Source organism: Pinus tabuliformis, chromosome Q (genome assembly GCF_031772625.1).
Source record: "Pinus tabuliformis cultivar Carrire ecotype Pingquan chromosome Q, CPIR1, whole genome shotgun sequence".
Classification (NCBI taxonomy): domain Eukaryota; kingdom Viridiplantae; phylum Streptophyta; class Pinopsida; order Pinales; family Pinaceae; genus Pinus; species Pinus tabuliformis.
Window position 1 is genome coordinate 928,193,995 of NC_142296.1, and position 72,089 is coordinate 928,266,083.

Sequence of the window (72,089 nt, forward strand, 5' to 3'; positions counted from 1 at the left end):
GCGCAGGGCGGAGTCGAGTCTGTAACCGAAGAAGAGAATAATAAAAGAAGTTTGATCCAAATTTTGTGTATCTACTCTTGAGTTATTACATGGTTGAGATCAATTTCAAATATACTGTTTATTTACTGCGCGCACTTGTATGAATGATTTATATTTCTATGTATAATTTACACATGCAAGTAAGCTAAGTTAATCAACTAACGGTGGAATACTAGCAAGGACTTGGGTAATAACAGCATTTGACCCCAGAGTAGGGTTGTGCGAAAGCAAAATCTCAGGCTACGAGGTACAGGTAAGCACGCGTAGCAACGTGTGCGCAGGGTTAAACCGCGGACCACTTGAACTCATCAGACAATTCCAGGGTGTAGAAACCTAGTTCTAGCACCCTCCCATACTACTTCAGGTGATATCTCAGTCCGTGCTCTGTGGGCTATTGTCGAAAGGGCCAGTAGTACCGGGATTTGTTTGGCTAAATCACCTCTAAACCTGAGTCAGGCCCCAACAAGCCAACAAGAAGTTCAGACATTACCTACTAGGTGGACATTTCAAGATGTACATAGACCATTTTGCGTTAAAATATCTAGTTAATAAGCCTGTGTTGGGGGGGAAATATGTAGATGGTTGTTGTTGTTTCACGAATATGATTTTGAAGTAATTGTGAAGCCAAGAAGATTGAATGCAAGGCCATACCATCTGTCGCACATTGAAACATGAGAAGAGCCTACCAATTTGGAGGAAGGCTTCCTAACACACAACTCTTCGTGGTGCGTGTAGCGGATAATCACTTCACGTATATTATCCATTTATTGGCCACAGGAATGGCTCCAGAAGGATGTACCATTCAGCAAAAGAAAGAATTGGTGGTATGCGGGGAAAATTTCTCTGTAATTGCAGGGAATTTGTATAAGATGGGATCAGATGAGATACTTCAATGTTATGTGCCTGATTTTGAATGAACTAGTATCCTCGCTGAAGCTCATGGAGGAGCTGTGGGAGGGCATTATGCAGGGAAAGCAACAGTGCAAAAGATTTTGCACGTTGGGTTGTGGTGGCTGAAGCTGCATAAGGATTCTAAAGCCTATTGTAGGGCATCCGATGCATGTCAGAGAATAGGTAGGCCATCACAGAGGGATGAGATGCCTTTGAATCCATAGGTTTCATTGCAACCATTTGAGAAATGGGAAATTGATTTTGTAGGACCGATTCAACCTCGAGGCAAGAAAACTAGTGTGCGGTATATCATCACCACGACTGAATATTTGATGAGATGGGCGGAGGCATAGATTTTGAAAGACTGTACAGGGGCAACAAAAACAAAGTTCTTGTTTGAATATGTGTTGACTAGGTTTGGTTTCTCGAATGCTTTGATGAGTGATCGTGGTACACATTTTCTCAATGAAACGATCAGCGCGCTAACAAAAGAGTTCCAGGTTTACCATTAGAAGAGTATTCCATATCATCCTCAGGCCAATGGAATGGTTGAGGCTTTTAATAATATATTGGAGAATGCACTGACGAAGTTTTGCAACACACAGTGGAATGATTGGGACATGCGTGTACCAGCAGTCTTATGGGCTTACAGAACTACTTGTAAAAATCTTACTGGTCAGACACCTTTTAGGTTAGTCTATGGCATGGAAGTTGGCATGCCTATAGAGTATATCATGCCTAGTCTACGCATCGCGGATTTCACAGGAATGGAGAACCATGGAGCCTTAGAAGAAAGGCTCGCGCAGCTAACAGAGCTTGAGGAAGATACGTTTTTGAGGATGATGTCAGGGTACCAGAAGAGATGCAAAGGGAGTTGTGCTATGGCAAGGGAGAGCACACATCACATCTAGAAAGTAACCGTTACAATCATTGTTCATGATTTGACTACCAGGAGATGGTTAAGAGGAGTGGGGGTGTTACACAGTAATTTGTCACCATTTTTCACCGTCCTTGTTACCCCTCTCCCGCACTTTGGAGGACTCATTCCGGGACCTGTGAGAAGTGACATAACTTGAAAACACTTGCATTATGTTCCCCTAAGTATGGACTTCATATGCCCTGAAGACATCTCCTGCAGAATATCCTTAAAAAGTTCCCTTTTTCCATTAGCGCAGATCCACAGTGTATTACTCGCGCCAATGGGGGAAATCCTCCAAAGAGGTCGCACCAGTTGGCGCTCTGTCTCAGATCTATACCCGCGCCAACCGAGTTTGGGAAAGCTTTTTAACAAACGCATGCGCGAAAGTTTTTTCCTTTCGACTCATGAAGCTTTTTAAGGATAATGCCAATCCCATGGATGTCGTGATGCATCGTATCTCCCTTTCCTCTATCCATAATAGCTTTTTGAGGATAAAACCAATCCCATATATGGTGTGATTGATCTTATCTCCTCCTCCTCCATCTATAAAAGCTTGTTCTGTTGCATTTGACAAGCTAGCTCGAGCATAGGGAGAATTATACTTTCAAAAGTCTAAGAGATTGCTATAAGAGTCTTCTTTTCATTCATAATCAAAGAGAGAGAGGCTTGTTCCCAATCCCAACAAGCTTTGCAAGGCATATGTAGCTGATCACCCATCCAAAGGAGGATTTGACGTCAGAACTATGGTTGTATTCTTCTTTGTTGTTTATCAATAATAGATGACTATCATTATGGTTTCACTCTTGTTGTTCGTTGTAATGATGTTTGAGTTATATCTTTTCTGACCGATATATAATTGCATCTATTGGATTTTATGCTTGTATTTGTGTCGTTCTTTGCTTGTGCAGGTGTCCATTCACGGAGATCATGAGGATCGTGAACAGTCGGAGCAAAGGAACGGGAGTGTCGATTCTTCTACAACACTAGCGTTGGAATCCAAGTAGGCTCTCATCATTTACCTCTAATTTGTAATTAGGAACCTGCGTGTTAGCATTGTTTGATTATTGCTAGACCCATTATGGGCTAGTGGGGATCGCCTCTGTCCGTAGAGGGGATTTACCTTGCCAACAATTTGGCGACTCCACTGGGGAGTTAGCTTGTTGTTTGATTTGTAAACTTTAGACGGAGCCTGAAGTACGGCCAGATAGCCTTCGAAACGCTATTGCTTTGCATTAGCGAAGTAAATCAATGCCACTTCAGTCAATCTCCGTTTTGGTTTACGAACTAAACAACTTGGAGTTTGTCTTGCCTCTTTGGTTTTTCTTGTTTTGCTTGCTTGGTCAGCTTTCTGGGTTGATTCTTTGGTTGTCTCTTGCTTCTTGGTCTGTCTGGGTACTGCTGGCCTAGTCTTGGATTGCTTGTTTTTTATTTTAGCATAGCAAACTCAATTGGCGCTCTTTTTTGCATGATAGTCGCGCCATTGGCGCCACTTGTCAATGTATAGCCCGCACCAATCCTGAATTGGCGCTACTTTTAGCCTGAAAGTCGCACTAGCCCAGGGAACCTTTTAGAGTTTGCTTGTTTTGAGCCTTCCAAGCTTGGTTTTTGTGTTTGGATACTTCCTCTTAATCACTTGAGTGTGTTAGAGTCTTGTTTGACTGGTTCTTGGCCTTTACCCTTTGGGTGTTTGCTTTTTTCTACTGATTTCACGTTTTAGGCCTAGGGCATCTAGTGGCTTTGTGCATCGAGCCTTCCTTAGGAGTTTTGGCCTTCTGTTGGTCCAGTCGACTTTTTGGTTACTCTCTTGCACTTGTTCAATGATTGTTAAAGCCTTTTATTGTGTTATTCGAGCGATTTACCTATTTTTCGCTTGGATTTCGCTTGGCTTCGCTTGGGCTTAGATCACATAGCGCATTGAGGTCTTTGTGATTTTTCTTGGTTTGAAAGATTGCCTTGGTGTTTCAGGGACTTGATTGTGTTTTCATTGAGTGAAATTTGTCTCTTTTACTCTTTGTTATTATCTCTCAAAATTTGTTTAGTGCACTTTGCCATTGAAAAGAAAACAAACAATCTCTTTTGATTTGAATTAGTTAATTGAAATTAGAGCTTTTCATTGTTATTAGTGATTAGTGACTTTGAAGAAAAGTTTCGTTTATTGCCATTAGCTGCATTAGAGTCATTGTTGATTGTTTTATGATCATTTTGTTTGATTGAAAGATCTCAACTCTCTCGTAGCTAGCGTTCATCGAATGAAATGATATATTTTGGCATATATCTTGCATTTAGGAAATTGTGAGAGATTACATACGGCAGGACCTGGAAACTGAAACCTAATCAAAGATCAACCGTAAAATGAACTGAATGAATCTAAAACCGCATTGGAACTTAACGCATACATCTAGAGGTCTAGGCTAGAGATGTGTTCCGGCGTCGTTAAACCTAGTCACTGTTGTTTCACATTAAGGTTGGGTGATTCCTCCTTTTGTGACTCAATAGTGTTCTAGCACGGATTTGTGCTCCCACGTACCGTCGAGTATATGGGGGGACCCCACTAGGTTATCATCCTTTATCCACAGGAAGCCGTGTTTGCTGCCTTACAAGACGTAACGCACTGAACACAACGTTCGGGAAGATTGACTGTCGTATGGAAAGTCCTTGGTTTTCATATGATTGCCAAGGTGTATATGCAGTTTTACAGATTTGTTTGGTAAACCCTTTGCCTAGTTTCTCGAGAGTAGTCACTTTTGATCCTTTTCGGACTCCCTAAAAGAAAAGGCTCACCTGAGCATTTTTCACTTCGGGCTCACTAAACATTCGAAAGCAACTAGAGTCACCTTTTCGTCCTTTTCTCGACTCTTAAAACATGTGTTGTTGGGAAAAGTATCCAATACGGAATGACCCTATCCCACTCTAAGGGTGATAGTACCTCAGCAACAATCGAAGTAAAGCTATCTAAGATTTCTTCTTTATGAAAGTAAAATAGGGGAGAAAGAGATCCACTAACCGATGTCTTCCGCTAATGATTGATCCAATCTTCTCTCCTTGCTGCTTGCTCCCAGCTCCTTGCTCTTTCACTGGCCCAGCTACACCAAGGTCCTGCAAAATGGCAAGAGAGGGAAACTACAAGAAGCATACATTCATAATTGATTTAAGGATTAGAATAAATCAAATACACAAGTACAACAATACATCATTGAGACACATGTATATAGAAGAACCTCAAATGCTTTATTAATGGAAGAAGTAAAGTTCAGGAAGTGATACAACCATAAGAGGCCCAATCCAGCATCACCTCCCAGCAGAAAGAAATCTCCTCTTCACCTCGTTCAAAGAAAATCACCCAATAGTTCTGTACTCAAACCAACAACACTTCCTTACATTCACAAGATTCCAGCCTCTTTAGACCTCATGACAGAGCTCTATATATAGGAGTTTTGGAGAAAGGATGAGTCAGCTTGAGAGCTGACTAGTGTCCTCTCTCACTTCAGTTATTCTTCAGTTCTTGAGTCCACTTGGAGGTTCTTGCTTCCACTTGGAGATCTAGACCCTCTTACTCATCACCAGTCGAATTCCCTGATCCAAGTGTCATTTTGGAAGCTTCCTGGGCATTGACACCTTGAGGAATGACTGTGCCACATGTCCCAATTCGCTCAGCGCAGGTAGCCTTCTTTGCAGTTGACATTCAGCGCAGGTAGACAGTGGAGCAGTTGACATTCAGCGCAGATGCTCAGTGGAGCAGTTGACATGATCCAGAATTGCCTTGTTTTTGAGTGTTTTCAGGTGGAGAACTGATATTTAGGGCTGTGGTTTGCTGACATTGTTCCTCTAGGGGTAGGAACAACATGTTTAGGGACTTTGGATCCCTTAGATTATGGACATTTCATGCTTCATGCTGTAAGGCACAAAAATGTCTATAACAACATGAAAAGGTCAAGTTCAGTTCCTTTGTCTTAAAATCTATTCGGCCGCGATTCACATTTACCCGGTTAGATCTTGTTTGCGTTAGCTTGGGTAGGCTTCTTTTTTTATGGCAACCTTTCCGGGGTTCACCAACCCAGGGATCCCCTCTGACGGAAACCATGGTCATTTCGCTCCTTTTTGGAATCTTGGTGCTCCTTACATGGCAACGTTGTCCCTCCCAGAGTTAACTGTTGGGTTGCCCGTTTGGTTGTTCTCAACCTCTTTGGTCCCTGCCGTCTCACCTACTGGTCAATCGGTCCCTCCACCTGAACAACATCATGTTGATTCTAAGGTGGACCTCTCCCCTTCTTCGCCTGTTTCTACGTCCTCATCTTCTACTTCGCCTCGTGAAAGTCTAGATTCAAGTAACCAGGTGGATAAGAAGAAGAAGAAGAAGACAAAGAAGAAGAAGTCTCCTAAGGGAGAGGCTAAAAGTGCAGCTACTACCTCGAGTACACCTCCCGTCGGGCCACCTTCTGCTCCTCCGCGGAAGGTCAAATTTCCTTGTAGATTATGCAAGGAGGACCATCTTCTTCGCAATTGTCCTGGCATTCCCAGGGTCTTAGAAGTATGGTCTCGTGATCCGGCCCGCCCCTCATCGTCCTCTGGAGCTCACGGCGATGCTACCCTATCAGCTGGAAATGGTAAGGTAAAAGGGAAGATTCGAATCCCCTGTAGACTCTGTGAAGGTAATCATCCACTTCACCTTTGTCCACTCATGGATAAAGCCTTCGTTGTCTTGGAAAGTCTCACAGCTCCTTCACCCCAACTACCCGTTGGCTATCAATGTCTCTCTGCAGCCACAGATCATTCCCCTGCTGACAAAGAGATCGACCAAGATTCATCTCTTGTCCAGCCTCCTCTTCCTGAACCTGGCTCTGCCAAGCCTGTTCTAGACCAACCATTGATCGGAAAGAGTGTCGACTCAAGTTCACCACCCGTCGACCACTCTGTTTTAGAAGAGCATCATTCCCATGTTCTTCTCATCTCCTTAGATTCTCTTGCGTCTGGAAATGATTCTCCTATCCCAGCTACTCTCGAGAGTCCTGCTTCGGTCCCTTTAGAGCAGGGGGGCAATCATACGATTCCCTCACCAAGTAGTTCAGTCGTTTCCTTCGACTGGATTTGTTTGACTGCCTCCCGCCTTCCATCCCATGTGCCTTTCTGGGTCATGGTACACGCCTATAATAAGGCAATACCTAGCATTGTTTTGGATGAGGGTGCATCTGTTAGTCTTATGCCTGGCACTACTTGGAAAGCTTTGGGTTCCCCACAGCTTGTGCCAGTCGCGCCGAATCTGACGACTTTTGACGGAGGAACTAGTCAACCATTAGGGATCCTTCCAAAGTTCCCTATTACTTTGGGAGGCAAAACCGTCTATATAGACGTATCGGTTACCCAAGGTGCTTTAGATTTCAGTCTTCTCCTTGGCCGTGACTATGTTTATGCCATGGGGGCCCTGGTCTCTTCACTTTTCCATGTGGTTTGCTTTCCACACGATGGAAGGATAGTGACTATAGATCAATTATCGTTCGTTCGTCCCCGGGTACCTCCTGCGCAATCGTCATCCCCTCCTGGTTTTCATCCACCAGTTGCATCTGCCCCACCACAGATCAACTACATGGCCACTTATCCCATGCCTATATCCAGTGATGTCGCCATCGTGCATAGTGTCCTAGGGGCATTGTGCCCTGACTTCCAAGATGTTGGACTTCCATCGGGAGTGGCACTCTTGGAAGCCCCAACTTCCTGTTCATTATGATGAAGTTCAGACGGAGCATAGTTCGTTTTCCTATGTCAAGCTCCTTAAAAAATGAAACTAGGCTTGGACGGAGCATAGTTCGTTTTCCTATGTCAAGCTCCTTAAAAAATGAAACTAGGCTTGGTCGGAGCATAGTTCGTTTTCCTATGTCAAGCTCCTTAAAAAATGAAACTAGGCTTGGGCGAAGCATAGTTCATTTTCCTATGTCAAGCTCCTTAAAAAATGAAACTAGGTGTCGGAGCATAGTTCGTTTTCCTATGTCAAGCTCCTTAAAAAATGAAACTAGGTCTGGCCGAGCATAGTTTGTTTTCCTATGTCAAGCTCCTTAAAAAATGAAACTAGGTCTGGCCGAGCATAGTTCCTGATCCTGTGTCAAGCTCATTAAAAAATGAAATAAGGGTTATGAGGATAGTTCTTTTCCTAGGTTAACCTCATTAAAAAATGAAACATCTCCTCCTTTCCAAATCGAGTGTTTAATTCAGATCTCGTAAAATACAAGTCGAGTCTTTCATAGATCTCGAGAGTGAACCTTCATTCCATCCACTTTGTTGAATGCAATGAAGCTTGGGGGGCATGTACCTCATTTTGCATTATTATGCTTGGGGCATGCGAACTTATAACAAGCATAGTTTTTCATTTCAAGCTTGTGTAAACATGAAACCGAATCCAAGCAGAGTTCTCCATGGTTCAAGCTTGTGTAAAAATGAACCCATACCCATTTTACATCTCGTGATTGCCGTTATTTCGCTAAATTCTGTTAGATGAGCCTTGGTTGTTTCATTCCATCGCCACCATCTCTTTGGCCGATCATATGCTTTCACTTGGTTGTTTATCCTTTCCTGAGGAACTGCAGTGATGAGTGGTTTTATTAGCCAGCCTCTTGACCATTATATGTTTTGAGCAATTCCACCATTTCCGGAACCAGTTGCACCCTTTATACCACTCGTTCCTCCAGGACGAGTCTCCTTTTAATCTCTTTTCTGACTCGTAAAAAATGAAAAGATTGCCGAGTATTTTTCCCTTTTTGACTCGTTAAAGAGAATAAAATGGAGGTCTGCTTTCAGCTCTTTTCCAACCGTTTAAAGACGAAAAGATTGCCAAGTTATTCCTCTTGACTCGCTAAACGTAAATAAGGGGTGGTCGTCTTTAAACTCTTTTCCGACCGTGTAAAAACGAAAAGATTGTCGAGTCCTTGTCATTTCAAGCTCGTTAATGGTTATGAAATGACGTGATTTCGGTCACTTTTCTACTTTTTCAGGTCGAAGTCACTAAACATGAAAAGTACTCCTCGATCGTAATGGTCGGGCGGTTCTTTCGAGCATTGTTTTATACTTTTTCAGGCTCGAGAGACACAACTTTACAAAAAAGGACACCCTAGGAGTTTTCTTTTCTGCTGTCTTTTCAAACTCTCTAAACATGAAAAGACGCCGAGTTCTTCCTCTGTCAGACTCGTTAAAACCTGATGACATTGGATTCCGTCGAAATGCCGCCTCACAAGCATATGCTATCCCTGTCAAGCTTGTTAATAAAAATAACTGGGGTACTCGCCAGAAATGGTGGGGGAAAATGGAACCATAATTGTTGTCATGTCGGCAGTATGTCGCTCTTGAACATGGCACTTTATTTGCATTCGTGTCTGGGTGGGGACATCTCATCTCGTTTTTCGCTTGCCTCCATGGGTTTGGGTGATCCTGTTTGACCTCTCATCTGCTCATTGCCTCGTCACCATGACCTTTGATCCATTGATGTCAAATACTACCAAGTCCACTATCGTGCCGCCGATATGTTCAAGAGAAGTTGACCTCTGCAGAATAACAACCTCCCTCTGATAGCTCACATAATTCTGGTTCATCACAACATTCTTCCTCTGTCTCGTGTCGATGATGTGGGAAACACTATGGCCCACCTTCGATCAAGGTCACTTCCTGTCGACTTCAGCTCATTATCTAGGAAGCTGATCTAGAGACTCCCTTCCGGTGCCTTGGAGCCTGCCTGCCTCAATGGTAGGTTCTTCGTGTTCGACGTGAGGTTTTCATCATTGGCCTCTAATCAAATGATTCTACGGGTGTTCGACGCCATCTCATTGATTCGCACGCCATAGATTGTCCCTATAGTACCTTGAGGGCCATTGTCATTATTGGTGGTACCTCTCGCGTCTGTTAACAGTTTTCATTATTGACTGGTAATCAGATGATGTTCATGCATGTTCGACTTCAACTCATGTATTCGCATGCTTGAACTTGTACTTTTGTTCGGGTCGAGATGGAGCGCAAGACCCTGGATTTTGTATGTTGGAATCCAGGCTGCGATTTTGTGGATTATTGTGATTATTACATGACTCATTCACTAGATGGCTACGACCATGCCTGAGTCTATTCATCGATCCTCACCGGATGGCTGCGCCCATACCACATATATCATGTACTTGAGATATCAATTGTACCTCTCTATGCAGATTCTCCGGCGGCAACATTTTCAGTTGCATGTTTTCTTGTAAAGCATTTCACCCCTCTCTCTCTCGGGCCTCATGCTTTAGGGTGCATTTGTTACATAGTAATTTGTCACCATTTATCACCGTCCCTGTTACCCCTCTCCCGCACTTTGGAGGACTCATTCCGGGACCTATGAGAAGTGACATAACTTGAAAACACTTGCATTATGTTCCCCTAAGTATGGACTTCATATGCCCTGAAGACATCTCCTGCAGAATATCCTTAAAAAGTTCCCTTTTTCCATTAACACGGATCCACAGTGTATTACTCGCGCCAATGGGGGAAATCCTCCAAAGAGGTCGCGCCAGTTGGCACTTTGTCTCAAATCTATACCCGCGCCAACCAAGTTTGGGAAAGCTTTTTAACAAACGCACGCGTGAAAGTTTTTTCCTTTCAACTCATGAAGCTTTTTAAGGATAATGCCAATCCCATGGATGTCGTGATTCATCTTATCTCCCTTTCCTCTATCCATAATAGCTTTTTGAGGAGAAACCCAATCCCATAGATGGTGTGATTGATCTTATCTCCTCCTTCTCCATCTATAAAAGCTTGTTCTGTTGCATTTGATAAGCTAGTTCGAGCATAGGGAGAATTATACTTTCAGAAGTCTAAGAGATTGTTGTAAGAGTCTTCTTTGCATTCATAATCAAAGAGAGAGAGGCTTGTTCCCAATCCCAACAAGCTTTGCAAGGCATATGTAGCTGATCACCTAGTCAAAGGAGGATTTGATGTCAGAACTATGGTTGTATTCTTCTTTGTTGTTTATCAATAATAGATGACTATCATTATGGTTCCACTCTTGTTGTTCATTGTAATGATGTTTGAGTTATATCTTTTCTGACCGATATATAATTGCATATATTGGATTTTATGCTTGTATTTGTGTCATTCTTTGCTTGTGCAGGTGTCCATTCACGGATATCATGAGGATCATGACCGGCCGGAGCAAAGGAACGGGAGTGTCGAATCTTCTACAACACTAGCGTTGGAATCCAAGTAGGCTCTCATCATTTACCTCTAATTTGTAATTAGGAACCTACGTGTTAGCATTGTTTGATTGTTGCTAGACCCATTCTAGGCTAGTGGGGATCACCTCTGTCCGCAGAGGGGATTTACCTTACCAAGGGGGGGGGGGGGGGGGGGGGGGGGCATTTAAGGCATTTAAGGCTGAAATCTTTGGAGATCTGCTGCCAAATCAACATTTATGGACAAGTTTTGGGAGGAACAGTCGAATTTGAATTCAAACTCGCCTATAAATCATGTGTGGTCGTCCAGCGAAAAACACTTTGCATCCTTAGAATTTATGTGTTGAGTTATCGATTGTTTATGAATCCTTAGGTTTTCGCTGATTTAGCCGCTAGTTCTATATTTGATAAGTTACCCGAGGATACCCAGCGGTTTATTCTCAGCGTGATTTCTGGAATATGAGAGACTGTCAGTACTGGAGGAGCTATCGCCTTTGAGGGAGTTTCTCTAGAGGTAATGAGCAGGGAGGCTCCAACTTATGTGCCTACAACACCGAGGTTGCCTAAGCTGAAGCCTACACTAGTAAGAGAATTCCCCAAACCAAAGAAAGACAAACATAAGAAGCCCATGTCGGTGCGCGAGTCACCGAGGAAGAATGTTGCTACCTAGGCCCAGAAGAAAGAAAAACCAAGCACTAAGGACAAGGGGGAAGTGGTGGATTTGGAGGTCGAACAGGGCACAGAGGACATAGACACCAAGAGGGTGGATCCTATATCAAATTTTTTAGATTATATCCCTCCATGCAAGGGAAAAGTGAAGGTCCCTAAGGATCCAAATGTAGGAAAATTCCTCCTCAATACACCCCTATTACTGGAGAACATCACTTTTGAAGGTCCGCACTTGGCACGGATTCCCCATATCAAGCTGGAAGGCTGGGATCTAGCAGATCATGAGAGGTTCCCCCACTTGGAAATAGAGAACTATACGAATAGGGTCTTTTACAAAGAATTAGGTGTCACCACGCTGGAGACTATGGAGTGGATCCGCAGAGTGAATCAATTAGGGTTGTCGAACTCATTGTGGGTGCCCCACTACCACTGCTCCAACATCAACCTTATTGTTATCAAGTAGTTGTTGACCTTGGTACATGACAGATTCCTATGACTGAGTGTGCCGATACCTATCACTGATATGTTGATCCATCAGATCACGTTGTTTCCGCACTCTATTACCTCAATCACTAACCCTACGGTAAAAATTTCTACACAGATCCTCGATGGAAAAATCATGAGAAAAGGCTGCATGGATGAGGTTCTGGCACCAGTTATTTCAGTAGCTGCATAGTGCATAGAGGGCGTGTAGTTCAATTGGTCACGCTACCTTTGTAGCGAGTTCCTTGCAAATTGTCAAGAGGCATAGGATGAGAGTAAAACATGCCACTATTCGTGGTTGTTTCTCTCCATTGTTCTCGTCACTTGGGATCTACTAAAGGATAGTCAGTTTCCTCCCGCGGATAAGGATTTGTCAAAGGCTGCACAGTTTGCATCCCTCTAGGCAACAAAGGATGTTTGTGCGCATCACAGAGACCAAAGTATTCTAGGTGCTGATAGAGGAAAGCATTAGCATGGCCATCAACCAGAAGACATGGTTATCACCAACCATGTTTGAGAAGCTTTCAAAGTACGTGGAGTTTAAAGCTGACTTCTACTGCGTATACATTCAGGCGCAGAAGGATCCGTAGTAAAAATGGTTTGACCTACCTTACCTCGCTATAGAAGACGCTATTCAGGAGGTCATCAAGCGTTGGCCAACAGATTAGCATAATCCATCCGATTTGGCTGCGGGCACTAGCAAATCCACATAAAAGAAGAAGAAGGAAGCAACAAAGTAGAAGGTCTCGCAGTTGGCTAAGAAGCGGATAAAAGAGGCCGAGGCAAAGGCCTGGGTGGAAGTGGAGTGCACCGTGAAGTAGCAGGCTGAACAAGAAGAGTGCAGCTCTGAGTGTAGTGGTAAGTCTCCTTTGCCCCAAACAGAGGAGGAGGAATAGTTAGAGTAGGGTGATAGTGGTTAGGAGGAGCAGATCACTCCCTTACAAATCAAATGGTACAAGAACAAGGAAAGGAAGGAACACGGAAGAAATCAAAAGCGACAAAGCCATCACTGGATCTGATTACTCTAACAGACAATGACCTAGACGAAATAGGTGACAAGGTGCATGATACCACAACAAAACTATTCCAATAGTTTGAACAACAGCACCAGCAGGCACTAAGTATCATCCAGAAGGACCTGTGCGAGCTGCAGATTCAGACAAGCAGGATCCAGGTAAGTGCAGGGTAGATCAATGCTGCTTCAACAAGTCTGGCACCGGGGACCACTCAAGCAGCAGAGATGGTTTGATAACTGGATCTCTAGGTGTCGCGCTACCAGATGGATCCTTAAGCATAGAGGAAGCTGATGACAAGGTCATCATAAGTTCTTTTAAGAATATTGGCCTCAACCTAGACACGCTCCCCAATGAGTACCTTCACATGCTGCAGGTAGGTGTGACAATAGAGTTTTGAGCTCAAGAGTAGCATGCGCTCAGTCTCATAAGTGAATATAGAGTGAACAACAAATAGATGTTCACTAAGAAGTCAGAGGCATTGTAGGCCAAGGAGAAAATTCAGGCGCAGAACACCCAGCTCGCAGCCGTGGTGGCAGAAGCCTGCAGAACGGTGTCAAAACTAGATATCTCGGAGGACGTACCATTGGAGGCAAATATCAAAAAACTTTCTATGGGCATGTGTGATGCCAAGGCAGAGGTGGCTAGAGTCCGCTTTGAGCTGAACCTGAAGATAACAGAACTGGAGCTCAAGTCGCAGCCTTCAACCCCACCAGAGGTATGGGAACAACACGAAGTAGCTGTGAAATATGGAGTCGTGATGGTCGATGCCGCGGTGGTGGAATGCACCACATTGTTTGAGTAGGCTATGGAGGTAGTCACGACCCTACAAGAAGATCACACCTTGTAGGTCTTGAATATAGAAGTATACAAGCTCCAGCAACAATATGATGAAGTGAGGGTGATGACGCATATTGTTGCTACAACACAATGCCTTGCCAAACTACAGGAGGCAAAGCAGCTTCTTACATAGGCAGAGGCAGTGTGAAAGAAAGAGGTCATTATTAAGGCCAGATCGGGGCCCTATTTGGATGAGGCCTACATTGTTTCTCCCAATATTCAGGAGAAATTGGTGAACTTGTAGAGTATGTAGCAGAAAATCAAGCAGGACAGTGCAGGACCAGCCATAGAGTAGCTGGTAGAACAGATCAAGAAGAAGCCACACAGAGCACGGCTGAGGTAGCAGTTACACAAGTCCAGCTAGGGGATCTTCACAGTAATATCTTTGCACCAGTCGAGTGACTCAAGGGCGAGTCACAATCTTTGTGTTTGGGGCTTGTTGGAATGGGGTCCCCTGGGGTCAATTTTGGGGAAAAAGCCTAAGTTTTGTTGTATAAAGATGTAAAGCCTTTGCAAATTGTGGTCGCGGAGCACGTAGTTAGTTAAAGAATCATAAAGGGTTTTACCCTTATTTATGTATGTTGAGTTGGATTTTTAAGGATCTACCCATGGTATGCGGACCATGGGATTATATAAATAGGTGCGTCTTAGGATGTCTAAGGAAAGGAAGGAAGTTTTGTCTATGGGAGAAATTTAGAAAGTTAGCGGAGAAGAGCAGGAAGAAAGGCTCTATAGTTGTGTGCACAGAGGCCTAGAGTAGAGTCTGCAGCAGAGTGTGCAGACCCCTGCAGCTAAGTGCACAGGGAAGTTTTGAGTTTGTAAGATGAACTAAATATTAATAAAGAAGATTGTTGCATAAATAACCGTGTTTATCTCTTCACTTCCGTTTTATATGAATGTGCTTTACGTTGTGATGAATGATGGTTTTATGAAATAATGATGTATTGATGTGCGACTTTACATGATTTATACTATTATATGAACACAATTGATGTTAATTGTTTACACAGAGATTATCTTGTTGTCTGTTGAAGTTATCAAACACTTAAGCTGATCTGAGTAATTACTGGGTTTAGAGTAATCTCTGAGGCATGTAAGTAGCAGATTATTATGTTCAAATGTCTATGAAAGACAGTCATAGACCTTCGCAGAGGTCTAGAGGATAATTAAAGGGAGTTATATCGATAAGCTATAAAGGCTTATCGATCTGCGCAAAGGCAAATTTAGGGCATAAAATTACATCACACTGATCTTTGGGTGCAGAAACTTGGTTCCAACATCCCCCCATACTGCTTTGGGTGAGACTTCAATCTGTGCTCCATGGAATGATGCCAAAAGGGCCAGTAGCATAGGGATTTTTTTGGCGCAACTAACTCTCAACCTCAGTCAGGACCCACTAAGCCAATAGAATAGCATCAGAACGAGGTAGGTGATCTCTTTTGTTCTACTTTTCAATTATAACCTAGGAAGATGTCTAGTTTATTATCACTTCAGTTGTTAGACCCACTCATTGGGCTAGAGGGATCATCTCTGTCTGTAGAGAGGATTAACCTTGTCAACACTTCATAGGAAAGATCAATTTCCTATGCAAGTTTATGTCTGATTATGCTCAGATTGTTAAACCCATACAGGATATGGTGAAGAAGGACACGATATACAAATGGGATAAAAGATGAAGGACACGTTCTCCCATATTAAGCAAGCCATTACAGAAGTGCTCTACACCTTTTCTTTTGATACTTCTCTTGTCTTAGTGCTTACTTAGAGGGATCATCAGAATAATAAGTGGCCAATATCTTTCATGATTTCTAGCCTTTAGGGACTCGAACTCAACTACCCCTCCATTTATAAGTAGGCATATGCAGTTTATAAGGCAGTGAAGCACTTTTGGCCCTATCTCTTAAAGAACCATTTCATTATCTTTGTGTCTCACATAGTAGTCAGATCACTATTTGTTCAGCAAGAGATGGGTGAGAGAAGAGAAAATTGGATGATTGGATTACAAGAGTATGACTTATAATTCAATCCAGTTCATACAATCAAGGGCCACGATCTTTATCGGCTAGCAGAAGAAGTAGTAGATGTGAAAGAAGAAGATTTGTCCAAGTGGGAGCATGAAATCAAAATGTACAATGTTGAGTGAGCTTCCCCCACTACCATTGGGAACTCTTGGTACACAGATGTGCAACAATATCTCAAGCATGGCACCTTTCCCTCTCACTTATCCACATGGAAGAAGAGGGAAATCAGACTCAAATCATTATCTTATCGGTTTGCGCATTGGGTTCTCTTCAAGAAGCACCATAACGTATTTTTTCTCAAATGCTTGGAAGCGCATGATTTAGAGAAAGTATTGTGTGATCTCCATGATTGAATTTGTGGGTAACAAAACTATGCACAAGGTTATGTGACATGGTTTCTGTTCGCCCACATTATTCAAAGATGCTCAAGCTTATGCCTGCAAGTGTTTGGTCTGTCAAAGGTGTGCTAGTAGAGGAAAGAGGTTAGTCACCCCATTGTAGCTTACTGTAGTGGAAGAACCATTTCAACAATGGGGCTTAGATGTGATTGGTGAAATTTTTCTGCATTCATCAAAGTAGCACCACTACATCCTCGTTGGTACATACTACTTTACATAGTGGGTAGAAGAAGTTCCGCTCAAACAAGTGAATTATTATGAAGTCATCATATTCCTTAAGAAGAACATCATTTCCAAGTTCGGCATTCCGACTTCACTTGTTTTAGACAATGCAACGTACTTCTCATCGTTAAAATTATATGATTTTGCATTGGAAAATGGAATTGTATTGAAAGATTCATCTAACTACTATCCGCAGGGAAATGGTCTTGTTGAGTCTACAAACAAAAGCCTCATTCACATTATCAAGAAGATCATTTTCTTTGAACAGTGGAACTGGCACTCTGCTTTGATGAATGCTTTATGGGATAACTGAGTCACACGAAAACCTTCTTTAAACACCTCTCCTTACTTCCTGATGTATAGAAAAGAATTCATCCTACCCTTGAACATCTAATTATCTGCCATTCAACTTTCACAGGAATCCCAAGGCAAGCCATGCTTATTGGTTCAGCATAGGATAGACACTCTTCACAAGTTGTAGGAAGAAAGTAAAAAAGAAAAAGAAAAATTTTCACTTCACCAGAGTCGTACCAAGACTTGGTTTGACAATAATTCTACCGGGTAAAATGAATTCAGTGTGGGTGACTTAGTCTTGGAGTGGGACAAATCCCAGAAGGACAAAGGCAAACATACTAGGTTCCAATCCTTGTTGATCAGACCATTCACTGTACATGAAAATATTGGCCAACACACATTTCGTCTGCAATCACTAGATAAGAAGATTTATTCTCTTCATGTTAATGGCCAAGACTTAAAACACTATTTTCAATGATGATGTGGGGTTTTTCCCTTCCCTATTGTTGGGCATGGAATCCCCTCATGGCAGGTTTTGGGACTCAAAACCCAAGTTTTGAGATGATATTGTTGTAAAACTCTGCGAATTGCGAGCGCGAAATTTATGTTAGAGTCATAGGGTTGTCCACCCTAGTTTTCAATGTAATGTTGGCCTACCCATGGTCCGCGAACCATGGGATTGTATAAATAGAGCGAAGCTCTAAGTGTAAAAGAGAGTAAGCGAGAGCAAAGTATGAGATAGAAGCATAGAGCAAGTGTCTAAGGGTATCTTGGGTTGTAGAGTAGGAGAAGGATCTGTAGCTGAGTGCGCAGAGGCCTAGGTTTTCGCAACTGAGTGCGCGGACCCCTACAGCTAAGTGCACAGGATGGAATAGAGTTTGTAACTCAAGGAAGAGAATAATAAAGAGAAGTTTTATCTGGATTTCGTGTATATGTTCTTGAGTTATTACATGTTTATATCAATTTCTAATTTACTATTTATTTACCATGCACACTTGTATGAATGATTTATGTTGCTAAATATACTTTACACATGCAAGTAAGCTAAGTTAATCAACTAATATCAGATTACTAATAAGGATGTGGGTAATAACACTGTTTGGCCCCCAAGTAGGGCTGCGCGAAGGCAGCACCTTAGGCTACGAGGAATGGATAAATGCGCGTAGCGACGTGCGTGCAAGGTTGAACCACGGACCACTTAAAACCATCAGACATCTCCAGGGTGCAGAAATCTAGTTCTAGCACCCTCCCATACTACTTCGGGTGAGACCTCAGTCCATGCTCCACGGATTGTTACCGAAAGGGCCAGTAGTACTGGGATTTGTTTGGCTAAATCACCTTTGAACCTAGGTCAAGCTCCAACAAGCCAACAAATGGTTCCATTGCCAGGACCGAGATTTGCATAAGGGATTTCTGATGTCATGTCACTGGAATTCGAAGAAGAAAGAAATTGAAGGGTGGTTGGACAGAAAGATTCACGAGTTCGCGACGCAGGAAAATAGGAATCTATGAGTATCAAAGGAATAGTGGTTAGAGAACTACTTATATATGAAAATCTACGAAATTTTCTTTGCATCCTTCCCTCTGAGTTGTATGAGTGGATCACTAAGCTAGAAAATAGTTAGGGAAGGTGTAGGCTCAACAAACCGATTGTGTGGACTCCAGAATTGGTGCATAGACTAGAAGCATTAGAAGATAAGATTGTGCGCATTGTGGACCATTGGCTCAATCGAATTATAGGAGGGTTTATCACCAAGTTTGCGGTAGATACTTTAGTTAACTACAGCGAGGCAGAACGATGCTTCCTCAAAGGAGCGCAAGGTAAGTACATTAAATCTTTGAACACTTCGATTAAAATGCTATTGTGTGAAAAGCAGGTTATGCAAATAAATTGATGTTTGGGGCTACGCGAAGTGGGAGTATTTATAGAAATGAAGGTAACATAGAAATAGAAACTATCCCCTTGATTTTGCCTCGGCGAGAAAGCGAGGAAGAGCTCGTGAAAGTTTCACCAAGAAGTGCAATTAGTCTGATAAGGTAGCAAATTCCACACATACCACCTCCACCTACAACCACTAGTCTCACCATATTCACCTCCATCTCCTCCCACACCACCTCCGCCACCACCACAGTTCAATATGGCGAGCGCGATAAAATTGTTGGTATTCAAAGGAGTAGGGAACGAAGATCCAAGCCAATTTTGGTTCATGGTAAAAGCTGTATGGGAAGCACAAGGAGTCGTGGATGAAAATATAAAGAATGCAACAATGGTAAGCGCATTGCAGGATCGCGCACTAACATGGTATATTAAGCATTCTAATGACCATCAAAATGCAGGGATCACAGATATCCAAGCTGTGCTGAACAGGGAATTTAGCAGGCCAAAATAGGAGACACAATTGATTATCGGGTTTAAGGAAATCGCGATGCTTCCAGGTGAGACCCCATGGGATATGGATCAGAGACTAAAGAGTATGATTCATGAAGCCAACATGACCTTGACGGATGGATAGCATTGCACATGTTTTGTAGCGTCACTAATGCCGCATTTAAGGACGACGTTGTCACAGTAGAAGTTATCCACCCAGGCCGAAGCTTTGGAGATTTCAACGAGACTACATGAGACCCAAATACAAGATCCTGGCCTGGGAGTCCAACAAATCCATGCACAACTACAAAATTTGTGTCTGGAAATGCAGAGCTTGAAACAGGACAAGACAACTCGGTCGGAGGTGCGTGAGGAGGTATGGTGCAAAAAATGCAAAGGCCAGGGGCATGACAAGGACCATTGTCCAGTCTTTGCGAACTACCTAGCAGCAGGAGGGTCAATGCCACTAAGACCAGAGGCATAAGCAGGGCCGAGCATGGCATCTACATTATGGTGTGCAATTTTTCAAATAGGAGGAAAGCACACTACAGATAATTGTCACCTATTGCAAAAGTATATGCAGACGTCCCAATAGTTGTTCTGTAATTTCTACAGGTTAGTAGGCCATGATGAATGCACCTGTAGAAGTTACGAACTAATGATGGATCAGACTCCTACCTATAGAGTGTAGACCAAAATGCGAGCCCTCAATCTAAATGCAGGGATGGTGCGCAAAGGATTTCAGGGGCACGGACGAGGTCAAGGTGGAATGAGACTAGGAAGGGGTTGCGGATAGCTGATTTGTAACAATTGTGGAGGGCTAGGGCATTATGCCCATGACTGTACAAATCCAAAGAGTGCATCATGTTTATATTGTACTCAATTTGATCATGAGATGGAGGACTGCCTTACATTGATAGCGAGGTTGCGCAATAAAGGAAAACTCCAGCCTTCCCGGACTTAGAATTTGAAAATTATGAGGTCTGAGCCACACGAAGAGGACTCAAATGTAAACATCATGCTTAAAAGTGGTATCATGACAGGAGATGACAAAAGGTAAGTAGCCTAAAGAAATTGCGTGGGTTCGCAAGGCTCCTACAAATGAACCTAAATTTGATTTGGAGTGCGCAAAAGTGACATTCATGGAAGCTAAGAAGAGCTTCACAGAGGCCTCCACTTTAGGTAGTAAGGATCAACTAGAACCGGAGATGGATCCTTCAATGCTCACTACCTTTCTGGATACATTCATGAAGCTGTCACATGATAGCAAGGCTGTGAAGGGACTGTAGGAACTCATCATCAGGTGTGCTGGGTCAGGACAACCGCACGTAGTCCAAAAGCTTGGGAAGCACACATCGCGCACAGGAAGGGAAATGAGATTGATTGCGCAAATAGGGGAATATGAAATGGATCAGGTGATTCTGGATCTAGGATGAAATATGAATGTATTACCAAAGCAGACATGGGAGTGCATGGGAAGGCACGCGGTGTAATGGTCCCCTATTCAATTGTGAATGGCGAACCAGCAGAAGATCCTACCCATGGGAAGATTGCAGGGAGTAACTTTGGATATTAAAGGTGCAAGCGCACTTGCATATTTCGATGTGATAGAGATTTTCGATGATAACAATATCTATCCCATGCCATTGGGAATATATTGGGTCATGGATATGAACGAAGTGATAAATATAAAGAAGCGCAAAATGATTTTTAAGAAAAAGTCACTGAGCTAGTGGTACCTTTAGACCCTACGGAAGGATCGCGCTACACAGAGCCAGTGCGTGATTATGAGAGCGACGACAAGCTAGACTTTATCTACAAGATAATCACTTGGAAATAGGATTGGGTAAATCCTATAGCTGATGGCAGGATTTCATGGGAGCATGAAAGCTCCTTCACATCAGATTTGGATGGGGAAACAAAATGATGGCAGGACTGGTTACATGAGGTAACCACGCTCAATTGCAACATGATGGTAAGATCACTACGCTACATGACAATAGAGGTAAGGGATCTACCTATGTATGATGGGTTGACAGCGATGGATGAATTCCTGAACAAATTTGAAAGAGAAGTGCCAGAATAGCAGTGGTTCGATGCTCTAAAATGGGCACTGCATGCTACACCCACAAGGTGGTGGGGTATGCATCAGAGAAATATTGAGAGCTGGCATGAATGCAGAAGGGTGATTCTTATATGGTTTGAAAAGCCTCAGCGGTGGATGGAAGCCGCGTATCATGGATGAAACAGCCTGCGCGCCCACCTCTCCAGATGGGTACAGGCATATGGTACACAACTTGCACGAACGCACACCACTCTCATGATAGTAAACAAGAACAACAAGTAGAAGAAAGCAAGAAAAGTGCGCGAATGGTGAAGTATGATAAGACCTAGCATGCCAAAATCCATACATGGGGAAGCCTTTGACAAGGTGTGCGAAGTGATGAACAGGGTCCACAGGGTTGTGATCCCTATGGAGCATGTGAAGCCTAATCTGGGCATAGCAACATCCATAGATATGCCGGTCCATGACACCCGGAACGAAGGAATCACACAGCCGCAAGAAACAGAACACATAAGACTCAAGGAAGAAATCTAATAGGGAAACCTTAGACTTCGCAAGCTTGAAAAAAATTAGGTACAACTAAGGGAGAAAAGCACTTTGATGGACATGAAGGTCAACAACCTGGAAGATGAAATATAGGAAGCATTTCTCGTCGAAAAATCAGGAATAGTAAGGCAAGGTGCATATGATTATACTAACAAGTTGGAGGAATATCACCATGAACTGGTTAGTCTGTTTCTGTGGCTTGGACCACATATCGCCAAACAAAGTAGCAGATTGCAAGTAGTAACATGCGCGGTGCCGATCACCACAATGGAAGGTGGGGATTCTTTGCGAACCATGGTGGAGGATGGGATGGAGTCCCGCACGGATGATGCGACCACCTAACTATCCTTAGGAAGAACAGTCTTAGCGCTCTAGGTAGTTGAAAGGAAGTGTGGGACTATAAACCATTCTGCCTGGAAGCTGCGCGATATTGGGGATGCGCGAAGACACAGAGCATCACAGGGTCTGCGACCGCGCATGTAGGGCTGTGCTTCCATGCAGATTGGCTGGAAGGTGACTGTTGGTGTCACTATTCATGATGGGATGTTCGATTTGAGGCCAAATGGAATAGGCGACGGGCATTTAAGACATGATTTATGGGCAAGGTTTGGGAAAAGCTGCCGCTAAAAAAGAATTAATGGCCCGAAATTGGGGGGAACGGTTGAATTCGAATTCGAAAGTGCTATAAAACACAAAGGGCTAGGTAGCGAACAACACTTGGTCATTTGAGAATTGAGCGCTTGAGCAGAACACTGAGCATTGAGAGCTGAGGGATAATTGAGTCCCTATGTTTCCAAGTGATAGAATACAACCTAGCTATGATGATGACCACTAAGGATGGTTTGGGAATTGAAGAGGTAACTACTGGCGAGGCCGCACAGACCCAAATGGTGGAGGATGTTCCAGAAGGCACTGGGGTTATGACAGAAATCCCCAAATCACCGCGAACAGTAAGGCCCAAGAAGAATAAACAGGTTATGGGTCTAGTACGTGTGTCCTCCAAGAATCTGCAGCACAACAAACTAACCATGGCAGAGAAGGGGAAAGTAGTCACAATAGAAACAGATGAGGAGGAAGAAGACTTGTAGGCCCTCATCGCTACAGAAGAATAAGAAGAAGACATGGAGGAGGATATCCAACCGTTACACTTTGCAACAAAACTGCCAGCATATGTCCCTCCATAGAAAGGGAAGTCTAAAGTACCGAAAGATATGGATGAAATGAAGAGTTCACTCAAGAACCCGCTCCTCCCAGATGGCATTGTATTTCAGGGCACGCACCTAGGCCACATGCCAACCATGAAATTTGAACACTGATACCTCATTGACCGTGAGAAGTTCCCATACCTAGAAACTGGGAACCTAATGAAGTAGAACACTGAGGGGGCAGTGATAACATTAGAGTCATGGAAGTGGCTGCGCAGTGTGGAAAAGGTTGAGTTGCTGCACTTATTATGGATACCACATTTCCACCACATGCCCATCACCATTTTTGTCATTAGGCAGCTGCTCTACCTAGTGGATGATGGGTATCTATGGCTGGAGGAGCCTATTCCCATCACGGCAGACCTTATTCACTGCATTTCTCAGCTCCCTTGTAAAGTAAAGGACTCCACAACCATAGCCGAAGGAAAGGGCAGTGATTTGGCTCTCACAGAAGCCATGAAGGAAAAATACAAGCTGGAGAAGAAGAAGAGGGGCTATGCCATCTCCAGCATCAAGGACAAAGGGGTACACGTACCAACCCAACTCCTAGCTGGCAAAGTTATGAGGAAGTGCCGCGCCGATGAGGTACCGGCACCGGTGGTTGCGCTGGCCGAGCAGTGCGTGGAGGGGGTCTAGTTCAACTAGTCTAAATTCCTCTGCGAGGAATTCTTGAAAAACTGTTGTGAAGCCCAGGAGCAAGGTAAAACCTTCCACTACATGTGGTTGTTGTTATCCATCATGCTTATAGTAGGGGAACTATGAGAAGACAGTCAATTCCCCAACATTGACAGAGACTTATCGGAGGCCACGAAGTATGCTTCACTTTGGGCCACAAAGGAATCAAAACGTATTCGCGACACCAAAATTTTCTAGGTGCTCATGGAGGTGAGAATCTGGATGTGGACCAATCGGAGGTCGTGTCTATCACCTACATGTACAATAGTCTGCAGAGTTTTACAAAATTCAAATTTGATATGCACAAAATTTATATCAGGGCGCAAAAGGATCCAGCAAAGCAGTGGACGAAGCTACCATTTTTAGCCACTGACGACACAATTTTCACTGTCTTGGTGACATGGCCTCCGGAATGGCGCGCCCCAGATCTGGCAGAACTGGAGAAGGTGGCAACAAAGAAGAAAAAGGATGATGCCAAGTTGTGCATCACTCAATTGGCAGAGAAAAGTTGGAAGGATTAGGTAGCAGCTGAGATAAGGGCAGTGCAAGAAGTGGCATAGAAAGACACGGAGCAGAAGAAGGTTGCAGAAGCAGCAGTAGCAACACAGGTAGTAGAGGTAACAACAACGTAGGAAGATGAGGGCCAAGCAATGTCCTTTCAAGGGCAGGAGGAAAAGGAAAGAAAAACAGTAGAAGGGAGCATGGACCCAGGGACTGTGTCCACATAGTTAAAGTACCCACACATCGTAGAGAGAGCGGGACCAAGGAAGAAGGTCAAGGCCACGAAGTTGGCCATTGACCCGATCACCTTAACTAAAGGTGATCTCCATGACATTGGCGAGATGGTCTGCGATGTCACCAATGAAGCACTTCAGGAGTTTATGCAGGAGCATCAGACTGTGTTGGGGGTCCTTAGAGCATAGCTGCAGGAGTTACAGGTGTGCCCCCCTTAGGAAGGTACCCTATCAACCCATGTCATAGTAGGAACTTCAGCATCAAAGCAAATTTTGCGTGCAAGGATGGAAAACATAGTAGTGTTGTCAGAGGGAGCTTTAGCATTGTCAAATGCGATGGATCGATTGTTGATTAGCATGATGAAAGGCCTTGGCATTAATCTGGTTGTGCTTCCCAGAGAAACGTTGTATCTGCTACAGGATGGGATAACAACAGAGCTACGGGCCAGGGAGGGTCATGCGATCCAAGTTCTTAGCGAGCAGAAGATAAAAATAGAATAACTCAGCTTGCAGTGTGATGAATTGGTGTCATAGAATCAACATTTGGTGTAGACGGTAGATGATGCTTGCCGATGTGTCCCGGAATTGGCCATCGCAATAGATCTAGTAGTAGAAGTGCAAATCCACAGTTTGGCAACCAAATTCCACGTGACCAAGGAAGAGATGACAAAGGTGCAGCTAGATCTGAATCTCCAGATTGTCGAGTTGTAGTTGAAGGCACAACCTTCCACTCCCCTGGAAATTAGACAACAACACAATAGCACTATTGCAATGGGGTTGGAATAAATTGGAGGTGTAGTGCACGATTGTACCGACATGTTGGAACAAGCACTTGAAGTCCTCACAACTTTTGTAAGAGGACCCCAACATCCAGCGCTTGGAGACAGAGGCACACGAACTCTTGCAGTAGTATGATAGTGTCAGAGGAACTATGCAGACAGTAGTCCTCACTCAGTGACTTGTGAGGATGCAGCAAGCCAAGGCATTAAAGGAGTAGGTGGACGCGATGCACCATAAGGAAGTAGTTTTCAAAGCACGTGTTCAGCCACTGATTAATGAGGCCTTCACGATCATGGAAAATATCAAAGGAAAGCTTGCACACATATATGAGATGCATGCGCAGATATGGGGAAGCACACCAACCATGGAGGTCTCAAAAGAACGGATGCAACAGGTTCAACAAGAAGCAGCTCAATGCACTGCAAACATCAGTATCATTCGAGAACAGTTGGAGGGACTCTACGCCAAGATCACCACACTGACAGAGTGACTCGAGGGCGAGTCATGATGTTTGTGTTGGGGGTCTGTTAGGCATGGAATACCCCCATAACAGGTTTTGGGGCTGAAAGCCCAAGTTTTGGGATGATATTGTTTCAAAGCTTCACAAATTGTGGGCGTGAAATGTATGTTAGAGTCATAGGGCTATCTAGCCTAGTTTTGAATGTAATGTCGACCTACCCATGGTCTGCGAACCATGGGATTGTATAAATAGAGAAAATCTCTAAGTTTAAAAAAGAAAAAGTGAGAGCTGAGTATGAGATAGAAGGACAAAGCAAGTGTCTAAGGGTATCTTGGGTCGTAGAGTAGGAGAAGGCTCTGCAGCTGAGTGCACGAACCCCTGCCTCTGAGTGCGCAAGATGGAATAGAGTCTATAACCGAAGGAAGAGAATAATAAAGAGAAGTTTTATCTGGATTCCATGCATCTGTTCTTGAGTTATTACATGTTTTATATCAATTGCTAATGTACTGTTTGTTTACTTCGCGCACTTGTATGGATGATTTATGTTGCTAAGGATACTTTACACATGCAAGTAAGCTATGTTAATCAACTAATATCAGATTACTAGTAAGGACTTGGGTAATAAAATTGTTTAGCCCCCGAGTAGGGTTGCACGAAGTCAGCACCTCAAGCTGTGAGGAATGGGTAAGTGCGTGTAGCGACGTGCATGCAGGGTCAAACCGCGGACCACTTCAAACCATCAGACATCTCTAGGGTGTTGAAACCTGGTTCTAGCACCCTCCCATACCACTTCGGGTGAGACCTTAGTCCGTGCTCCACGGACTGTTGCCAAAAGGGCCAATAGTACTGGGATTTGTTTGGATAAATCACCTCTGAACCTGGGTCAGGCCCCAACAATCCAACACCTATGTACATAGTTTCTTTTATAGATTATTTTCTTATTGGTTTTGCTTTGTTTTCATTGTGTCAATGAGCATCATGTGTGAATGTTTTTTCTAACTTCTTTGCATCTGGTTGAATTTAAAAGAGTCTTGTGACACCACAAAATTTGGCTAACTTTCATCCTCCTTCTTTATTTTGGGTCACATATTTTGGTTGATGAAGTTCCGACGAAAAATATGATCCATCCATAAGGAGATTTTTGGTCAAACCATGATCCTTGTGTCTATTCTGGAAACCTTATGCCACACTTGGTTCTTATGTTTCAGTGTTCTCATGCTTATCCAATCAGTAGATGAGGAAAAGGGGAAAAATATAAATGAGAAAACATAAATTAGAGGTCTCTATATGCTTCTCTGAAGGAACAACCTCTCTTTCTCTCAATAAGTCGGGATCCCTCTTCTGCCCACAAAATGAATAAGTGTTGATGCACAGTCCTCTTTAAATATATAAATAAAGGTGAAAGAAGAGAAAGGCTTCCTTCCCAGAGAGGTGAACCAAGAAACTCTGTCGGGGTACTGTCCAGGCTCACTAGAAGGGGAGAAAATTTTTGTTTTCCTATATGACTCCACTTGGATAATGTCTAGGCCTATTGGCAACAGAGCAATAGTAGAGATGAAAACCTATACTTTGAAAATATAAATCTTTTGAACTTCACAACCCTTTCCAATTTGAAACATTGTGATATTGTTGAATCTTATGCTTGTGTTCAACTAAGAAAGGCATAAAGGGGACCATATTTATTCATAGGGGTAGTGGGGAATCCAAAGTGATCTACATGATGAATCAATACTCCCTGAGGAACTGAGACCTTGCATAAACGAGTTGACCGACACAGAGAAGCTAGAATTATACTAGTGTGTCACTAAGTGTTGTCGCTGCTACAACACCCTCCAAAATTTTGTCCTGCACCAAATTTCGAAGCTTACCTTGGTCTTGCATGTTGTCATTGCAAACATTGAAGTCGATTCCATGTTCTTTCTTTAAGTGTTTTGGTCCCTTTTGCAAGAAAGGAAAAATGTAATATTTTCGCATGTTAGTTGTCACATAATCTGTAGAAGCTTGTTTTGGTGGTTTCAAGTGGTTATCTTTGTGTGAATGAGTTGATATCACCATGGAAACATTCATCACACTCATTCCCAAAGTTTTAATCATTGTCACACAAATGTTGTCACGATCATCACAAAGCGTACCTTTGATGTCACACTTGTTGTAAGTCATCACAGAGTTGTTTCACTAAAGGAAATATGTGGTTTATGTGTCATGGATGATCTATGTTTTTATGAATTCATGTGTTTAAGTGTGGTCACAGGAAATTAATGTCAATGATCACATCATTTTACGGATCCCACACTTAACCAATTTTTAGAAATTTCCCAGCAACTTAGCCTCATCTGGCCTTCCCCAATTGCACATTGTGCAGTTCTAACCCTCAAGTTGCATCCTTATCCTTTGACATTGTGAAATGAATAGTTCCTACCTCCCAGAACTATGCATTATGTAGTTCAGTTCTCAAACCCGAACCTTGCCCCCAGAATTGCATAATCCATTCCTCCAACCTCACCTTAAATGTGCATTGTATAGTATCTGAGCTTGAGCTCAGACCTTGAGCTCTTGAGTTGAACAATTTCACAGTCACCCAACCTCCTTTTCCTCCTAGAACTTTGCAAAGGGTTGAACCAGTTCCCATCCCCTCAGCCTATCACACTAATCTCCCAGAATGCACAGTTTCCTTCCTCAGTCCATCCTGGAATGTGCATTATGTAGTCTCAAGGCTCAAGATGCACCCTTGAGCTCTTGAACTGTGCAATTATGCAGTCACTGAGCTTATTCCTAGCCTACAATATGGTTCTGGCTCAGCCAGTGGATAAACATGTGCCATCTTAGACTAGGGGTTTTATTGGACTAATGTCATCTCTTCATGAGTGAATTGTAGATGAAGGTACTCTAACATACCATGAAAAGATGATGAAGAAGGAGATGGAGAAGGGAAACATGTTGAAATACACCTGTGTAGTTGATCAATCAAGAGAAGACAAAAGGGACACAAGTTTGTGGTCACAACTCAAGACTTGATATCATTAAATATTCCTTACCTCTAAGCCATAAGGAGGTGGATAGAAGAGCATCCTCAAGAATACATTTAGCAAGAAGCAACAAAAGTGGCTTGACATTTCCATTTCAGTAGTGGCATGTCATGTCATGTCGTGAGTTGTCATATGCCACATCATAATTGTGGGTTATGTAATTATCTATTCAAAATGTATTGTAAAGTGGAAGTCCAAAGGACACATTCAAAATATGAAGGGTCATGTAAATTTGAAAATTCATAGGAAGTCAAAGAGTCATGAGGGTATTCAAAGAGTCACAATGAAGGTGAATCATCACCTCATTGGTTATATATACACCCTCATTGTATGAGAAAAGGACTTTTCACCTTGGATCCTCCCACAAAGCATTAGAGAGACAAGCTAGTTCTTTTGGGGAGAAAGGAGTGGCTCCAACACTCCACTATTGGAGCTAGTGGTGTTCATTGTATACATGTGTCTTGGAAATTTTACTTAATATAAGAAGCCTCATGGCCAACATGTTCTTCATGCATGGATTATGAATATTTGTAAGAATATTTTGTGGATGTTTGCAGTTCATGTTTGCTTTCACCTATGCTAAAGTAGTCAAACTATTTCAGTTATTTTAATACTTATCATATTGAGAATGTGTTATAATGGTTACTATTGATGTCGCATCCTTGTGGAATATTCCACTAGATATTAGATAGATATCTCTTGTTGATTGGTTGTATTGACCATCGCATCTTTGTGGACTATCCCAGTTGATGTTAGACAGATCCTTCTTAGTTACATGTGTTTCTACTAGGGTGGTACTATTACTTCTCTCTTAGAGGCTCACTTTCTTTCCTCCCTCCATAGTAGAAGAACCTTGACACACTTACAACTAAATACTCACTAGGCACACTCACAACTGAACACTCACCAGGCACACTCACTTTCTTTTCAAAGGCACATTTGTATTCCTCTCTCTTGCTGACAGTTTGAGCCAAGGAAAATCTTTAAGAAACTAGCAACCGATCCATACTCCAGATGGGGCTCCTATCCCAAATGGTGTGAGGTATTATTCGGACCACATATCAGGGAGACCCCTTGAATGATGGTGGGTCCAACATTGTCAACACAAAGATATGCAAGATAATACATGAATTGGACTCCCATTTGACCCATACATAGTTAATGACAATAAATTTTAGACACCTTGGGTCTCTCCATGAGAAATACACCCAAAAGATGAAACAATAAAATTACATGGCTTTTACATATGCACATAATTGTGCTCTCCTCTAGGTGTGCCCAAAACATGAAATAACATGAGTACATGGAATAAATGAGCAATGATATATTCTCTATATGGAAGCAATAACAATAATATAATAAATGATATATGCATCAAGTACAAGGCTCCCATGAGCAATGATATACTCTCTCAATGTGTAGCAGCAATAAATAGCAGAACTAGCCAAAACATGTGCTAGTGCATGGCCACTCAACACCTTGGCCATCACCATCCCATCAATAAAGATCCTACAACAAAATCATGATATCCACTAGAAACCACCATGCTCCACATGTGCATCAATCCTCAACCCTATGTCTTCAACACACTCTCTCTCCCCATGAGAGAAAAAACCAAGCAACGACATCCATCATACCAAAACTTATCCTCATTGTAGGTAAGCAACATATCATCAATGAGGCATCAACAATAGATCAGTGAGCAGAAGAAACATGTATACTCCACATATGAGAAGCAATCAGAATAAATCAACCATGTAATTCCATACTATAGGCATCAACATATTCTCTCCATGCAACAACAACATAACTCAGCATGTTTCAAAACAACATGAGCAGCAACATACTTTCACCATATATGAGCAGTAATGTAAATCTCCATCTCTCATCCATCCAAATACATAACAATGGAAACATGTATCATGCATCTAGAAGTAGAAGACAGAAGAAATTAGACATATGCTCTAGATGTATCATATCATTTGATCCATGGTCGATACACATGCATGACAATACATGACATTTAGCAGTATGACCATCATCAAAATACCAACTATGTCATGCAAACCATACTATCTCATCTAACTAGTAATGTGTGGCAACAACAATAAAAATAATCCTACATAAATAAACGCACAATGAACTCATCCATAATAACACAATGCCAACACAATCCAAAAACATTTGGAAGCAAAAAATTCTCCCCTTGGATGGGTGATACTCCATTACACCTTGAGCATGCACATAAAATAACCATGTGTTGCCATAACTCAACATGCAGTTTCTCCAAAAAACATTAGTAACAGATGTACATGGCTGATCAAATTTAAAAATAAATAGATTTGAAATGAAAATAACACTTCAAACCTTATGAAATCCCCCTGAACACATGCATCTCCTCATTAACACTTTCTGATATGGCTGCATAACTAAATATTTTCATGCATACTCATAATGTAACCATATTCACCCCCTGAGTCCATGCAAGCCTCAATTTTTTGTGGGAGTTCCTTGTTGCTCTATTCTCCTCCATAATTTCCTTTGTTGGTCCTTCTTCTTCTTATGTGGTTTTCCATGCAGATTCTCCTCTTTTTTATTGGATCTCCTGAAACACATGGGAAGCTTGAAATCCTTGGCCTTATGGCTAATATTGTCACACACAAGACATCTAATGTGACCAAGGAATAAAGAAATAGGATGATGTCTTCTATTGATATGATTTCTACTCCTTCCATGTGCCCTACAATCAATAGCCCTATGGCCAAAATCATTGCATGAGAAACAATAACCATAAAATGGACTATTATACCTTATGGATGGAGTTATCATTTGCATGCATGCTTGATGTAGCTTCTCCTTTGGCTACTCCTTTTGTTGAGAGGTTTTGATCTCTCCATTACCACACATTGTTGTTATGTGACCACGAACTCCACAATTATAACACTTCCCAGTTATATTCTTCTTCTTAGGTCTTCTTTTCTTGTTATGTTACTTCTTACATGGTTGATGGTTCTTATTCATTTTCTTAGCTGCTCCAACATTTTCATATTTGCTTGTTGATGCTTGGAAACTAGTTTTGAACCTCTCCAATTTTTCTCTTGCATAAATTGCTTCACCCTTCAATTTTTGAAATTCATCCTCCAACTTCTTGTACTGCTTACTCAATTTGATTTCAATATTCATTCCTTTTTCCTGTTGAAATTTCAGATCTGAAATTTCTTCTTTGAATGCACACTCCTTTTCATCAAACATTTGCAGCAACATTAGTTGATCTTTATTTTAATCCATGAGCCTTTGACTAGTGCCTTCACCTTGGATCGCCGATAAATTTTTCAAATGATGCTCAATCTATCACTTCAATCACTAGTGCCTTCATATTCTTGTGAAGAGGATTGATTAGTTAATGCAATAAAAGTATAATCCTTTGCATTTTACTCCATTTTTTAAAAATGCAATTTTCCTCCAAGGTACAAATTCTACAACTTATCCAAAATTTATTTGGCAGTTTCACAATGCTTCACAAACTTTCTATCAAATTTTGAAATACTATTCAAAATAATATTTTTAGCTAAATCACTAGATTCATCTTTAACTCCATATTCAATTGATAGTAAAATATCTTCATCAACAGATAAAAAATATGAATCCAAATTCACTCTTCCAGTTGCAAATTTACCTTCATGAAGTACTGGAATTCCTTGCTAATCAATTTCGAAACATTTGCAAAAATTATGCTAAAATTTCCAAGATTCACTCTCCAACAATCAAGTTTCACCTAACAGCCCTGCTCTGATACCAATTATTGGAAACTAGATCACTATTGGGGGGCGGGGGTGAATCAGTAGTGAGAGCATGTTAGTGTCAGTCTTGTTAGCCTGTCACCTGGATCAAATGTGCTTTTACTATGCTTGTCGAGACTATCAAAATCATATTTTTTATGTCACTAGGTTTACACAACAAAATTTGGTCACTGTTTGGTCAGTCTAGAGATGAGGTCAATCTTTTGGAAATTCACTCATGTTGGTCACCTATCACACTTTTATGGAGGTGTCATAATAAAAACATGTTAGTCATCATCATCATTCCATTTAGTCTCAGGTCATTCATTAGGTCGCTAGGGTTTCCAAGGTCCATCATTTTCATGAATAAATCCAGCAGTGAATAGAGCATGACAAGAAGCTCTTGGGTATTGATTTGTGAATTTTCACACATTCATCATGTTCTCATGTTCAAAAAGTTCTAGAAGAAGGAATTCCAGCACTCAGGAAAGTAAAAGGCAGCTCAGGTTTTCAGTGGTAAAGGTAACTCTATTTTCATAAGTGAAAAATCAATTTTTAAAGGATGGTAGGTCCCATTTATTTTTTAAAAAGAGAAATAATTTTCCTTATATAAACTGAAAAGCCCCCAAATTTGGTTTATTTACCTCCTATTCACTCTTGAGGATCGATCTATCCCGTCCAAGAGAGTAAAAAATTCAGTTTCTTAGGCAAATTTGGAAAAAATCTTGAGGCGATGCACTCAGATCAGAGGCATTGCGCTCAGAAGAATTGCGCTGCACACAGGCACTACGCTCAGGAACAAAGTGATGCGCTCAGGACAGAGTGCCTAGAATTCACCCAAAACTCTCCCAAATTTCATTTTTTGGCTTGCAAGCTTAATTTCACTGACTTCTAAGCCAAGAGACAAGTAAGTACACCATCATTATCCCTCATTTCTTCTCAAAACCATCTCATGCTAATGATACTTCAAATTAGGGTTTGTAGTGAAATATTTCATGGGAAATGATACGGTGATAATGGCCATTTTTTTTTTTGGTTTCTAAGACATGTAAAATGTTGTCCTACACCTGCATACTGATGAGCCTCATAAATGGGTAATTATATGGGCTCATTTTACCTCCTAACCTAGTCAAATCAACCATTCCCTTAGCTTATTGTATGATTTTCTGATTATATTTATGCTTATAGAGTGAGTTGAGTTAGTTATGATGCCATGTGGTCTAACATGTATTTAATGCAGATTATTGATCAATTTCGAGGTCAAAGTCAAGGATCCAGTGGTCAAATGGCAGAAATAACTTGAAGTAGACAGAGGAGAGGACTTATAGGAGGGAATCCCCCTCATTTATTACTCCTCACTTCAAATTCCCCTTCATTCAACTCGGAGTACAAGCAGCCAAATCATGCACTAGAAGGTAGTCAAGAAAGTGGAGGATGACTGATAGTTATCTCAAGTTTTGGGAGCCAAGCCTCCCTGATTTTAAGGAAGTTGTTGGTAGCTTTAGATTTATAAGTAGAGAGGCCTAGGGCCTCACTAGGGTCGGATTTTTGCATATGTAAACTCTACCCAAATTTTGAGCTTACTATTTGGTGACAGTTTTATGTAATCTTGCTATTTTTTGATAATGAAGATGGAATCCTTTTTGGGCTATCGCTGAGTTACCTCAGAGGTCTGAAGCTCTTAGGTTAGGGTCCAATCCAAGTAGCCAAGCTTCTCCTTACTTATGTTTGTATGCTTTACTTCAGTTTGTAGATTAATTTGTTGTTAGATGTATTTCTTTTATGGATAAGAATAGGTTGTTTTTTATGATTTAGTCGCTTGATTCCATTTGTACTTTCTGTAGTAGGTTAAGTAGTGATATAAAAAGATTCAAAAGGCTAGAAATATTGCCTTGGCCTCTCTTCCTCCCTCTGGGACCATGATTTGAGGCAAATACTCTCTTGCTGCCCCAAAAACATAGATTTTCCTCATTCATAGGACTTCTAGTGTTTGCAGCTCTTTAGTAGGTTAATATTCCAGTTTTGCTTTGCTTTAGATCTCCTTCATCATGGTCATTTCCTGATTTGCAATAGTCCTCTTTCATGCTTTCTTTTCCTACATCATTTCTCAGCATTTCCTTTCATAGATCATAGTTTAGATCATTTTAATGCAAAACTCTATTTTTCTAGATGCACTCATTTCATTGTTTGCTTGATCTTCTTGGTTGACTATAAGTTTCTATCTAGAAGATCTCTTCCAGTAGTAGGCCAGCTTGTCAATAATCACATCGCCCATCTGATCCATGCCCTACAGGTCTCCCAAACCTCACCTCAATTTTGACCTATATTCCTTCATTTTTCATAGAACGTCTTCCTCTCTCCTTGAGAAAATCCAATCATATTTCTCTCTCCTGGTGATTGATGGTAGACCTTAGGAGCCCTAACACCTCATTCCAACCTTCATCCACATTTTTCACCCACTCTCACACCCTCAAAGCAACTGAAATTTCTCTCGGGCTTCCTCCTGTAGTTTCCCTATTTTCCTCCTATAGTTTCCCTGTGTCCTCCTATAATTTTTCCTGTAGGATTTCTTTTGAAGGCCGAGTGTGGGAAAAGCCTCCATAAGGCCACCTAAGACCTCCTAAGACCCATCCACACCATCCTACATCATCGCAAGCTCCAAAATCACCCTCCAACGCCACTTGTTCGCTGCCACACTCACACACAATAAATTAGATGCATGATTAAATTTACATAAAAATACACAAGAATCCAAAAATATGTTTCTTTGCTTATATACTTCCAAAAATAGCATGGTTAGATGTTGTTGCTTTCTTGAGTAGGTAATGGCATTGCTTTCATAGTATTTTTGGAAAAAGTAGAATTAGCTTGTTAAGTAGGCTTTACTAGGTTTTGCTTTACATTCCAGTCTTTCTCCTTTCTGCAATTAAAATAGCCTCTGTAGAGTAATCTTTCTTTCTTTCATCACATATAGAGCTTCTTCTGAAATCTATAGAAGTTGGCTTGAGCTCCTAGTGATCTCGTGCTGGCTGACCAAGTGACAACTTGTAGTGAGAACTAGTACTCATGCATACAACACCGATGCTTCCAAGTTTGTTACGAACTACCATGTTGATAAAAGTAACGTTGGTAGCCCAGGAGTTGTAGCATTCTTGCTGCAATACTGGAACTCACAACCTTTTGGCGCCGTTACCGGGGAAGCGTCAGAGTATTCTATGATTACAGCTTTCTTCTATTTTCTATTGCAACATTCTTCTAATAGTTTTTTTTGGCAAAAGTAGACTAATCATTTCTTTTCTTTCAGTTCTACATTTCCTTGCTTTCCTTTTCAATTCTACAAATTTCCATTCAACAAGTTCATTTTGGCTAGTTGCAATTTGTTTTGTTCAATCACAATTTCAGTTTGTGTAGGTACTATCAGTGTGGGGAAAAGAAACAAAAAAAAACCAACCAAAAAGATTTATTTTCATGCCTCATAGGAATAGAGATAACTCGAGAAATTTTTTTCCCAACGCCCCCACTGCTTCACACAGCCAACCTTCTCTCTTCTTCGGTGGTTGCAATCATGAAGAACCCTTAGGTGAATAGCCAAACATGTTTGAAGAATCTATAGGGGAAGAAGAAGAAGAAACCATTCCTCTAGAGCCAATAGCTGAAAACATAAATGCTAGCGGGAATGGAGAGAGAATATAGGGTACCTTTCCCATTTGGGAGAACAATGGGGACACCAAAATGAAGAATATAAGCCCTTCAGCCCTACCTCACTTCCATGGTCTGACTACAAAAAATCTTGACACCTTCTTTTTTGAGTTTGTTGTCATCTATCGAACTTATGACTATGCAGAAGACAAGCAAAAGTTGAAACTGTTCCCTTCTACTCTCAAGGGTGAAGCACTGCGCTGGTTCATGGGATTACCTGGAAATAGCATCACAACTTGGGCTCATATGAAGCAGGCCTTTAACAACAAGTATCAAGACTATTGTAGGTCAAAAGATACTAAATAAGAAATCTTTTGAATGACCATGGGAAGTGATGAGTCCCTGGAAGACTATGAAGAGAGGTTCCAGCTCAATTACAAAAGGGTTGGGTGTACACTTGACCTTGAGTCTCTGAAGTTGGTCTTGCTCAGGGGAATTCGAGAAGACCTTCTAGACACCCTCCATCTACTACCCGGGGGAGACATCTACCAACTATCCTATGAGGAAATAAATATTGTTTTTAGAAACCATTCTAGAGCATCCAGAAAGAAAGGTAGGGGGAGTCAACCCATAGCCAATACCTCTTCTTCCAATTCATCCATTAATGGGGAAATTGGAAGCATGCTAGAAGACTTCAAGAGTGAGATGTTGTAGACTCTTTCCATGCAAATGGATACCTTACATATCAAAAGAAAACAAGAGGAAGCAGAGAGGGCTTTGGCCATTTTTTTTCCCTAGATGCACCAGGAGGCATCCTAGGAATGAATGCCCATTGAACTCTATAGAGGTTTGTTCAGTCTGTGAAGAAAATCATTCTACAGACAAGTGCCCTTCCTTGCCCAGACTTAAAGTTGTATGCCAAGGGGCCGAGGAAGTCACTCAACAGATCTATTACATAAACCAAAGGAGGTCGTATGGACCTAGAACATACCAGTAGGGGATGCAAGGGACATCTCAGGCATACTACAACCCCAACCAAGTCCCCTCTATACCTTCTTGGGTCCCCCCACTCATCCTTCCTGGTCCACACCACCTCCTTGGTCCTTCACATCTCAATATCATGCCCAGCAAGCCACCCATTCATTTCAACCCTATTCTCAGCCGCAACCTCAGTGGAATGCACCTCATCAGGGGTGGAGGCCCCAATACAACTCTCTTCCTGCTCTTCTACCTCCACCACCTGCCCAACCACAACCGTTACCCTCTTCTCCACTAAGGCAACCCCAAATGCCTACCCAGCCAAATCTGAACCTGAACAACAGACCGACTTAGCAAGTGTATAGTGGGGAATCATCATGCCCAACTTATGTTGTGGAGATTCAAGAAATCAACTTGCGATCTGGGAAAGTTCTCCTAGATAGCCAGCCTCCACCCAAGGAGGTTGAGGAAGATAAAGGGGAAAGCGAACCTAAAGCAAATCCACCCTTTCCTGAGAGACTATCCATGACAATCCAACCTACCCCAGAAGAGACTAAACTCTTGGGATAATTGAAACATTTACGTGTGAAGATACAACTTCTCCAAGCCATAAAAGATGTGCCTATCTATAATAGGTTGATCAAAGAGAAGTGCTTTAGGCATCTAGGTAGGCACAAGAGAGATGCCCCAACCATCAATGTCATAGGACAATTGTCTGACTTGATGTTGGGGTAGATAATTTGTCCAAAATATCCGGACCCTGGAATCCCAGTAGTTGATGTCCACATCAATGGCACAATGGTACCACATACCTTGATTGATTTGGGAGCTACCATTAATGTGATGAAAAAGGACACAATGCTCAAACTTAATCTCCAAGACTCCTTGAGGAAGACCATGACAGTGTTGCAGCTAGCAGACAACTCCACTATGACTCGTGAGGGGATTGTGGAAGATGTGATGGTCTCCATTGATTCTTGGGAGTACCCTGTGCATTTCTTAGTTCTCCAGCCAAAGGCAAAGCTCACTGGGTATCCTATCATTCTGGGAAGACCCTGGTTGGCTACAGCCGATGCCTACATCAGTTGCCGAGCTAGGAACATGACCATAAACAATGGGCACATGTCCAAGTAGTTAACCCTATATCCTCCTGCCCAACCCCTGCTAGAACATGATCTACCTCTCTGGTTGGAGGAGGAGGATGAGGATGAAGCTTATTCTGCACCGCTTTGTGCATTAGAAATCGCAATGGGGGGCAAACCTCAAGATGAGGATGATATGATTGAAAATTGATTCAAAATCCACCTCCCAGTGTATCACCATTACAAAACATAGTAAGAGAAACCCAAAACAACCCCTCAATTGATCTCTATTTGGCTGATCCTAATTCTCTCCATCTCAAAAATATGGAGTTCAGCCTAGAAAGAACATTGAAAATCAATCCATCCCTATCTACTTCCCAAGAGAAGGAGCTATGCAGCCTACTAAGAAAACATCTAGATGCCTTCGCCTAGAGTTATAAGAAGATGAAGGGAGTGCACCCTTTAGTATGTACTCATCATATATACATCAAGGGAGATTGCAAGCCAGTTAGGTAGCCTCAAAGGAGGATGAATCTAGCACTTAAAGATATTGTTAAGGAAGAACTACAGAAATTGCTAGATGCAGGATTCATCTATCCCATTTTTGACAGTGAATGGGTCTATCCTTTGGTGCTAATGCCAAAGAAAAATGGTAAGTGGAGAATCTATGTCGAATATCAGGATATGAAAAAAGCCACTAAAAAGGACCATTTTCATTTACCTTTCATAGATCAAGTGTTAGACGGTTTGGCAGGGAAAACGTTTTCTCTTTCCTAGATGGGTTTAGCGGGTACAATCAGATTCAAATCAGCCTGGAAGACCAAGATAAGAGCACTTTCACTTGTCCTTGGGGTACCTTTGCATACCGAGTTCTTCCTTTTGGTTTGTAAAAAGCTCTAGCCACTTTCCAAAGAGTGGTATTAAGTATATTTTCTGAACTGGTTCATGATGCAGTAGAAATATACATGGATGATTTTACTCCTTATGGCTCTGACGTTCAGGAATCTTTATCTAACCTAGGAAAAGTTCTAGATAAGTCTATTGAGATGAACTTGTCCCTCAATCTGGAAAAATGTGAATTCTTGATGACTGAAGGGACCATGCTAGGTCATGCAATATCTCAACAAGGACTGCAGGTGGACCCCAACAAAATTGCCATCATCCAAAGGGTCCGACCTCCTCAAAAGGTGAGAGATGTCAAAAGTTTCCTAGGCTTAGCTGGATATTATAGGAGATTCATTAAGGACTTTAGCAAGTTAGGCTCTCCTTTTTTTGGCCTCCTAGGCAAAGATGTTGAGTTCATGTGGTTGGAAAACTCTCAAGAAGCCTTAGATACCTTGAAGAGAAAGCTAGTGACTGCCCCAATTCTCAAAGGCCCAAACTGGGCCCTACCCTTTCACATTCAGACAGATCCTTCAAACAAAGAAATAGGAGCAGCCTTAGAACAAATTGATGAAAAATTACCTTATGCCATATACTTTATAAGAAAAAACTTGTCAAAGGCTGAGTTAAACTATACAGTGACCGAGAAGGAACTCCTAACTGTCGTGCATTCCTTAAACAAATTCAGACATTATATCACAGGCTATCAAACCTTTGTGCACACTGATCATGCTGCAATTAGATATTTAATTAGAAAACCAGATGTAAATGCTTGCATTATTAGATGGTTGCTTTTACTATAGTAGTTTGATCTAACCATTATTGATAAGCCTGGTAAAGAGAATGTTGTTGCTGACCTTTTGTCTAGAGTAAATTTGCCTGCAGGTGAAGAAGGAATGGTGGATGACAAAATGCCAGATGAACACCTATTTTCTATATCAGTACTCTCTCCATGGTTTGTTGATATAGCAAACTACTTGGTTTCAACACAGTTCCCACCACACTTGTCCTTAAAAGAGAAGAGTAGGATAATAAGGAAAAGTGCCCCTTTCACCTGGATTGGAGGCAATCTCTTCAAACTGGGCCCAGATCATATCTTGAGAAGATGTGTCAGGGAGGAGGAAGTCTTTGACATCCTCTTGACCTATCATGATGGGCCTTGTGGAGGTCATTTTGCAGCAAGAGAACTGCCTTCAAGATATTGCAAACAGGCTAATACTGGCCCACTCTTCATCAGGATGTGAGGAGATACACGAGCCAGTGTGATCAGTGTCAGAGGATGGGGAAACCCACTCTGAAGGATGAAATTCCCATGCAGCCTCAAGTGACCTTTGAGCCATTTGAGAAGTGGGGAATGGACTTTGTGGGGCCTATCAACCCCCCTTTAAAGCAGAAGTAGTACATGATTGTGTGCAACGACTACCTGACAAAGTGGGTAGAGACAAAAGCAATCAAAGTAGTGACAGAGGAAAAATTAGCTAAGTTTTTGAGAGAAAACATATTCTACAAATTCGGGTATCCGAGACAGTTGGTCACAAACCAAGGCAGTCAGTTCACTTCTAGCCTGATTGAAGACCTGCTCACACATCATAAGATCAAGCATAGGACTTCCACCCCTTACCATCCACAAGCCAATGGGAAAGTGGAGGTCACTAACAGAGCATTGGAAGGGATCCTAAACAAGGTAGTGAGCAGTAGCAGAAAAGACTGGGCAGACAGATTAGTTGAGGCCACTTGGGCCTACAACACAACATGGAATACCACCACCGGGTTCACACCCTATGAACTGGAAGAAGGCTTTGCTGTCAATAGAGTTTGAATTCAATACCATAAGGATGGAAACTCAGTTGAACCTAGACCTCAACCATGCACATAAGGACATATTACTTCAGCTCAATGGATTGAATGAATACAGATTGCAAGCCCTTCTCCATATAGAAGTAGTTCAGTTTTAGAGAAAGATATGGAATGACAGAAATATCAAGGAGAAGAAATTCTAAGAGGGATATTGGGCACTACTCTATGATTCAAGATACAAATATTTCAAAGGCAAGCTGAGGACAAGATGGTTGGGACCCTACACTATGGAGAAATGCAATGACAATGGTTCAGTTCTTATCAAAACCATTGATGAGGAAGCCATCCCCATGCTTGTCAATGGACATTGGTTGAAAGTCTATAAGAAACCCCTCTCAAAGCGAGAGTTTATTGAAGATTTGAATAAAACAGTGATGATAGTGGAGCATGTCTTAGCTTCCACTTCACCCACTCACTAAAGAAAAGAAAAAATAAAAAATAAGGATTCAAGTGAAAACCTCCTTGAGGCACTTGAGTCCCATCATTGGGTTGAAAACCTCTTCTGAGGCGGCCCAGTGATGTCGAAAAAAGAGAGGAAAAAAGAATAAGATCCCTGGGTGAAAACCTCCCTTGGAGGCGCTCAGGGTAGGAAATTAAGGTGAAAACCTCTCTGAGGCACCCTAGTTGTTTAAAAAAAAAAAACAAGAAAAGAAGAAATGAATTTTTATTACATTACAGGTTTGCAGGAGGACTACAGGGAGCAGAAGAAGGTGCCAAGGGGACCCTGACATTCACACTAGCATCCATCTCACCTTCTCCACACCTTCCTCCATCATTTTTGGCATCTCCTTCACCCCACTGTACCTTTTCTTCCAAAATTGTGTTTCTACAGGAGGCTCTGTGTTTTCTACAAGAAGCTCCTGTAGGAATTATAGAGAGCCAAAATTGTCTACAGAAAGCAGTTTGAGGGACAAAAAGCTTCATGAGGAACCTATGATCCCTCCTACCATATTCAAACCTCCTTGCCATAATTTCCAAGCTTGCATCACACCCCAAGCATCATTACTTTTTTCCTCTTCCTGTCCAAGAAAAAACACAGAAAAACAGTTTTTTGGTTTTGAAAAAAAACAAAAATAAAAAGAGGAAAAGGCACCAATAACCTTACCTAAAGCTTACCTACCATCCCTCCATCATTGATGACACCCCTAGCATTATTATTGAGCTCCAAGCACAGGGAAAAGCTAAAGTTTCCAAGGGAGAAGCAGCTACAGGAGCTCCTGTTGGAATTCCTGTAGCGGCTAATCCCATAGAATTCTAGCACCAACATCAAGAGAGTGCACACATGTAGGTTGAAAAGGCACATGAAGCTCAGCTCTAGCAAGAGAAGAACCTGCACAAGCACAGAACCACACATCAGCAAGTAGAGGCAGCATGAATAAAGGGAAATGAAGGCATGCAGCAGAGAAAGCCACACCACCTCACAACAAATACACTCGGATCACAAGTAAGTAACTAAGTCACTCCTCTATTTGCATTTGCCTAACTAGGAGTCATATGAAGGAAACGAGATGGTAGAGATTGAACAAGGGAAAGGTGGCCAATTAACTTGGCCACCTTAATTTAGTTGGCTCCACTTATCCAAGATCTCACCCACACGTGCGCACAGTCAACTCAAGCATAAGATGCCAAGGATAGGCAGTGGGAGGAAGTGTGAACTCTGAAGCAATAATGAGGGATGATTACAAGGAGGGGCCATGATGACCAAGCAGGTGGGGACCAGTGGTCCGAATATGGCCAACGTACACCTTGCCAGCTCAGCACTCATAACCAAAAATATCCATAAAGGGTAATGAGCACTCCTCCCCACGTATTCTCACCACTTTTTCTTCATTTCCTCCTCGTAACTCAGCCACAACAGTCCTCTTGTGCCCCCACAGCCTTGTAACCACCATCCTCCATCAATTTCCTCCCTATCTTTTCTCTCGGCATTTTCTACAGGAACACCTACAAGAAATCTATAGGAGCACCTACAGGAAATCTATAGGAGGGACAGTGAGCTTCTACAGGAGGGGCAGTGAGTCATTTTGAAGGGAGAAACCACGATTTTTGGCACGAATTTCAGTCTAAAGAGGTAGGTTTTATGCATGCCCCCTATTGAATATCAATATATGAAAGAAGTGGTCTCAATTTGAGGGTGAAATAAGTCTTTAGGAGGGCAGAAAATAAATAAAAAAATTTTGTTTATTAAAAAAAAAAACACAGTCTCCTCTGTTTTCTTATTTTTCTCAAAACTCTTTGTCTCCACCTGCATATTTGGGTTTTAAAAAAAGCACAGGTAGTATGACAAGAGGGTTTATGAGAAAGGATCTCACTAACTCCACCAGGTTCCATGCACATCCTCAAGTGGTGGACATATTCACAAGGGCAAACTGGATGAATTTCTTTGAGAAATTTAGAGGGTTTGATGATGAAATTTCCCAAGAATTTTCTCTCTCTAGTCCCTCACACAAGAACACATGCCACTGTAACCATTAGAGGCCTCTCCATTGAAATAACCCCTGAATTCATCAGTAGGGTCAGTACCCTTCCTCTTGGTCTGCCTTGGAGTAAAGATGAGAAACCAATTGGCTAGGCTGCCAAGAAGAAATTTTTCCAAAGTAATGAAACCCCTGTGGAAGATAAAAATGGAATTAGAAGGGCTAGTATAACATATCCCTGGAATGAGGTTAGCTACCAAGTCATCAAATACATTTCCTGTGAGGGGAGGCACAACATTGTTTATGGATATCATTTCAGAATCCTCCATGACTTAAGATATGGCATAGATACCCCAGCACCTCAAAAGCTCAGTATCCCTTACTTCCTCCTTCAGTCCCTCATTGACTCCAGCACCAAGGTACAAGTAGGAAATCTAGGGCAATTGACTCACCATGGCCTAATCAAAATCCTATTAGAGGAAGCCCTCCATACCTTTACACTCCCTATAGCATGGGAAGTATTCTGAAATATGACAGTTGAGGATGACATAAAGGCATTAACCTATGATGTCAGTCCTATTGGCAGTGAGGAGGAAGAATAGCAAGGAGGAGAAGATGAAGCCAGTGGTGACATAGCAGAGAAAGAAAGGAAGGAGGAAGGAAAAGAAATAGAGGAGGGAAAAGTTGAAGAGACAGAAAAAGAGACAAAAGAGGGAGAAAAGGAGGCAGAGAAGGTAGAGCAAGGAGAAGAGTCCCCTGAGACTTTAGAAAGAGAAGTAGCAGCTTCCCTCACTACCCTCAGTACACCAGTCAAGCCAAAGTAGAAGAGGAAAAGAAAGACCTCAATGTATTTTAGGGCTAGGAAGAGCACAAGAATTAAAATAGGCAAACCTCAACCCTCTTCAAAAGTTCCCATTACCATTGAAGATTCACCTTCTACCAAGGTGAAAGAATCTCCTTCCAAGACACCTATAACATACAAGATGGGGACTCCAAGATCTTCTACATGGAAGGGAAAGGCAATACTACAGGACCCAAAACTAGACCTACAAGAGGCTCAGACAGTCCTACAGGAAACACTGTCCAAACTACAGGAGATCCAAAACTACAAGATTGGCCTCAAACTGAGTCCTCCACTCCTATTAGGCATGCTGGAAGGCAGAAGAGAAGAAGAAGAGAAGGAGTAGTGGAAGGACATAGATAGAATAGTAGGGTTTTATGACCAACATGAGTAGACCACATCAGAAGCCTGGGATGCTAAGGAAGCCACCAGGGCCATAAAACATGAAGAGATTGACTAAGTTGCTCAGAGGATGAGGAACACTTCAGTAGGGGGGTGATGATGAGCTTCATAAATGGGTAATTATATGGGCTCATTTTACCTCCTAACCTAGTCAAATCAGCCATTCTCTTAGCTTATTGTATGATTTTCTGATTATATTTATGCTTATACAGTGAGTTGAGTTAGTTATGATGCCATGTGGTCTAACATGTATTTAATGCAGATTATTGATGGATTTCGAGGTCAAATTCAAGGATCTAGTGGTAAAATGGCAGAAATAACTCGAAGTAGATAGATGAGAGGACTTATAGGAGGGAATCCCCCTCATTTATTACTCCTCACTTCGAATTCCCCTTCATTCAGCTTGGAGTACAAGCAACCGAATCATGCACTAGAAGGCAGCTGAGCAAGTGGAGGATGAATGATAGTTATCTCGAGTTTTGGAAGCCAAGCCTCTCTGATTTTAAGGAAGATATTGGTAGCTTCAGATGTATAAGTAGAGAGGCCTAGGGCCTCACTAGGGTTAGATTTTTTCTGGTGTAAACTCTACTCAAATTTCGAGCTTACTATTTGGTGACAGTTTTATGTAATCTTGCTATTTCTGATAATAAAGATTGAATTCTTTTTGAGCTAGCACTAAGTTACCTCAGAGGGTTGAAGCTCTTGGGTTAGGGCCCAGTCCAACTAGCTAAGCTTCTCTTTACTTGTATTTGTATGCTTTACTTCAGTTTGTAGATTAATTTTTTGTTAGATGTATTTCTTTTATGGTTAAGAATAGGTTGCTTTTGATGATTTAGTCGCTTGCTTCCATTTGTAATTTTTGTAGCAGGTTAAGCATTGATCTAAAAAGATTCAAAAGGCTAGTAGTAGTGCCTTGGCCTCTCTTCCTCCCTCTACGACCATGATTTGAGGGAAAGAATCTCTTGCTGCCCCAAAAACACAGACTTTCCTCATTCATAGGACTTCTAGTGTTTGCAGCTCTTTAGTAGGTTAATAGTCCAGTTTTTCTTTGCTTTAGATCTCCTTCATCATGTTCATTTCATGATTTGAAATAGTCCTCTTTCATTCTTTCCTTTCCTACAACATTTCTCAGCATTTCCTTTCATAGATAATAGTTTAGATCACTTTAATGCAAAGCTCTGTTTTTCTAGATGCACTCATTTCATTACTTGCTTGATCTTCTTGGTTGACTGTCATTTTCTATGCAGTAGATCTCTTCTAGTAGTAGGCCAGCTTGTTAGCAATCACATCCCCCATCTGATCCATGCCTTATAGGTTTCCCAAAACTCACCTCAATTCTGCCCTAGATTCCTTCATTTTTCATAGAACTTATTCCTCTCTCCTTGAGAAAATCCAACCATCTTTCTCTCTCCTGGTGATTCATGGTAGACCTTAGGCACCCTAACACCTCATTCCAACCTTCATCCACATTTTTCACCCATTCTCACACCCTCAAAATAGCTGGAATTTCTCTCGGCCTCCTCTTGTAGGCCTCCTGTAGTTTCCCTGTTTTCCTCCTATAGTTTCCCTGTGTCCTCCTGTAGTTTTTCCTATAGGCTTTCTTTTGAAGGCCGAGTGTTACATAGTAATTTGTCACTGTCTTCACTCCAGTCCTCCTACTGTGTCATGTGTCCAAGTCAAACATGCTCAAATTCTCTCTTGTGCTGCCAAATGACCAACTTTTCCTAAGTTATCTGCCTCATCGCGACTATGGACTAAATATACATGCTGAAAGGCGCTCATAAATAGTCCAGCTGCACTACCAGTGCGGAAGTACATCTAATTCCCATGATGGTCTGATTTCATGCTCCAGTACGAGGTTACTTATTATCTTTAGCGATGATCTGACTGGCTACGTTGCTCACTAGCGATGTCAGCGCTAAGGGTCAGTTATGCCCCCGCCATGATCCAGATTGGGCGAGTTTGTTCCAACAGTCAGCCTTCCAGATGACTCCAGACCTGGTAGTTGGCATAGTTTGTATCACCCTCCTTTCTCTGGCATGGCAATTCCATCAATTGTGCTACCTTCTTTTGGGATAAGCTCACTCTTCCACCTTTCATGGAGACTCCTTCTCCTATTTAAACTCTCACCATTGCTATGCATTGCTAGTTTTTGATAGTTGGCTAGTTGAGCAGTGCTATTAGTGTTTGTGAGTTTGCTAGATAGCTGGTGTGAGTTTGACAAGTGTGGGATTGTTGATAGCTTATGGAAGGTTGTGAAGTGCCCTTAATCTTGTGTAAAACTTATGAGTGAGAGAGATCTTGTATATTGAGAGATCCATCTTCAAAGAGTGAATGCTTGAGGAACATGCTGGCTGGATCCCTCGGAGAAGGCTTGTGATGTCAAGACTTTGGTTGTAAGCTTACTCTTATTTCATTATTAATACAATCAATGATGTTTTCCTATGTCTTTTTTGTAATGTTCTTGATAGCTCATGACTTCTTGACTTTGTGAGTAAATAGATCATCGTTGTTTTCCGGTTACGTGCTTTGTTGTATTTCCTTTGCTTTGTTTCAGGTTGATCACTCATTAGGAGAAGGAAGCAGAAGCTGGAGCAGCGCAACGGAACTCCATCAACCACTGGTTGAGGTAGGCCTCCAACTATGACTATTTAAGGAAAGCTATTGTTGATCTGTCCTTGTTTGTGACTAGACCCACTCTAGGGCTAGAGAGGTTGCCTCTGTCCGCAGAGGGAACATTTTCCTGCATCACAAATAGGCAACCATACTTGGGAGTTTGGCCTTTGTTCCTCCTTTGATTGCTCTTGTTTTGATTTTTGATTTGGTCTCTTTTGAAGTTTGGGGATTAGTTATCTGCCTTTTGAGTTTCCTAGCTTGATTTGGGAAGTACCTCTATTTGATTGAAAGATTGACTGCTTTTGATTTTGGAGTTTTGGTTCGCTTGTCATTGTTTTGAACATCATCGCAGATTTAAATTTAACAGTTGCGTTGTCATCGTACTCACCCTTTTGTAATATACTGTGCATCGCGTAATTACGCCTCACAGTCGTGACGGTTCTGAAATTCCGACCATCACGGAAAAGTCGTGTACTTCCCGCGCTGACATCGCTCTGTTGCTACGACTAGTTCTTTATCAGCACTAGTTGCTTGTGTATTACCTGTGTTGATTACTGTAGAATTGATTTTCTCAATTCTTCCTACTGAGTCCATCAGTCCTAGTAGCCCTTTTCTTTTCTCGCCTGCTTAGTAGCTTGTTTTTCACTATTTATAGTTGAGGCACTCTTTTGTCAGCTCTGTTGAATGAATCTTGCTTTTTTGCCTGTGTGACCTAGTTCATTACTTCAAGTTTCTTGAATCAGTTGGCTTGGTTGCTTGTTTGCTCAAGGTTCGTTTGCAGCTTTTTGTTGGTTTGATTGAGCCTTCCCATTTGCTTGTTTTTGGTTGATTGTTTAGTGACTGTTATTGAACCAATATTTGGCATTGATTCAATTTTTTTTCACTATCGAACATAGATCACAATTGTTTGGATCAACCAGTTTTTTCCACACTTGCTTGTTGCTTATTTGTTTCTTCTAGATTTAAAGACATCAAAATAAAAAAGATTGCATTCATTTAGTGTACGAAAGTGAAAGTGAATTTGCATTTCAAGTTTACATATTGGAAAGCGAATGATTAAATCTCTCATTAGTAGTATCCGTGCACTTTAGGAATTGATGTCTGTATGCATTGAGTGACTGCCTTTGTTGTCTTGGTTTTCTTGGTTTGGGAATGATCTCTCTACCCTCCCGTAGGTAGGTGTTCATTGAAGAAAAAGGATATTTTTTCTCATTCTAGTTGCATCCTAGGATTTGTTGTATACATACAGTAAGGCCTGAAAACTAAAACATAATCCAAGATCAACTCTAAAATGAGCTGAATAAATCTAACAACGCATTCGAACATAATGCACACTGTTTAGAGGTCTAGGCTAGAGACGTGCTCTGGCATCGTTAAACCTAGTCACTTTTGTTTCCACTCAAGGTTGGGTGATTCCTCCTTCCGTGACTCAATAGTGGTCTAGTACGGAATTATGCTCCCGTGTACCATCGAGTATATGTTGGGAGACCCCACTAGGTTATCATCCTTTATCCCTAGGAAGTCGTGTCTTCCGCCTTACAAACCGTAATGCACCGAACATAGCATTCGAGAAGATTGACTGCCGTACGAAAAGTCTTTGGTTTTCATATGACTGCCAAGGTGTATATGCAGTTTTACGGGTTGTCTGGTAAACATTTTTCCTAGTTCTCCAGAGTAGTCACTTTCGTTCCTTTTCGGACTCCCTAAAAGAAAAGGTCCATCTGAGCACTTGTCACTTCAGGCTCATTAAAAATTCAAAGGTGACTAGAGTCATATTTTTGTCCTTTTATCAACTCTTTAAAGATGAAAAGGTAAATTTTTGTTCCTGTGTCTTAAAATTTATTCGGCCACATTCAAATTTACCCTGTTAGATCTTGTTTGCATTAGCTTGAGTAGGGTTCTTTCCCGCTAGTTTTCCTAGGGTTTTTGAATCAAATCATCCTGGCGGAATCACCAATCCCGTCTCCCATTCCAAGTGACCAAGGGTCTCCCTCTTTTGTTGCTCCTGAGATACCGGTTGTTAGTGATACTCTCCCTATTTTTCCGAGTATCCAACTGATTAACTCTCGCGCTCCAGAAGATGAGTCTTACGATATTCATTGGAACTCCGTTTGGGAGCCTTCCGAAGAAGATATTCACAGTACTCCTCCTAGTGTTTCAGTCCCAATGTCTTCTTCTGACATGGATGACACATCCCCCATCACGAGTGAAGAATCCGTTGTGACGAGCGGTGAAATTCCTATCTCAACGGAGACTACACCCTTCCATGTCACCCCTCTCGGTGTCACGCTGCCTTTACGCTATAAGGCTTTGAGGGATGTTATGGGTTCTAGGACCTCCCTTACGAGTTCTATGTGGTCTCATACCGTCACTCCGACCTCGGAGTCTTTTATTCCTCAAATTCACAATGTGTCTGTCACCTCAGTCCCGACTATTCCAACTATCTGTGTGGCTTCTTCAACCCCTGTTGTTGGTGCCGTCACTGCATCCTCAGTTGTGACCACTGTTGCTGGACCTTCGTCCGGATCTACGAATAGTGGCCCGTCAGCATCTACACCCGGAGTTGTTGATCCTACACTAAATGCCCCACCTTCTTCTGGTTCCATTCCAGCAGGGGGCATACGATCAATATTTGCACGCTCTTCAGAATCTGGACCCCCAAGATCCATTTCATTATTACGATTCTCGAGGAGCTCATATTTATTACCCTGTACCTTTGCCCTCTCAGCCTACGGTTAAGGTTACGATCCCATTATCCGTTGCTTGGGGTACCACTGGTTATCATGGTGGCCAAGTACCCCCTGCCAATTTTCAAGGACCACCTTATCAAGGTCAGCCGTCTTACACGCAGCCCTCCTATGGGCAGTAGTATTACAGACAGCCTTATCCAGGGCAACCTGGAGGCCCACAAGGATAACCCTTCCAGGGACAACCTTCGCCCTCTGGTGGTTCATCTTTTACCTATTTCGGGCAACCTTCTGGTAATCCGAGACAACCTTACATGCAACAAGGTCAACCTAGTGTCCAGCAAGGCTACCCTTTTGGGCAAGTCGGTCAACCTTACGCTTAACAAGGCCAACCCACTGTCCAGTCTGGTCAACCATCTGGACAAGTTGGTCAGCCTCAAATCCAATCAGGTCAACCAACTCTTCAGTCTGCTCAGCCATCCAGTTCATCAGGACAACCCTTAATTGTGCAACGACAACCCAATACCCAGCAAGCTCAACCTTTTGGGCAGATGGGTCAATCTCAATCTCAACTAGGTCAACCTTCTGGCTAGGTGGGTCAGCCTCAATTCTCTCAAGGAAATCCATCTGGGCCTGCTCAACCGGGCACTCAAATGATCGTTGCTTCTCAAGCTCCACCTGGTTTTTAGCCCCAGTCTGGGCTCCAAACCCAATATGGTCTTCAAATGCAGGTTGGAACCCAATCTCAACCTACTTATCAAACGCAGCCTGGCTCCCAGGCTTAGTTTGGAGCCCAGCCGCCTTATGGTTTCCAGCAATCCCAAGGGAAAACCCAATTTGCCCCATACCAAAATTATCAACAACTGCAGGTGAGTCCTTATCAGAATTACCAGCAACCGTATGTTGCTCCTGCAGGCCAAGTTGGTAATCAATGGAATGCTGGGGGGGAATCTAGGGTCAGCCATCCAGTTATAGCTATAACCCCTATGGACAAAATCCCTACGGACAGAATCCTCCTAGGCCAAATCCATCCGGACATAATCGATAGGGGCAACAAGCAGCTGGTTGGAATTCTGGTGCTACTTCCTACCCGTGGCCTCACATGTCCTTTAATCCTAAATTACCCTTTTTAGCAACGTTGGAATTACTGGATGTGTCCAAACTGACCAATGATCCTATTCTTCATAATCCATATTGGTCGCCGGTTCCAACTAAAATTTTCGGTGATTGTCCCAAATTTGATGGTAAAGCTGGAGAAGATCCCCAAGCCCACATTATGACTTATCATCTATGGTGTTCGTCAAATTCATGGCTTGATGATTCAATCTGGATCTGCCTTTTTCAACGGACCCTCATTGGCTCTGCTGCTAAATGGTATATTGAGTTAGCTCGTGGATCTTTTCAGGATTTTAACTCGTTGGCTATGGAATTTTTAACTCATTTTCAGTTGCTGATTCGATATGAAACGAGCTAAATGATAACCCAAACCCACAGAAGGCCAAATGATGATGTATGGATGTCCCAACCCGACAAGAAGCAAAAGTTTCGATGTTCAAGAGTGACTAGCTGCCATTGATGATTTCCAAATTTTCCCCACCATTGCTGGTGAGTACCCCTATTATTTTTGAAAACAAGCTTGAAGGGGGGTAGCATATGCTTATAATATAAGGTCGACCGTTGGTCGAATCCAACCTATTAATTGTTTAACGAGCCCTAGGAAGGAGAAGTTCGAGTCTCGTCATGGTGACGAGTCCAATGTCTTTAGGGTTTAACGAGTCCGACATAGGTAAAACTCAGAGTCTTTTTCATGTTTAGAGAGTTTGAAAAAGATACGGAAATGAAAACTCCAAAGGGGTCCTTTTTCGTAGATTTGTGTCTCTCGAGCCTGAAAAAGTATAAAACGATACTCGAAAGAACCCCCCGATCATTATGATCAAGGAGTACTTTTCGTGATTAGTGACTTCGACCTGAAAAAGTAAAAAAGCAATCGGAATCACATCGTTTTGTAACCAATAATTAGCTTGAAATGACAAAGGCCCGACAATCTTTTCATTTTTACACGGTCGAAAAAGAGCTTAAAGGCGACTGCCTCTTATTTCTTTTAATGAGTCAAGAGGAACAACTCGGCTATCTTTTCATTTTTCAAGTTAGAAAAGAGCGTTAAAGACGACTTTACAGATCAAGTGTACATGAAGCTGACATAACTCCACTAGCTGTAGCTCTGCACAAAGCATGTCAAACGTAACCCATTCGACATAAAATGAACAATATACGTAGAAACATAGCTAAAAAACCAAATTTTAACTAACCATGTGATAAAAAATGAGAAAAAACCCACATTTATAAAATATAATTTGTTTAGTTTTCAAAAATTACTATAAAAGGGGGGTAATTCATTCATTTTTACCATTGGTACTATTCATTTCACCTTGGAGCAATTTGGAGCACCAAAGTTGGTGAGCTGATCTCAGCCCAATTCGTCCACCATTCATCCTAAAGCTTCTTCCAGGTAGATAGACTTCGCCCTGCGCTTCAATTCAGTGTCTTTTTTATGCATTTTGACGTTAGATGTGTTAGTTTAGGTGGATTTTTTGAGTCGTGCTCTGCCGCTCAGTCATCGTGGGTATACCGCTCAGGTCTGCAATGACCGAAAATATTTACACATCAAATTCTCCGATCATCGTGGGAAAGTGATGTACTTACGCGATGACTGCGAAAAAATTGAACTGGCAACCTCGTGTCATCATGTCTATTTTAAAAATAGACGCGATGGTGACGCAAAATTATGTTTTCATGCAAATTATGGATTAAAATTTGGAAACGAAATGCTAATTCATTTTCTCTCATCATGCAGGCCATAATGGCATTTGTTTGGCAAGAACGAACACATTATGATAATGATGTGGAATCTTTTGCTAATGTTGGGTGTCGAAATGCATTACGAGAATGCGGATTTCTAAAATTCTTCCTTACTCCGTACCTTCAGTCTCAACTGGATTTACTGGAGCTATTGATCTGTGCCTGGAACCCAACGAATGGGAAATTCATAATCCGAGGCTGAGACATTAAGTTCGATGCCACAGACATATATTTTTTGACCAGGCTGTCCCGTCAAGGTAAGAGGCCCATTCTAGAGGGTCAGCGACCTGGGGTTGATTCTCCAGAGATGCTGATGGCTCAAGTGTGCCCATGGGCATGCAAATTGAGAAGTGGGAAGGTGGCAATCCCGACAATAGAAGATGTGGTTCTTCACGCAATGCTATTCATGGTGACACGGGTAGCGGGCTCCCAAGCCCAACACGAGGCATCAAAGACCCATCTCCGGTTGGCTTTCGAATGTCTCAATCCAACCATGTTTAACTGGGCAGAAATAGTGACGGCCAATATGAAGAGGCAACTTACCAACTGTTGTCGAGGAGAGATAAAGAAGCAGTTTGGCTACGGGTCGATCTTAGTCCCGCTCATGCTGGAGTGGGTGCCGGCATTGCAGTTACAGGACATGGATTTGGATTTGCCCAGACCACATGAGACTAGGGCCACACGGTGGGCACACGTCATGCCATGAGGAGGTGGCGGACGACCAGTGTCATGGGGGACACTGTTTCGAGAGTGGCTGGAGTGCCAGACGATCTTCGTTGAGGATTGGCCATATGCTGGCATGGAATTCCATGAAGATCCTGACATGCAGCTGCCCGCTGGAGAGTAGTGGGATGATGGTGGTAAGACACTTGATCACATTAATTTTTCATTTTATTTTTTATGATGTTTTTTAGATTTTTTCATGTATATGTCCTAATGACAAACTCTATGGTATTGCAAATGTGGGACCAGTGAGACCCGTCGGGCTAGCTCCAGAGGCATGGAGGGATGCACAGGGCATTGCAGTGCTGGCCTTGGCTCCTCCAGCTGATGATCCGGTGGAGATAGTGGCCCGAAATCTTGAGGGCCTGATGGCAGGGATTCCTGATTACATGGGGGTCGAGGAGGTCCCCATAGCGTTCCAGATCCACACTGTAGGAGTGGTACCCAGGGTGCACCGCATGTTGAGGCGGGTGACATGAGCAGTGGTGTGGTATAGGGAGCATAACCCACCGCAGTAGATGCCTAGGTTTTATTTCCTGCTGATGATTTCTTTTGAGAGACATGTGTCTCACATGTATGGAGAACACAGACTCTATTTGGACATATAAACTTATTTTTTGATAGCCTCAGTGCACTACACGAGATATATATATATATATATACATATTCCTATGGTTTATTATTTTGTTTTACATGCTTCTTATATGTTGTTTTGATTACATGTTACGCAAATGTTTGTCTAATACATGGTTTGCCAATGCATCAGTTAACGTGTTTAATCTTCATGGAATATGTTGATATGTGATAAAATCAAAATTCCTTTCTAACAATTTAACACGTAAATGCAACCTTAAAATCCAATGGTCTCTGATGGAATATTTCCCATTGAGCTAGTGGACGACAAGCTGAGAATCCAGGTTCACAACCAATGTACGAATACCGAGATTGATAGCCTCAGTCAGTAACTCAATAACAGCACTATATTCAATGACATTGTTTGTGGTACAACCTAGAAAAACGCCTTGAAGGTCTACTAACTCACCATGAGGATCGTAAATCACCCATGCCATAGAAGATAGGTTGCGAGTACTGCGGCAGGCACCATCAGTGAAACCAACATAAGGTGCACCAGACATCTGCACAAGAAGCAAAAGACACAATAAGTGGAAATTATGCCTACACACCAAGCCAAACATGAAAACACACACACAACACACTTGCTAAAAACACACGTATGTACAAATCAGATTGCATGAAGTTCATGCATAATATTTTTTCAAGTAAAGCCCATTTCGGGGTTTATCCAGAGGGTTCCCTTCATAATCAATCAGCTCATAGGCCCCTTTTTGCAAAACTCGCTTTACAATATAAGGCCCGTGCCACATGGGCTTGAATTTGCCTACCCCCAACTTATCATTTTCTTGATCGTAGAGCAGGACTAAATCTCCTTCAACAAAAGAACGAGGATGGACAGTATGATCAAAGTGAGTTTTCACTCTCTTCTTCTATGCTTCAATAGCTAGAGACGCTAGTCGATGAGTCTCGTCCAGCCGTTCTAGGTAAAGAAAGTGTTCTTCTACCGGAGTAGTGTTGGGGAGTAATTCGACGACTAATTTCAAAGAAGGGATCTCGCACTCAATGGGAAGGGTAGCCTCTAGTTCGTAAACTAATTGGAATGGAGTGAAACCGGTGGCATCCTTTATAGAATTTTGGTAGGCCCATAAGGCAGAGAACAACATCAAGTGCCAGTTAGACTTGTGCATGCCAATGGTGCGTTGAAGCATCGTAACTAGAACCTTGTTGATGGCTTCTACTTGACCATTGGCCTGAGGATAGTATGGTGTTGAGCTATTGTGCCACAAGCCTAGCTGGGTTGTTAGCTCAGTCATCATATGATGATGGAAATGCTTATCGTGATCAGTGACGATAGCCTGAGGGACTCTGAACCATGAGATAACATGATTAAACAAAAATTGCGCCGCTGTGTGACCATATTCAGAAATGTAAGCATCGCCTCGGCCCATTTTGTGAAGTAATCAATGGCAACAATTATATACCCATACCCCCCGGCCGAGTGAGGGTTACAGGTCATATAATCAATGCTCCATTTGGCAAAAGGGCCAACGGTAACAACAGGGTGTGATGGAGCGGGGGGCGCACGCATCTTCCGTTGGTAGATTTGGAACTCATGACAAGAGCAGACGGTAAGAAGCAATCCTTGAAGATGGAGGGCCAAAAGTACCCAGCATAGAGGATATTTTGATCAATAGCATACCTAGACATGTGACCACCACCGGCACCAGAATGGCAGTCATTTAAAACTCGCTCAGCTTCCTCGAATGTCAAGCATCGACGGAGAACAGAGTCGGCGTTGAGACGGTACATGGTGTCCCTGTTATAGACAATTTTGTGCCTTACAGCAACAAGCATGAATTGTCAATAATCCAAGGGATCCAAAGTTCCCTAAACATGATGTTCCTACCCCTAGAGGAACAAGGTCAGCAAACCAACAGCTCTCAGATCAGTTCTCCACCTGAAAACACTCAAAAACAAGCAATCCTGAAATCAAAGCAGGTGCTCCACTAGGTTTCTGCGCTGAAACTCAGTTGCTCCATGGTGTACCTGCGTTGCAAAGCAAGTGGGACAAAGGCCACCTGCGCTGAGCGAAAAGGGACAAGTGGAACAGTGAGTCATTGCTTTGGAATCTTCCAAAAATGACACTTGGATCAGGTATTTCGCCTTGTGATGAGTCAGAGGCTCTGTTTCTCCAAGTGGAAGCAAAGTTCTCCAAGTGGACTCAAGAACTGAAGATCAACTAAAGATTAACTGAAGAGAGAGAGGACACAAGGCAGCTACACATCAGTTGCAAGCTGACTCATCCTTTCTCAATTCATCTATATATTGGGCTCTCTCCTATGAGCTCATGAGGCTGGAATTTTGTGCAAAGTAATGATATGCTGTTGGTTTCACTATTGAGTTATTGGGTGATTGTTTGAGAAAGGTGAAGAAGAGCAATTCTTTCTGCTGGGAGGTGTTGCTGGGTTGGAGCCTTCAATGGTTGTAATACTCTCAGAACCTTTATTTCTTCATTAATAAAATCTATTGAGGTTCTTCTATGTGCTCTTGTTTCAATTATATATTGTGATGATTGCATGTTTGGTTTACACTATCCATGAACCAGTTATGATTGCATGCCTCTTGTAGTTTCCTTCTTTGTTATTTTGCAGGATCTCATCGTAGCTGGGCGAGCAGAAGGACAAAGAGCTAGGAGCAAGCGGTCAAAGAGAAGAGTTTGGATTCGACATTAAGCGCAAGGCAACGGTTAGTGCTTTCTCCATTCTCTTTTGCTTTCATAAAGAAGTAAACCTTAAGTAGTTTGTTTTACAGTTGTTGCTAAGGAACTGTCACCCTTAGAGTGGGATAGGGTCATCTGAGTCGGATACTTTTCCCTACAACAAACTGGCGACTCTGCTGGGGATCGTATCCGTTTGATTGTGTTTGTAGTATTTTGCTATTCATTTCCTGAACAAAAGAGTACCAAATCGAAAAGCTTTTGACTATATCAAAAGCGAAGTAGAGGGCAGCTACTCTTGCTCATTTTCTGAGCAAATTCATGATTTGAAGAGCTGATCTACAAGGATCCTTGTAAGCTCTTAGTGATAGCTTTGCACCTTCCTAATCATCCCTTTGAGTGTGCTTGACTGATTGCTTCTGATTTGAGCAAAAACCGTGCATTTTTTAGAAAATTATGACCCGGAAACTGTGAAAACGCAATTCTCGTTTTCCAAAGCAGGTAGTACACAGGCTACCTGCGCTGAGAGCTAGTTTGGCTGTGCAGAGCCTGCGTTGGCCCAAATTTGCCTAGTGCATTTGGTGTTTCCTCCTTTCTCTTGCCTGTTTTCACTTAGTTTTGCTGCTAGGTGTCAGTCTTGTGCCTGTTTTGAAACCAATATTACTTGCCATCATTCTGCCTCTGTTATATAACGAAATTGTACTTGTTCTTTGTATTTCTTACTCATTTACAATTTCCCATAACGAAAAGTAAGTTAGTCATGCTTTTGGCCTCTTAGATCTGAACCTGTGTTAGGCATTTTGCTGGTCTAAAGAGTTAGCTTGTTTGCTGTCCATAGCTGATTAGTCATTTTACTTTCGTTAGTATGGTTTGATTTCATGTATTTCCAGTGATTAAGCAAGTGAATCTTAAGGTGTCTTTTGATTTTGGACAAACTTGTTTACTATCGCTTTAAATCGAAATCAAAGTTATATGACCACTTTCTTTTTGTAATCCATCCACATTAAGAAAGGGAAAAGAAAATACATGCATTGTGCATTTTGCATTTGAAAAAGTTTGCATGATGATTTAGGAGAAAGTGCATTAGTTTGTGCTGTATGAACTGTGTGAAAAGAATTTGCCTTTCTTCTCCCTCAGTAGTTAAGATTTTCATCAGTCAAAAAGATTTGAAAAAGCTTGCTTCTCATCTTAGGCTGCATTTAGGAATTTGTCATATACATCTCGTGGTGAACCTTGAAAGGCAAACTTTAAAAAGATCAACTTAAAATATACTGAATGAACCTAACAACACATTTGAAACATAACGCAAACATCTAGAGGTCTAGGTAGAGACGTGTTCCGGCGTCGTTAAACATAGTGACTGTCGATCTCTACGAAGGTGGGTGATTCCTCCTGAGAGTCGGTGGCACTAATACGGACTTGTGCTCCCACGTACCGTCGCGTATATATTGGGAGAACCCTATAGGCAATTATCCTTTATCCATAGGAAGCCGTGTCGGCCGCCCTACTGATCGCGATGCAGTGAACACAGCATTCACGAAGATCGACCACCCGTACCGTAAAACGTATTCTGTGGTTTCGCGAAAGGTTTGGCACACCCTCTGCCTAGATCTCCAGAGCAGTTTCTTTTGGCCCTTTTCAAACTCTATAACTGAAAAGGTCCAACCGAGCATTTGTCACTTCGGGCTCGTTAATACATCGAAGGAGACTAGAGTCATCTTTAGCTTTTTCTCGACTCTTAAAACATGAAAAAGCAAAGTTATGTTTAAAAGCGTCTAATAAAATTCATTCAAATCGGAAACACAAATTTTCCCCCTTTATATTTTAGTTGATCGAGTAATCCGCAATCGTGGAAGAAAGTCAATTGAATATCCGTCGTTCTCGGAGGCTTGCGAGTCAACCGTCTTTGTCTCCGGAATCGAAAAACAATCCGGACAAAGCGAGCTCGTCGAACCAGTTCAAAATCTCCTTTAAAAGTTAGAACAAGTGTTCCAACAACATCTGAGATTCTGGTCACTCCAAACATTTCTGGAAACCCTGCCTCTATAGAAGAAGTTCGATCGCCACAGAAGGACAGTAATACTGATCCTAGTCTGGGGGCAAATACTTGTATGACTGAACCAGTTCCATCTGTAACCGGTCCAGAGAGTTTTGTTCCTCAAACATCCGTCGCGGTCGATACAACCCCTTCTTCGGCACCGGAAATCTTTTACGGACCTGACGATCTTCCTCTTCCACCTGGTCTGATTGCGATAGAGGAAATTATAGAAGAACCGCAAGTATCCACTCCAATTCAATTTGGAGTAGGGGTCACTCTATTTCCTGCTACAACAGAAGTTTGTCCATCACCAGTGGAAGTTCCTGTAGAATCACTAGGTGATCAATTGCATAGACTAAAAATGACTGAACAACCGTCGACATCTAGGACTGTGTCGAATGACACGGCGACGGCAGAATTACCTGCTGCAAATCCAACAATGTTCGCCGGCATACCATCTGTCCCAACTAGCTCTCAGTCGCTAGAAGGAGTCCACCAAGAGACTATCTCAACAGTATGGTCTGTTCCTGTTTGTTCCAGAGTAATGTCTGGTAACTCTCATGGTGAGACTCATCAAATTGACCCTTTTGGGAATCTAATTAGGCCATCCAGTCCTCCAGGACAATCAATTGCCTTGAGTTCTGGGTTGCTACTATATGGGGGGCAGTATGCCCTTTCATTACCCCCTCCGGGAGGGTACCCATACGGGAGTTCTCAACCTTATTCAAGTTATGGCGGAATTGCAACGAGTAGTTGGGTACCTATGATATCCCAGCCACCGAGAGTTGTATATTCTATGCAGCAGTGTGTACCTGTGACAAACATCCCAACTACACCGGCTATTGTGACCGTGTCGCAAGTTCAAACAATGCCTGTTGTATGTCAACCTCAGATTGCTCAGGTTCTCATGCAACAGCCCCTTGACCCTGCGACCCAACCACAATCACCTACTGGTGGGGCAACACAAGTACAGTTGGGTACAACTACCCCACATCTTGGTCCAATAGTTAGTGTAGCGCAACAACCCATGGTGTCGCAACCGTGGATAATGCAATACCAACAGCCGCAATTCCAACAAGTGTACCAAGGTTCTGAATAGCAAATATTTGCGAATAATGGACAACCATATATTCAAAATGGTCAAAATCAACCACTTTATAGTGGTCAAGTCCATCAACCGTATTCATCATACCAACATCAACTCCATTTTGCTGGTATGCAAAGACCAACTGTTCAGGCGATTCCATCGTATCCTGGTTACGCTTCACCTAACTTGAATCAACAGTTACCATTCGTGGCGACTTTAGAGTTGCCTGATTTACATCGGTTAACCAATGATCCAATTGCTTACGCCCCATGGTGGCCAGTGATTCCGCACAAACTTCCATCCGACATTCCTAAATTCAATGGAAATCCAGGTGAAGACCCGTCGAATCATGTGATGACATTTCATCTATGGTGTTCGTCGAACACTTTAAATGACGATTCGATAAGGCTTCGCCTCTTTCAGAGGACATTGACAGGTCCAGCGGCAAAATGGTATATAGAATTGCCTAGAGCTTCGCTCGACAATTTTGGCTCCCTTGCCACGACATTCTTGACCCACTTTCAATTACCAATAAGGTATGAAACGGGAACAGAGATATTGACTAACTTCAAACAGACAACCGCAACTCATATATCAGATCATATACATGAGTGGCGACGTCGACGAAGAATGGTTAAAACATACGTTCCTGATCAGCTTTTAGCTGAGTGGTTTATAAAGTCATTACTTCCGGCTATAACGGAAGATGTAGCAAAGGGAGGAGTCGTAACAGAAGAGCAAGTTATCGCTCGTGCACAATACTTGGATTTAGTATATACTCAGTCGGCACGCTCTATGACAAAATACCAGACGCCCCTAGACCAGAATTTTCAATCCCTCCTCCTCCTAAATCAAACAGTGACTCTCATACCGGTGATGGCGTGATTGGCACGGCAAACACGAATCCAAAAAGGACCAATCAAAAGAAGGCCCGTAAGGATTCGAATCAAAATGCGCATGAAGAAGTTCTTGCTTCGGAAGTAAATGCCGTATCGACAGATAAGGGCAAAGAAACCAATCAACCAGGAAGCAAGAAGAATCAAAACAAAGGGAGGAAGAATAAACAAGGTGGGTCATCTCCTCGAAAAACTTCTTCAAGCCCTCCTCGAAATAGGAAACCAACTTATGGGTGTCAGATATGTGATGAGGATCACTGGACGAGAGAATGTCCATACAAAGCTGATCTAAAAAGATTCTTAAAGAGTTCGCAAACTCCAGCTGTGTTAACTGATCCGTTTCCCGATCGAGGAAAAAATCTGGTTGGTAGTGGAAATGCTTCACCGTCGCAAGTGCTTATGTTATCGATATCGAAGCAACAGAATGATGCTTTGATTTCAACAAGGAACAAAGATTACGGGAATCCACAGGTGTCAAACGATAAAGGTAAAGATCAACCTAGCAGTTCGACAACAACTTTGGCAGAAGTTGTAACCCCCATCACACATGAATTAACAATAAAACCGCCAAAGGGAGTAGTACACAAGTCGACATTTAATCCTCGTGCCAGAGCGGCACAACATTATAATATAGTGGAAGATTTGGCGCAATCGCCGTCTGCTATGTCGACTCTTGAAGTACTACAAAATTGCCCATCCCAAAGGCAGACATTGTTATCAGCAATTAGTGGGGTGGATCCTAAAGATTCCAATCTTGTATCCTTTGATCACAAAGGATATGATCCTCAGTTACCCGCTCAACTAGCTTTCCTCGTCCAAGTGAAAGCCCTCAACAAAACTGTTCATCGAACAATTATTGATGAGGGGGCATCGACATGTATTATGTCGATGAGTTGCTGGAAAACTTTAGGATCTCCAACCTTGTCGCGATCATCGACAACATTAAAAGCATTCGACGGAAGGACATATACCCCTTACGGTATCCTTAGTAACTTGAAAGTTGAACTAGGGGGAAAAACAGTAGAAATAGATGTTGAAGTCATCGATGGCAATCTTGACTATAACATCCTACTGGGAAGACCATGGATTTATGCCATGGAAGCTGTTGTGTCGACCTATTTTAGGAAAATCGCATTCCCCTTTCAAGGAGAGATTACGATCATTGACCAACAAAATTTCCTCCCTAATGGTTCACAAGTTACAGGAAGCGTTCCTCTGATCCATGGAAGCGACCATTCGTTTCAAAATATCGGAGTAGGCCTACTAAAAGATCCTACATTAATGGGAACTTTCACCCTTCCGCCAACGTTCATTGTGGGAGAAGTGGCGACAGTAGGAACCTGCAATATGATATCTTCCGCACAAAAGATGTCAGAAAACGATATCAGCATGGATCATGCAAAGGTTTTGTCCCCAAGCCCAATGGAAGTATTGTAGCAATCAATTTTCTTGGCTTGGGGGGCAACCCCAAATCAACGCTCATCAAGCGTTTGGATAGATAGGTCTAGAGAATATGGCACCCCTTTAAGTCCTTGGTCGCGAGTGCATGGAACCGACAAAGGAATAGTCCAATCAATGGTAATTGACGGGGCACCATGGAATGATTCCCACCATCGTTCCCTTCTCCTGGGTTGTGGGGAAGATACTCAAAATAACCTTTATCATCCTTCAGTTTTCGATTTTCTATCGAGTACTGTAAATACAGTGGGCAATGAGGATAGTTCTTTTACTATGTCAACCTCATTAAAAAATGAAACGATCCCCTTTCCAGATCTCAAAGGTAAACCTTCATTCCAACCAACAAAGTTGAATGCAATGAAGCTTGGGGGGCATGCACCTCGATTTGCGTTATTATGCTGGGGGCATGAAAACATATATTTGAGCAGTTTTAGCAATGTTCATGCTCGTTAAAAAATAAACGCAAGAATCGAGCAGTTTTTGTGTAGAGTTCATGCTCGTTAAAAAATAAACATAAATTGTGGGCAATCTTTCCCTAGCAGTTCAAGCTCACTCAGAAAAAATGAACCGGTAAATAACCATTGAGAAAAGTAACCTTTGAAAGCCATATTAAAAGCCCTTGGTCGTGTTTATATGCCATCACCTCCATCCGTTCATTTTGGCCAATCGTTCATCTCCATATGTGTGTTTACCCATTTTGAGGAACAGCTGCGAAGAGTGATTTCACTTAGCCATCCTTGTGACACTGCCGTGATTGGAGAATTCCAACCTGTACCTGGAATCTGCTGCTATCCCTGTTCATCACTCGTTCCTCAAAAGACGAGTCTTCTTTGAGCTCTTTTCACTGACTCGTAAAATATGAAAAGTTTGCCGAGTTTTGGCCTTCCAGCTCGTTAAAAGGACTGGAAGAGCTATCCCTCCTCTAGATTTTAATCTTTTTGGACCTGAGGGATTATTGCACAAAAAGATCGAGCGCTTGTTTTGTTCGGCTCGTTAAAGCAATCGAAAATTCATCCCTTCTGTATTGTTTTATACTTTTTCGGACTTAAGGGATTAAATGACGAAAAAGGAATTCTGGAGTTGACTTTATGTACCTTTTCAGACTCTCTAAAAATGAAAAGGACCGAGTTATCCTTGTCGTTAGACTCGTTAAATTCATTAAATAGCGACAAACTTGTCTTTAGACGAGAACGAGTTTCCCTATCGCTAGGCTCGTTAAAACATAGCGATGGGCTTGCCCGAAGGGCAGGTTATAGAACAAGCATATGTTATCCTCCTCAAGCTTGATAAAAATAAAGAGTTACTGGTCAGCAATGACTGGGGAAAAATTGGGAGAACCTCACAGCTTTAATGGTAGCAAGTCGCTCTTAAACATGACACTTTGTCCTCCGTATCACATCGGGTTGGGTTGTTTCATTCACCGGTCTCATAACCATGGTCTTCGCCACACCATCCACAATTGGGGTAATGCTACCAATCCATCACATCAGTGTCATTATATGTTCAAGAGATGTGGTTCTGTAAAGAGTCAACCGTGTTCCACCCACTGCCATACATTATCCTTCATCCACTTCATGACCGCCGCCCTGAATCATACATCACAGTTTGTTTTCACCTCATCACAATCACTAGCTCCGTTCCGTGTCACTGATGTGGGATTCATTAAGGCCCTCCTTTGACGGATCGCTCCTTGTCGACATCAGCTCATTATCCAAGGAGTTGATCTAGGAACACCCCCCTCAGTACTTTGAAGCTTGCATGCCTCAATGGCAAGTTTCTCACTTCCGGCGATAGGTATACATCAATGACCTTCGACCAGAAGATTTTGCATGGTGGTCGACACTCAGTCTTTTATTCCCACCATGTGGATTGTACTGCCGTACCTTGAGGGTCATCATCCTTATCGGTGACTCCTCTCGCGCTTGTTAACGGTTTACATCATTGACCGGTAATCAAGCGATGTCTTTCCATGTTCGACTTCAAGAAATTCTCACATGGATCGACTTGTACATCGAGTGAAGATCGGAAGAGATTGAAGACCCCGGATCTAGTTTCATCCATCCGGGCTGCGATATATATTCAGGACATAAAGACATTTGATATGTACACCATTACAGCAGATGATCATCCTTCTCAAAGGATGATAATTTCAGCAGAGAATTATCAGTCTACAATCAGACGATCGTCTGTTCTATGTACCAAAATGTATTTATAAAGCTGAGCATGGGAATGCCCGCCTCAGCTAGATCATGAAAAATGTATGAAAAATAATGTATTGTATTGTATCTTATTACAGGACACTTCTCAGCAGATTGAATGAACTTCGGATCCTCTCAATAAAGCATTTCACCCGATAAACGACCTCATACTTTAGGGGGCATCTGTTATAGACAATTTTGTGCCTTACAGCAACAAGCATGAATTGTCAATAATCCAAGGGATCCAAAGTTCCCTAAACATGATGTTCCTACCCCTAGAGGAACAAGGTCAGCAAACCAACAGCTCTCAGATCAGTTCTCCACCTGAAAACACTCAAAAACAAGCAATCCTGAAATCAAAGCAGGTGCTCCACTAGGTTTCTGCGCTGAAACTCAGTTGCTCCATGGTGTACCTGCGTTGCAAAGCAAGTGGGACAAAGGCCACCTGCGCTGAGCAAAAAGGGACAAGTGGCACAGTGAGTCATTGCTTTGGAATCTTCCAAAAATGACACTTGGATCAGGTATTTCGCCTTGTGATGAGTTAGAGGCTCTGTTTCTCCAAGTGGAAGCAAAGTTCTCCAAGTGGACTCAAGAACTGAAGATCAACTAAAGATTAACTGAAGAGAGAGAGGACACAAGGCAGCTACACATCAGTTGCAAGCTGACTCATCCTTTCTCAATTCATCTATATATTGGGCTCTCTCCTATGAGCTCATGAGGCTGGAATTTTGTGCAAAGTAATGATATGCTGTTGGTTTCACTATTGAGTTATTGGGTGATTGTTTGAGAGAGGTGAAGAAGAGCAATTCTTTCTGCTGGGAGGTGTTGTTGGGTTGGAGCCTTCAATGGTTGTAATACTCTCAGAACCTTTATTTCTTCATTAATAAAAGCTATTGAGGTTCTTCTATGTGCTCTTGTTTCAATTATATATTGTGATGATTGCATGTTTGGTTTACACTAATCCATGAACCAGTTATGATTGCATGCCTCTTGTAGTTTCCTTCTTTGTTATTTTGCAGGATCTCATCGTAGCTGGGCGAGCAGAAGGACAAAGAGCTAGGAGCAAGCGGTCAAAGAGAAGAGTTTGGATTCGACATTAAGCGCAAGGCAACGGTTAGTGCTTTCTCCATTCTCTTTTGCTTTCATAAAGAAGTAAACCTTAAGTAGTTTGTTTTACAGTTGTTGCTAAGGAACTGTCACCCTTAGAGTGGGATAGGGTCATCCGAGTCGGATACTTTTCCCTACAACAGTCCCCAATAATACGGTAGGGCTGAGATTGATGGCGAATCCATCGGCGAGCATCCTTAGACACATCGGGATGAAAAGAGGATTTCTATAGATAGACAATGATATCCCCATACCAGGGATCAAGGGTGCTAATTAAGAACATAGTTTCATCCGGAATATGGTCCTCTAACCGAGAGGGCACGATAAGAGATGGCAAAGAGCAAAGCAACTCAGCAAAGACGAGGGATTTCTTAGACTTGGTAGTGGTGAATTCCAAGTCGAACTCTTGGAGGATAACAATCCACTTCAAGTACTTGCCCCCCAGCAACTGACGTGACAGGATGTACATCATCGGGTTGCAATTAGAAACCACCGTCGTGGTGCGCAATAAGATATAATGGTGGAAATGTTGGACGGCACAGACGGTAGCCAATGCCAACTTCTCGATGTAAGCATACCAATTTTCCGTATCTAGTAGATTGCGGCTGAGATAATAAATGACATGCTCAGTGTCATCATCATCATCTTGAACGAGAACTATGCCAATAGTGGTATTGGCAGTAGCCAAATACAGAGTGTAGTCATGATGATAATTAGGAGGACGCAATAATGGAGCAGAAACAAGGAGAACCTTGAGGCGCTCGAAGGACTCTTGAGTAGTGGCATCCCAAAGAAAAGGGGTATCCCGCTTCAATAACCGTGTATAGCCTTTGGCCAGTTCGGCATAGTTTGGAATGAATCGTCATAAAAGATTCACTTTGCCCTACAAACTCTGCAATTGCTGCAAAGAAGCAGGGGGAGGGAGATTCAGAATGGCCTCGACTTTAAGGGGATCCAAATGGATACCCTCTCGGGAGATGATGAACCCAAGAAGTCTGCTTGACTCAACGCAGAAGACACACTTATGTGGATTAAGCCGGATGCAGTAGTGTCAACAGTGAAGAAATATTTCACGAAGGTGAGCGGGATGGTCCTGGCATTTTGTTGAATGAGTTGGTAGATCATCCAGGTAAGGCTGCACAATGTGTCGAATATCATGGAATGCATAAGACATTGCACGTTGGAAGATGGCACTGGCGTTTTTCAAACCGAAAGGGAGTTTTTGTTGGTGAAAGTGCCCCATGGATAAATAAAGGCGGTCTTGTGTTGATTTGCGGGCGCAATATTAATCTGGTTATAACCAAAAAATCCATCCATGAATGAATACATTTCACTCCTGGCACACTCTTCAATGAGCTGGTCAATGAAGGGTGTGGAGTAGTTATCTTTGGGACAGGGCCGATTAATATCATGATAATCAACACAAACCCTAATAGTGCCCTATTTTTTAGTCACAGGGACAATATTGGAGACCCAATCTGTGAGTGGGATGGGGTAAATAAAACCAGCCTTAAGAATCTTTTCAACTTCTGCTTTAATAGCCGTAGCCTTTCGGGGGTGCACGGGGCATAGACGCGGCCAGATAGGCTTAGCACCGGATATGTGGGTATCTCATGCACCACGATACTAGGATCGATGCCGGGCATTTCTTCGTAAGACCAAGCAAACACATCATGGAATTCACGAAAAAGATAAGTATAGAGCTAAATCTCCTCCAGAGTACAAGTCACTCCAACATGGATGTGCTCAACAATCCCTGGTTTAACAAAGATGTCGATTGGCTGGGTTTGTGTAATGTTTCCCATGTTCCCTTTCGAAGACACTTGATAAAATTGAATGGGTGTCTGAAGGGGTTGGGATGGGAGACAAGGAGCAAACCGCTCGAGACAGGTAAGCATTTCCTGGTGGGCAGGGAGGAATGAGGAACGATGGTGATGATCAGACCAAGGGGGTTCCTCGAGAGACATGGTCTCGATAATGGCTTCATCAGAAGGAAAAATTTCCTTTAAAGGGTCTGAAGAAGCGTCGCCTCCAAGCCAAGGGGAATGAGTGTACAAGTCGAGAGCTCTGCTCGAAGGAGTAGACTTAGAGGGTGGAGCCGATGCAGCAACAATTTCGACGTAGTTGAGCTTGGTAGGACTCAACAACATCTCATCGCCCCAAGATTCTATCTGATCAGCGGGGGGAAGAACCCAAGGATCAGAGCGAACAGAAATCATATTAATAGGAGCGATGTTGGGAGGTGGGAGTGAAAAAACACCCATAAGGGCAGGATCTTTAAAGAGTCTAGCTCCCACACTCTCACATGGAATGGAGGTATGCTCCACAAAAGGCACGTTTCCATCGGAAGAGGAGGAGGTGAAGAAAGATAGCTGGTCTACTGTGATAATTTTCCCTTGATGAGGGAAATGAATGGCGTGAAATAGAGATGAAGCCACAACTCGCATGGCATATGTCCAGCCTCGTCCCAAAAGGAGGTTGTAAGTTAGATTGGCATCAACAACTTCAACTTCCACTTCGACCATCTTCCCTTCCAAAGTAATAGGCAAGCATTGGAGTATACCATAAGGGCGAGACTCTCTCCCATCAGAGGCTTCCAAGGTCGTAGGAGACTAGCTCAGAGTCAGAGAACCGATAGCCTTCCAACAAGCAACATACATTATGCGAGTCGAAGTGCCTTCATCAATAACGGTATGATGAATCATTTTAGAATTGATCATGACCTAGATAAGGAAGGAAATTTGGTGAGGCAGTCTTAGTATATGGTTGTCGAGGTCAAAAGTGATCAAATCTGAGTTGGCCGGGTCAATGCCACCGATGGCTGATAGCAAGGACTTCCTCTGAGAGGGGTAGCTCTGGAGAACTTCTAAAGCAGACATAGCTGATGGAGCTTGAGCTAAGTCCTCAACAATGCTATGGTGCTGAGCAACACGAGAATTAGGGTTGTAAGAAGATTTCTGGAGTACACCTTTAGGAGGGGGTCGGATGGGCGTCTCAGTGCTAGGTCTCTCAATATGGAGCAGACCAGAACTGGATGGAGGAGTGCTAGAGGGGACCTCAGGCTCTTTCCCGGCAGGCGACGGATACTCTTTTGCCCGAGTACTAAGGTGGACGGGAATCGTCCCAGCCATAAACACTTGGGAACCAAAGGGAGAAGAGGATTGAGATGGATCAACTACCATTTGCGTTTGTTGTGAGGGAAAAGGCTCTTTGAGCACAGCAAGAGTCCCGGGAGCACCTTTCAATAAACGAATAATTTCAGAACACCATGGACAGTCTTTGGTATAGTGATCCTTGTCATAGATAAGGCAAGGATACTTGGGCTTGCGTTTAGCACCTTCCTCGAGTGGAGGTTTAGGGGAATCCTACTTGGGTTGATCAGCTTTATTCTTTCCTTTTCCCTTCTTCTTTCCTTTTGAGGCTTTGTCTTCCGTGGTGGACTAGACGACGTTAACCTTAGAAGTATTACCGGAATTGGATAGAACCTGAGAATTATTTTCATTCGGAGTGTTCGACTTTTGCTTCCCAGGGTTTGTGGAAGATTTCTTAGATGGTGGATTAACAGAACTAATGATGCCGTCAACAAATGGTGTTGGCAGGCTTTGGAAGTTCTGGGCCTCGGGGCATCAGGAAAGTAATCATATAGTGTAGCAAATTGGGAGTAAACCAAGTCAAGGTACTTAGCACGCGCAATAGCCTGGTCTTCAGTTACACATGCCCCCATAGCAATGTCCTGTGCTATCGGACCGACAAATGAGGTCATGAACTAGTCGGTTAGAAGCTGATCGGGAATCCAAAACTTAATCAAACGGCAACTTCGTCTCCATTCATGGATATGATCGGAGATATGCGTAGCTGTTGTTTGTTTTAAGGATGTCAGGAGATGTGTGCCTACCTCATTCCATTCGATTCACACCGTCTCCATTAAGCCTCTGATCCCTTGGTACCTGAATGCTGCCACCCTCCGGAGTCGTGTCGCTAACATGTTCAAGAGTATAATCCTTCTGCAGTTTACACCCTTGCCTTCTTTCTAATACTCTTCTTCACCATCTACCACTTGTTCATTATCTCGTGTCATTGATGGGCGAAACATTATGGCCCTCCTGTGATGGGTCATCTCTTGTCGACATCAGCTCATTACCTAGGAGATTGATCTAGAGATCCACTTTCGTACCTTAGAGCGTGCATGCCTCAATGGCAAGTTCTTCGCACTTGACGGTCGACTTTCATCATTGGTCGTTGATTGGGTGATTCCACGAGTGTTCGACTTCAACTCCTTTTTCACACTTCGTGGATTGTGCTAGCTAGTACCTTGAGAACCATTGGCATTATTGGTGGTTTCTCTTGTGCTTGTTAATGGTTTCCATCATTGATCGGTAATCAAGTGACTTTCTATCATGCTTGACCTCAACACATTTATTCGCATGTTAGAATTTGTACTATGATCAGTTGGGTTCAAGAGCTCAAACTCAGATTACATATGTTCGAGCTACATGGATTGGTTTATGATTACATGACTCTTTGATGGATGGCTGCGACCATACCTTTATTATCATTATGGTCTCATTAGCTGGATGGCTGCGTCCATACCAAAAACCTAGCTCATATGTCTTTTGGATGGCTGTGCCCATGCCTAGACTACATGTACTTCATTATCAGAGATATCAATTGTACTTGCATGCAGGCTCTTCCAGATGGTGTTCCAGCTCAGTCAGTTTCGTAAATCATTTCACCCCTCCCACTCTCTTGGGCTTCGTACTTTAGGGGGCATCTGTTACATAGTAATTTGTCGCTGTCTTCACTCCAGTCCTCCTACTGTGTCATGTGTCTAAGCCAAATATGCTCAAGTGCTCTCTCGTGCTACCAAATGACCAACTTTTCCTAAGTTATCTGCCTCATCGTGACTATGGACTAAATATACACACTGAAAGGTGCTCATAAACAGTCCAGCTGCACTGCCAGTGCGGAAGTACATCTGATTCCCGCGATGGTCCGATTTCATGCTCCAGCGTGAGGTTACTTATTATCTTTAGCGATGATCTGACTGGCTACGTTGCTCACTAGCGATGTCAGCGCTAAGGGTCAGTTATGCCCCGCGATGATCCAGATTGGGCAAGTTTGTTCCAATAGTCAGCCTTCCAGATGACTCCAGACCTGGTAGTTGGCATAGTTTGTATCGCCCTCCTTTCTCTAGCATGGCAGTTCCATCAATTGTGCTACCTTCCTTTGGGATATTCTCACTCTTCCACCTTTCATGGAGACTCCTTCTCCTATTTAAACTCTCACCATTGCTATGCATTGCTAGTTTTTGATAGTTGGCTAGTTGAGCAGTGCTGTTAATGTTTGTGAGTTTGCTAGATAGCTGGTGTGAGTGTGACAAGTATGGGATTGTTGATAGCTTGTGGAAGGTTGTGAAGTGCCATTAATATTGTGTAAAACTTATGAGTGAGAGAGATCTTGTATATTGAGAGATCCATCTTCAAAGAGTGAATGCTTGAGGAACATGCTGGCTGGATCCCTCGGAGAAGGCTTGTGATGTCAAGAATTTGGTTGTAAGCTTACTCTTATTTCATTATTAATACAATCAATGATTTTCTCCTAGGTCTTGTATGTAATGTACTTGATAGCTCATGACTTCTTGACTTTGTGAGTAAATAGATCATCGTTGTTTTCTGGTTACGTGCTTTGTTGTATTTCCTTTGCTTTGTTTCAAGTTGATCACTCATTAGGAGAAGGAAGTGGAAGCTGGAACAATGCAGTGGAACTCCATCGACCACCGGTTGAGGTAGGCCTCCAACTATGACTATTTAAGGAAAGCTATTGTTGATCTGTCCTTGTTTGTGACTAGACCCACTCTATGGCTAGAGGGGTTGCCTTTGTCCGCAGAGGGAACACTTTCCTGCATCACACCGAGTGTGGGAAAAGCCTCCAGAATGCCACCTAAGACCTCCAAAGATCCATCCACACCATCCTACATCATCCCAAGCTCCAAAACCACCCTCCAACGTGACCTGTTCGCTGCCACACTCACACACAATAAATTAGATGCATGATTAAATTTACATAAAAATACATAAGAATCCAAAAATATGTTCTTTTGCTTATTTACTTCCAGAAATAGCATGGCTAGATGTTGTTTCTTTCTTGAGTAGGTAATGGCATTTATTTCATGATTTTCATAGTGTTTTTGGCAAAAGCAGAATTAGCTTGTTAAGTAGGCTTTACTAGGTTTTGCTTTTCATTCCAGTCTTTCTCCTTTCTACAATTAGAATAGCCTCTGTAGAGTAATCTTTCTTTCTTTCATCACACATAGAGCTTCTTCTGAAATCTATAGAAGTTGGCTTGAGCTCCTAGTGATCTTGTTCCAGCAGACCAAGTGACAACCTGCAGTGAGAACTAGTACTGGTGCATACAGCACTGACAC